At 39.6% G+C, this 72089-nt stretch overlaps 1 protein-coding gene across 1 annotated transcript; it reads right to left on the minus strand.

The window, feature by feature from the left end:
• Positions 1 to 8493: 8493 nt before the first annotated feature.
• Positions 8494 to 39993, minus strand: LOC143410636 (uncharacterized). Its single transcript, XM_076871452.1, is given in 5 exon segments — positions 8494 to 8627; positions 8800 to 11706; positions 11709 to 12354; positions 12357 to 13927; positions 39789 to 39993. Coding segments are annotated over 5 exon segments (5463 nt in total).
• Between the last annotated feature and the right edge of the window lie 32096 nt (positions 39994 to 72089).

Raw genomic sequence — 72089 nt, forward strand, 5'->3', positions numbered from 1 at the left:
AATCACGAAGAAAATGGGATTGGATCTTTAGTGTTTTAAGAAAAACCTTGAAAAAAAAATGAAACCAGAATTTTAACTGACCAGCTCAGTTGTAGTTGTTTGAAAAGTGGACTAGATTTTTTTTATTTTTTTATTTTTTTTCAGGTGGTTGGGTGTGAGATACTTCTAGTCTAGTGGTAAAACAAGGATGCTAAACAAAGAATCAGTGGTTTTAGAACAATATTTTAAAAATATATCCACACGTGGTGCCGCAGTCTCTGGCTGGGCACAAATCACGAGTCTCCACACAGCTTGTAGATTCAAACAGCAATTCTTTATTCCCGAACTCGCACCGGCCGTCTACAAACACGCTCTGGGGGAATCCAGGTTCTCTGCCCAAATCCACTCCTGCCCAAATCCACTCTGCATGGGCTTCTGTCTCCCAAAATATACTGTCTGACCCTAAGCACTCAAGAGGAACTCAGCAGCAGGATACACCCTATTCTAAAGGGGGAACTCCCTAATCTCCTATTATGCTAAACTGCCCTATTCTAAAGGGGGAACACCCTAATCTCCTATTATGCTAAACCACCCTATTCTAAAGGGGGAACACCCTAAACACGGATCCTGCCCTGGTCCTTGAGCAAGGTCACCTTTCAGAAGTCCTTCCACTAGACAGCATGGGAGTAAGCTGGCAAGGAATTTGTCATACCTACTTGGCTGATGGCTCCCAGCAACGTGGTGAATTTTAAAAACATGTGGCTTATGTTATAAAGTTGAGATGCCTTTATTCATTACCATTTTAAAAATTATTTCATTTAATTAATTCAGTGTTTAGTCAGTTCTTCATGGGAGAATTTTGTTTTTGACCTGTCTTATACATTTTTAACTCAAAAGTGAAGCCAGAATTACACAGGCAGATAGGCAAGGGTCAGATCCAGAGAATGGAGGGATTGAAATGTTAATTTCTTCAGAGCCCTTCCTCCACCCTTATCAAGAACCTGTCCCTGCTCCAACCTGTTGCTAAGGTAACCTGTCCCAGGGATTGTCCCTCCATACAGGGAGTTGTTAATTAAGCCCCCCTTCCCTGTCCCCTCAGCTCACCTGTTTCCCACCTTTTGGCCTTAGCACTGAGCAGTTTCTGAGCCTAGTGGTATTTGCAGGAAGGAGAGAGATAAGGGGGAAGAGAGCAGGAGAACAAAGGAAGCCCAGGACATATAAAAAAGGCAGAACATCTTCACCTCCTGGGATACCAGGATACAAGCTATGGCTCCCTTCTCCCTCTCGGGAGACGTCTATGTTACCCCCTTTAAAAATAAACCCTGCTTTATATGCTTGCTTTGGCGAGCTTCTCTAATGTTACACTTAAACATGTGAGGAAGCAGGACTCATCACCTATATCACAAGTATATGAAATACTGGAACTCAATGGTACAGAACATTGGTTGTGACTTTACCACTCGCCCTGCCACATAGTTGTCAACTAAATCCATCCTACTAATTACATCTTGGGCAGCTCTGGAACTGTTGTACATGGACAATACTTAGGACAGGCTCTCCCACTTCCTAATCTAAATGTATTATTCCCCTCCTGTCGGTCTGCCTGCCTATAAAATTATATTTCCAGAATGATCTTTCCAGAACACAATTTTTACCATGTCGTTTCCTAGCTTCTTGTTTTCTTTAGATAAATGTGAGACTCTTTGCCATACATGCACCATCAAGCTCAGCCTCTACCACCCAGTTATATGGAATTAGTTTCAGTTTCAGAAATATACTGACCATAGCAATGTCCTACTCACTTACAAACTGTCTGAAATCTGCTTGCCTCCCCAAAAGGCCTTCCCACTCCTTTCTTCCTTGTAAAACAAAAATCAAACAACTGTTCCTTTTGCTTCTTCCTTAGAATATTTGGGCCCCTCCACAGCTCCCAGGAATGAATTGATTAGTTTAAGCCCATGGTGGTTCTCTCAGCATGCTAACCTTTCAATCAGAGGGATGGTCTTCTAAAGACTTGCCCTTAAAAGGAACAAAACAAGACTTTCCCTTTGTTCCTACTCTCAGATGATGTTTTGGGAGGATGTGAAACTCTAAATAGTTTAAAGGGACAACACTAACTGTGAATAGCAGAGCAGAAAGAGAAACTTGGCTCTGTAATAATGTCCTAAAGTCACTAAATTAACTCCATACTGACTGTCTAATCATGCTATGAAAAATGAAAATTTTCATGTTCTTTAAGCCTCTTTGAGACAGGGTTGTTTTTTTTTTGCCTCCCAAAGGCAAATAATTGATACAATCCCCCATGGCTCCTATGAGGCTTTAGTTGGGTAATATATACTTCATTTTTTGTTAATATTCACCTCCTCTAAAAACTTTTCTTAATTGCCATGTCCTTAGAATTTACCTTCCCTATTGAACAGGCACTTCACAGAAGAAGAAATAAGTGTAGTCAATAAACATATGAAAAAATGTTCAGCATCTATAGCAATTGGAGAAATGCAAATTAAAACTACACTGAGTTTCCATCTCACTCCCTTCAGAATGGCAATTATCAAGAATACAAGTGACAATAAATGTTGCTGAGGATGTGGGGAAAAAGGTACACTCATACCTTGTTGATGGAACTGCAAAGTGGTACAACCAGCAGTATGGAGATTCCTCAGAAAACTTGGAATGGAACCACAATTTGACCTAGTTATCCCACTCCTTGGTATATACCCAAAGACTTAAATTCAGCATGTTATGGTGATACAGCCATCAATGTTTATAGCAGCTTAATTCATAATAGCTAAGCTAAAAACCAACCTAGTTGCCCTTCAACAGATGAATAAATAAAGAAAATATGGTTTATAAACACAATGGAATATTACTCAGCCAAAAAGAAAAATGAAATTATGCCATTTGCTGATAGATGGATGGAACTTGAGATCATCATGCTTAGTGAAATAAGCTAATCCACAAAACCAAAAGCAGAATGTCCTCTCTGATGTGAGATGCTAATACATAATAAAGGGATGGGAGGAAAGAATAGAAGTTCTTTGGATTAGACAAAGGGGTATGAAAGAAAGGGAGGTGGAATCGGAATAGGAAAAACAGAAAATTTGGGCATAACTTTTCTGTATTCTTATGTGAATACATGAGCAGTGTAACTCCACATCATGTACAAACACGAATGGGATCCTAATTAGAATAAGTTATACTCCATGTATGTATAATATGTCAAAATACACTCTACTGTCATGTTAATATAAAAAAAAAACAAATGACAGAATTTACCTTCTCTTTCGTGTAATTACAGATTTTGCATACAGGTGCTAGACCTATCAGGTAGTGTTGCAATACTGTGCTCACAAACCCAAGGCATCTTTTGTGCACTTGGTATAATGTTCTGCCACCTAGTATGAACAAAGCAAGGGAAAACAAATCACAGTTTAAACTGATCATTTTGCCAAAGTTATGTAGCTCCAGAACTGACCATCTAAATGAAAGACAAGTCATTTTTGTTGATGAAGGTAAATGATGGGTCTACAGGCATAAAAATGTTATTTAATCATAAAACAACAAATCTATAGAAAATTCACATCTAACATATACTTGATAATACTATGTAATTTCAAATTATTTTAACATTTTACATTGGTAAAAATTATTTTGCCTTTCAAAGTTTTTAATATACAAAATTATATTTTGTTCCTGAATGTACCTTTTCGTATAGAGGAGAGCAGTTTTTTCATATGTATTTTCCAGGTAGGATTCTCCTAAGTCCTAGAAAGAACAATCCATCTGCCCAGAGGAGCCCATTTTCCAAAATATTACATCCTTTCAAGGCGTACATCCTTTTCTCAGGTCAGTTCTCTTCCCAGCTCACTACCAGATTATGTTGGCATATAGTGTTTTGTGCACATCAGACTCAATAGAGAACTTGTTTAGGAACAGAAACAAGCCCCACTCCAGTCAAATGCAATCAGGTTCCCTGGTGGGTGGAGCTTGAGTACATGCTCAGTACATAAACCTCCACCAAAGGACAGGGGATATGGCTCACAGCTCTAAAGGAGTGCTGCACAAACTATAGCCCCACATTGTCCCCCAGTGCCCTCAGTAGAATAATTTGACAGGGTTGTTAAAAAGTCCAGCCCCATTTTGACATACAGCTGAGGAAACTGCTTCTGAAAGTTTAACAGGTGATGGATATGCAAGATTTAGAGCCACTGTTCTATTGCTTCACTTTTACACAGTTCATTTTTGCAGCTGCTATCACCTACTATCACACTTATTTGTTTTCCCTAGTCACGAACCATTATTGGAGTGAGACTGACACCTGTTCCTTTTGCCATCTGTCCACTAAGACATGCTACTTCCAAATGGATCTATGGCAATAGCTAAGCAGACCAGATAAATATGAATGTCCTCCAAGAAGTTAGCATCAGTTATTTGAATTGAAATATACAGGGGAAAATTGACCTTCAGGATCCTATACACTTTCTACTTTGGAAGAAGTGGTAGTAGTTTCTATTTCCCTGCACATGAGTGCTACATCATGAGAATTGAATTGATGGAATTCAGTTTTCCTTGTTTAGCAACTGGAGAAAAATTCTTTATTGTACATAAAACTGATGATGTGTAAGTATTCCTATCAGTTGTCTATAATTGTATAAAAGTCTAACACAGGCTTAGCAAGTAAAAGCAGCACAATTTTTTTTTCTTATAGTTTTCATGGTTTCTGAGTCCAGGCATAGCTTAACTGAGTCCTCTGCTCAGAGCCTCATAAGAGTGTGATCAGGATGTCAACCAGGAATTACTCTCAGCAAATAAAGGTTGCCTGAAAAATCACTGCCATATAGGTCCCTGATAACATGGCTTTCTTCAGGATTGACAGAAAAATACCTGATTTTAGGCTTTCTTTTTTTGCTATTTATTATTTTCATTGGGACATATATGTATATGTACAAAATACCTACTGACAGAATCCTCTTTTATAATTTCATTTGATTCTCAAAAAGAGGACAGCAAAATAACTTAGGTCACTAGTACTCTACAAAAATAAAACTGATTAAAGAGTTGTAATTATCAGTATCATACAATGTTGGCAACCATTCATCTGCTCTGAAAATACATCTCTATCAACCCAAAGAACACTCTTGATTAGGTTAGTCCCACCCAGGGAATATCACTTTTGATTAACTAAAAGTCAACTGATTAGAGATGTTAATTATATGTGTAAAACCCCTTTACCTTTACCTTATAATGTAAACTAATCAAAGGAGTGAAATCCATCCTCTTAAGAGGCTTCACCTGTACTCAAAGCCTGGTTATTATGCAGGTCATGTACACCACGGGGCCAGAACTTGGAAGCAATCTTAGATTCCTGCCTACATCAATAAAAGTATTTTCATTGTGGAAAGTTTTTATAATAGCTATTGTTTTTTATTAAAAATAGGTATATGTCAGATGAAAAAAAAGTAAAAATGAATATGTAATGGAATTATGATTGTCTTTCACAACTGACTTTTGGTCCCCTTTGCTGTTTGCTAGCAATATTTTAAAAGATTCATACATAGGTATCCAGAATATTCTATGCATGTATGTGTTTTAATACTGATTTGCATATTTCTTTGTTTTTCACTTAACCATCTCCAAGACATAACATTAACACCATATGTTTCTACCATACCCATAAACATGTGTATTTGTATTATATTTCATTACACATTTGTATCATAAATATTGAACTAGTCCTATTTAATAGAAATATAAGTATTTGTTCTTTTGTCATTGAAAATATTTACACTATATATGTCTTTATGCACATGTGTTTTTATGTTATGGGATGAATTCCTGAAAGAAGGATTTTTTTTAATAACTAAGTGCTTTCAACATGCTGAAAAATATTTTTTGAATAAATATTTCAAAGATGTATCAGATTACAACTCCAGTTTTCTTCCATTCTTGACAATACTATATTAGAAAATATTTGGCTTCCTTAGTCTGATAGGTAAATGAAGATCCTTCATTATTGCCATCATTCATGTTTCCTTAAGTAAGAGCATGCTTGAATGCCATTTAATATGTTTAAAGTCATTATATTTATTTTTTGCTAAATTTCTTTTTTATGTCCTTTACTAATTTTTATTCAAAGGCATTTCTTACCCTCTGGCACATAGCAGAATACTCAAGGAGAATTCTGTGAGAAACAGAAAGTATAATATTTTGATAACTTTAAAGTATAATAAGTCATAATGAACATTTAGAGATGTAAGCGTCGGAGGAAGAGACCACCAAGAGACTAACTTTACGCAATATGCAAGAGGAGTTTATTGGATCTGGTTCAGCGCGCTGAGTCCCCAGGATGGCTCGAACAAAAAGGAAAAGCAGCCCAGGGCCCAGAGCAGAGGTTAAGCTGAGCTTAAGTACACCTTTTGGAGGGGGGGGGGGGGCTTTGCATACATCAGAACAAATCATCAGAGCCGTGGGAAAATTGAACAACAACTCTGAGTCATGATTAGCACATTCATTGGCGGGAACAGATTGGACAGGGGTGATTGGTTACTTTTAAGTGGGGTGAACATTTAAACTGATTGGTTCTGGGCCCGTGGTGCCTAGTACCGGGCTACTCAAAGTCCCAAGTTATCAGACCACCAGAGGAGTCAGTGAGAATGTTTACTGGGGCAGTTCCGGTATTGTCCTAACAGCTACAGAGATCAAAGGCTCGGGGTAGCCGAGGAATTTAACAATAATAAACATAACAATGGTCTCTTACTTTACAACCCAAGTCTTGCAGTTTAGAAACTTCACAATGTCCAATCTTTTACACTTTTACTCAGGCTCTGGGCATAGAATCAGCTTAAAAATTTCACCTTTACATTCCCCACTCCTTTTTCTGTCTACTTTTACTCTTAAAAGTAATGAGTCATAATTATTGGAGGGTCTTGTTTTCCATATCTGCCAGTGGAGCATATTGTTGCCTGATTACCATAAGTTTCACCTGTCCAATCTGAGCTCAAAGGAAAGAAACTATGCGGTTAAGTAAACAGGGACCCACAATTAGTAACAGTATAAGAATAATCAAGGGTCCAGCTAAGGCTGATAGGAGTGTAGTTAACCAGGGGGACTGGGCAAACCAAGACTCAAACCACCCTTGTTGAGTTTCCCTTTCTCTCTGGCCCTCTTCAAGGTGGTTTCTTAATTTATTCATGGATTCTTTTACAACTCCAGTATGGTCAGCATAAAAACAACATTCTTCCCTTAGTGCTACTCAGAGGCCTCCTTCCCTCATAAAGAGAAGATCTAACCCCTGCCTATTTTGTAAAACAACCTCAGAGAGAGAGGTTAAAGACTCCTGCAAGGCTGTGATAGAGGTCTCTAATGTCTTTAAGTCCTGATCTATTGCTGTTTCTAACTGGGCCATTTGTTGTGACCCCCAGATCATAGCAGCTGCTCCTGTACCAACTCCTGCAGCAGCTCCTATCCCCAATAGTATGGCCAGAGTGAGGGACACTGGTTCCTGGCAGAAACGGGTTATTTGTCCACCTACTAAACCTTCAAATGATTCTGCATCATGGAAAAGCACCCTGGGGAGTATCTGCACCATCACACAATAATTTACTGAGCTATCAAACACCTGGACTGAAATGCAAGGAGTTAATCCTGAGTCACACACCCACCAGGTTCCTTTCTCGGGAACTAGAAAGCCCTGTGTAACATCAATTTCTCCTATCTGGGTGCATATATGTTGTTTGCTTTTAGGTGGGGACCCTATACATAAACCTGCCCCGGTTACTTCTGGGAGAGTTAACTTTGGATTTTTACCCCAACTAGAGGTGGAACTCTGTGTCTTTATGGCATAAGTCCCATTAACTGCTATCCCTTCATAATAAGGGGGTGCAGCAGAGAGGCATAGCCAGCAGGATTGGGTGAGGTCTGGCTGTGTGGAATTCAGTACCGCGAAGGTTCCTTTAATTAATTCCCAGGGGGAGGAGTCAGCTGTACTCTGGACTGGGGAAGTAGGCAAAGACAGAAACTGGGAGGAATGAGATAGTAAAGGGATTCTGGTAGTTCTAAGTGAAGGGGGTTTGGGATGCTTAATTCCTGGCTTAAGGGGATTGGGCCCTATTGCCATGGGATTTTCTTCCTGCTTAAGTCTGATGGTGAACCAGAGATTAAAGTCATAGGTGGGGCCATAAACATAGAACCGCATTCCCCAGGTATTTCCCATAAGCCATGTCGTCCTGAGGTAGCCCCTTGCTTTGGAGGTAAAAGTTATGTTGAGGGGATTACACAGACTATTTCTTCCACAGGCAGTGTTCAACACTCAGCTAGTCATACAGTCTCTAGTGTTTATCCAGGTGTTATTTCGCCCTACCTGAATCCTGCTATCTGGGGAATTTGGTTTCCACCATGCAGCTCCTGTTTTTTCACAACCCCAAGATTTGCAATAAAAGTCATTGGGCCCTCCACAGGTTCGGGCCTGTTTGCGACTTCGGAAATCAGCTGGACACACATAATAATCAAGACTGACTAGTCGACACCTATGATGTGGGCGATGACATCCATAATGCATATGGTTACCCCGTGGTGATGTTGCCCTGGCTTGGGGTCGAACGGGATCTGTGTGGGGTCCTCTATGTCAGGGAGGTCCCAGTCAAAAAGGCCTATGGCCAGTTGACAAATATCAGAATGGAGACATGGCCTCCAAGTCCATAAGGGGGCTTTATGTGATATAGACCACACTACTTGTCCAGTGGGATTTATAATTTGCCAGTGTTGTTGAACAGGCTGATGGGGATTAGGGCTGCAGGTGGTAAGGGGAATCCATAGCCCTACCCACATGATGAACACACAACTTGAGAGGGTTACCAGTCTGTTCCAGTTTCCAGCCGGAGTCTGGACAGGGCACAGGCTTGAGATGGGAGGCATGAATCTAGGGAACGATCCCATCGACTTTTACCGCTGTAGGCGTTATAAGCAGCACCTGGTATGGTCCTTTCCAGCGAGGTTCCAGGGATGACACCTGATGTCGTCTCACATAGACGAAGTCTCCCAAATGGTATCCGTGTGGGGTTACCTTGTCTCCGGGCTGATAAGCAGTGGCCAGCCGTTTCCACAGGTATCGCTGTGTGTGTTCAAGGGCTTTAAGTCTGTTAAGCAAGGGGGTGTGAAAGGAATCATTAAGTCTCAGGGTTGGGGTCAGGTCCCTGATTGGAGGAGGGGCACCATAGAGAATTTCATAGGGGGTGAGGTTACACAAAGAGACGGAGGGGGTATTTCTTGCACAAAACAGTGCATAAGGTAGGAGCATAGTCCAATCTTTTATGCCAGTCTCTAGGCTTAATTTTGTTAAGGTCTCTTTGATGGTTCTATTCATCCTTTCTACCTGTCCTGAGCTCTGGGGTCTATAGGCACAATGTAACTTCCAATTAATCCCCAGGGCCCTGGCCAATCCCTGACTTACCTGGGCCACAAACGCCGGTCCATTTTTCGACCCCATTACCTTAGGCAGTCCAAATCTTGGAAAGATGTCTTCCAGAATCTTTTTGACCACCATCTGAGCTGTTTCTTTCTTCGTGGGGAAGGCTTCGACCCATCCTGAAAAAGTATCTACAAAGACTAGGAGATACTTAAGTCCATACCTTGCTGGCTTGATTTCAGTAAAGTCCACTTCCCAGAACTGTCCAGGTCTGGTCCCTCTCAAGCGCTTTCCTACTGGAAACTTGGATGGGTATTCATTAACTAATTGGCAGACTTGACAAGCTCTAGTCACCTGTTCAGCTATTTCTTTTCTCTGCGAGTCAGTCAACAACAAGTCCTTTCTTTTGTCTTTCAAGAGTGCCTGTAACTTCTTTGAGCCTAAATGGGTGAGCTGGTGTACATCTTTGACATAGAGTTGGGCTTTTTGGAAATGTAAACTTGGCTCTGTAGGATTCCGGAGTTCGGTGTCTGTGTCCCCAGGCCATAAGTTGCCTGAATGTTCCCCCGCAGCTAAGTCTCCCAGTCGTTGTTCCCCTGGTGTGGAAACAGCTAACAGGGTCACTGCGTTTAGGGCTGCCAGCTTAGCTTCCTCATCTGCCCGCCTGTTGCCAACTGCCACAGGGTCATTTCCCTTCTGGTGCCCCTGACAGTGCACTATAGCCAATTCTTTAGGGCCTTTTACTGCCGAGAGAAGGTGGAGGATCTCATCTTTGTTCTTTATTTCCTTCCCGGCAGAGGTTAGTAGCCCCCTTTGCTGGTATATAGCCCCGTGCACATGAGCAGTGTTGAATGCATAGTGGCTATCAGTATATATAGTAGCTCTTATGCCTGATGCTAGCTCCAGTGCTTTTGTAAGGGCAATTAGCTCTGCTTTTTGAGCTGATGTTCCTTCTGGAAGGCCAGAGGACCAGATAACATTAGTTTTGTTAACCACTGCTGCTCCAGCCTGCCGCTTACCATCTTGGAGGAAGCTGCTCCCATCCATAAACCATATGACCTCAGGGCGGGGCAGTGGCTGATCCTTTAAGTCTCTTCCTACACTGGTCTCCTCTGCCAGGATGTGTTGGCAATCATGAGCGATAGGTCCTGATGATTCTTCTGGCAGCAGTGTTGCCGGGTTAAGTGGAGCAGGGGTTCCCAGAGTTATTCTGTCCTTGTCAAGCAAGAGGCTTTGGTAATGGGTTATTCTGGAGTTTGATAGCCACCTGTCTGGAGGCTGACCGATGATGCTCTCCAGGGCATGGGGGGCTATAATAGTCAGCTTCTGTCCCAACGTTAATTTATCAGCATCCTTTATTAAAAGGGCTGCCGCTGCTATAGCCCTTAGGCAATGGGGCCACCCGCTAGCCACTGGGTCCAATTTTTTTGATAAGTATGCTACCGGCCTTTTCCAAGGTCCCAGAGTCTGAGTGAGCACTCCCCGTGCTATTCCTTTCTTTTCCTCGATGTAGAGAGTGAAGGGTTTTTCTACATCTGGGAGTGCTAAGGCCAGGGCAGATAGCAGCACCCTTTTGATATTATTGAAAGCCTGTTGGTGTTCAGGGGTCCATTGAAATTGGGCATCCCCCTTTATCAGCGGGTATAGAGGGGCAGCTAAAGACGCAAACACAGGAATCCATAACCTACAAAAGCCAGCAGTCCCAAGAAACTCTCTGAGCTGTCTCTTATCAGATGGGGGCGGTATCTGCACAACAGTTCATTTTCTGGACTCAGTAAGCCATCGTTTGCCACCCCTAAGTGAATAACCCAGGAAGATTACTTCTTGTTGACAGATTTGGGCTTTTTTAGCAGAAGCCCTATATCCAAGCTGAGCAAGCTCGGATAATAGTGCTTGGGTCCCAGACTCACAGTTCTCCCTAGTGTTGGCTGCCAGCAGCAGATCATCCACATATTGGAGTAGGGTGACTTCGGGGTGTGCAGTTCTGAAGTCATTGAGGTCTCTGTGGAGAGCTTCATCAAAGAGAGTAGGGGAGTTTTTGAACCCCTGTGGGAGTCTAGTCCATGTTAGTTGGCCAGATGTTCCTGTTTCTAGGTGTAGCCATTCAAAAGCAAACAACAACTGACTGTCCTTGTGCAGGAGCAAGCAGAAGAAAGCATTTTTTAAGTCCAGCACAGTATACCATATCCACTCCGGATTCAGAGTGCTAAGTAAGTTATATGGATTAGGTACTGTGGGGTGAATGTCCTGCACTCTGTTGTTGATCTCCCGAAGGTCTTGAACAGGATCGTAGTCCCCAGTTCCTGGCTTTCTTACAGGTAACAGGGGGTATTCCAGGCCAATTGACAGGGCCTTAGGACCCCAAGAGCCAAGCATTTCTGAATATGAGGTCTTATCCCATCTCTAGCTTCTTTGCTTAGTGGATATTGTTTAATACTGATTGGAGAGGCAGAAGCTTTTAATTCTACTACTATTGGAGGTTGTTTTATAGCTAGACCTAACCCAGCAGTTTCTGCCTAGGCATCAGGATAATATTTTATTCATCTTTGGGGTAGTTTACCTATTTGATCGGTCCCAGGGGCCATGAAGAGTTGATGTTCATCTTCTACTGACATAGTCAAAGCTGTGACTATGGGGGTCTTTACTGAGGGGTTTAGAAACTCCACTTGGATACCATCGGGGTTAAAAGTTATTTTAGCCTGGAACTTGGTGAGTAGGTCCCTGCCCATCGATGGGGCCAGGCATTCTGGGATTACTAGGAAGAAGTGGTGAACTTTTCCCCTTCCTAGGTCCATAGTCCTCTTTGTTGTCCAAGCCCAATATTTACTGCCATTAGCCCCTTGCACTAGGGATCTTTTATTAGATAAAGGGCCCAGTGGGGCCTTGAGGGCTGAATATACTGCTCCTGTATCTACTTCAAAGTTCACTGGGGTCCCCTCCACCTCAAAAGTTACCCTGAGCTCGGGGGGGGGGGATCCGAGCCCCGACTTTCCTAGTCATCTTCTAGGGTTAGCATGGTAGGCTGACGTGACTGCTTCTTTTTGGGACACTCTTTGGCCCAGTGTTCTTTTTCTTTACAGTAGGCACATTGGTCTGAGGCCAGGGGCAGCCTTTGGAGTGGGCCCAGTTATCCCTTCCTGTCTCCCTGCTTTCTAACTTATGGCCTGTCTGTGACTGTGACCAGCACCTTAGCCAATGCTTTAGTCTGCCTTATGTTTCTCTCATCTTCCTTGTGTTCCCTTTCCTTCTCTCTCCTCTGTTCATTCTCTTCCTCAGTTTCTCTCTTATAACATACTTTCTCAGCCTCTCTGACTAAATCTCTTAAGGTCATATCTTGTAGTCCGTCTAAACGTTGTAACTTTCTCTTAATATCTAGGGCAGCCTGCCCAATAAAAGCCCTTGCAACAGATGCCTTTTGGCCCCCTGCCTGAGGATCAAAGGGAGTATATCTCCTATATGCTTCCATAATTCTCTCCAGCAACATGGAGGGAGATTCATTGGGTCCCTGAATAATCTCCCTTACATTGGCCAAATTAGTTGGCTGCCTAGCAGCCGCTCGGAGACCCGCTACAAGAGCCCAGCAATAAGTGGACAGATGCTTCCTACCTTCAAAGGTGTTAGGGTCCCAGTTGGGTCCGTTTAAGGGGAAGCCAGCTTCGATGACGTTAGGAAGTTGGGTTGGTCTCCCATCTGGTCCAAGAACATTCTTTTGGGCTTCTAAGAGGATTCTCTCCCGTTCCTCTGTTGTAAAGAGAGTCCCCAGAATCTGTTGGCAGTCATCCCAAGTGGGCTGGTGTGAGAACATCAGCGACTCGACTAAACCTGTAAGTCGGGTGGGGTCCTCAGAAAAAGGGGGATTGTTATTTTTCCAATTGTATAAATCTGAGGAGGAAAAAGGCCAGTATTGGTAAGCTTGCATTTCTCCTCCGTGCCCATCATCTATTGTGGGCCCATAAGAACGGAGAGGAAGCATCACCTGGGCTTCTGAGTTGTTCATTGTCCACCGCCTGTGGGTCCCTTTAGCTGGCCCAGGCTCCTCTGGTGGGGGAGGAGCTGCTGCTGCCGTTGTTGCTGTCACTGCCGCGGGGAAGTCCCTGGGAGGGGTTTGATCTGACCCAAACACCTCTAGCAGCGGGGTGCCCGAGTCAGCTGCAGGAGGGTCACCTAAGACGAATTGGGGGTTTGGGAGCACGGGTAAATGATAAGGAGGGAGGGTGGAGTCCAATAAAGTTAAATCCTGTGACTCAGGAAGAACAGAGGGACGAGGGGATGGAGCGGAAGGTTTGAGTGATAGAATCGTGGGGGAAGACACTGGAATAGGAACTGAGACAAGGAAAGGCTTCACGCATATGGGAGGAAATTCACAAAGGTCCTGCCAGGTCAAAATATATGGCTGCTGGTCTGGATGGCCATGTGGCCCTGGCTGAAAAACAGTATCTCTGACTTTGCGGATTAGAGGGAGGTCGAAAGACCCCCCTGGGGGCCATTCAACTCCGAGGGCGGGCCATTCTGAAGCGCAGAGTGTATGCCAGGTCCAGCGTTTCACTGTAAAAGAAAGATTTTGAGCCCTTGCTCAAATTTACACTTTTACACTTTTACTCAGGCTCTGGGCTTAGAATCAGCTTAAAAATTTCACCTTTACACTTCCACCTTCCATCCTATGACATGACTGTTTTTTACTTCCATCTCTTTCCTCAGCTCCTTCTGCTTTACCTGAGAACAATCTCAGTTAATGTGTGTATGTAGCTATAAAAATTATTATACTCAAAAAATGGTGGGTAGAAACTCAGATCTGTCTTTGAATTCCTATTGTGATATTTAGTAGCTCTGAGTCTTTGCACACATGATTTAACCTAGTTGAAGTACATTTACTTATAGCATAAATGGAGTAAAATATATATGTGGATGGAATAAGTCAAATATTTCAAGTGTCTCTTCACTCATAACCACTAGTTTAGTATACTATGCAAGTATGTTTTTAAAATTCTAAAAATATTTAATTATAAATGCAACAAGTTAGATACACAAATAATATACAAATATCATTGTGTTTTGTTTTTCAGCTAGATTCAAAACATAAGCCATATCACACAATAATGTTTTGGAATTTTTAAAGTTCTCAATGTTCTTAAAATGCAAGATTTTGAAAAATTTATTTTCTCAAGCTACACATAACATTAAATATTCTCAGAGGTCAGGTTTTAAAAGTGATTATTCTGAAAGATTTATAAATAAGTACTTTAAAAACTGAGAAAAAAAACATTATCTGGTATGAAAATATGGCAAATCTAAATAGGTTTCTAAATGGAAGACAAGATTATGAAGAGATAAGATGGACACTGTTACCTAGGTACATGTGTGACTGTACATATGGTGCGATGATACATTCTGTACAACCAGAGAAATGAAAATGCTGCAATTGTGTACGATGAATCAAAATGCATTCTGCTGTCATATATACCTATTTAAAATTAATTAATTAAAACCATAAAAAGATCCTGAAGAGATGAGTTAATGCAATTGATAGGACCAAAAAAGAACAAAGAAAAAAACTGGAAGAAATGAAGGTAAAAGTTTGCTCTCATTACACTCATGTGACTAGGACCCACAGGAAGGCAGGTTGCCAACCTGGAACTTTTCTAAGATATTCTTTCTATCAAATATTTAAATGTACTTGTTATTATAAGCAAATCACAAACTCATATAACTTTTCCATAGAGTATGAAACAATATTTGCTGTGAGCCATTAGCCAAGTAGGTATGACAATTTCCTTGCCAGCAGACCCCATGTTGCTTAGTGAAAGGACTCGTGGAAATAGGACATTTTGCAGTAACATTGCACATAAGGTGACCTTGCTCAAGGACCAGGGCGGATCTGGGTTTAGGGTGGTTCCAGGTTTAACATTATTCCTGCTGGGAATAGGGCGTATCCTGCTGCTTGAGTTCCCCTTGAGTCGCTCCCGGGATTCAGAGAGTTTTTGGGAGGCAGAGGAGGTGGATTTGGGCAGAGAACATGGATTTCCCCAGAACGTGATTGTAGAGTGTCGGTGTGAGATCGGGAATAAAGAATTGCTGTTTGAATCTACAAGGCTGTGAGTGGCTCGTGATTTTGTGCCCAGCCAGACTGAGGCAAATATTCTTGGTTATTAGGATTTTTACACTGAAGAAACTGTTTATAGAATCATAAACCTAATGGTCAACCTGGCTGCCTGCCCTTCAGCACTTCATATCTGGGGACATTTTCTTCTATCTACAGCTTCTCTGGAACCATTCCTGTCTGAAAACAGTAAACAAGCCCTGCCCACTCAAAGAAAGCAAACAAACCAGAACAAAACAACTGAGGATGGATGCAAGTCTCAGAAGCAAGACTATTTCCTTCCACTAGAGTGAGGAAATGTGCATGGATGGGTAAGGGAATGTAGTGTTCTAGAAAGATGAATCTCCACTCTGAAGGGTACTCAGAGACACCAGCATCCTACTTGTGAGCCTTACAGCTCCCTTATACCTCAACTTGTTCTTTAAGTCCAAGAAAGTGAGAAGAGGCTGCCGTAACTCTTGCTAGAAGTTAGCTTGCTCTCTCAGTAGTAAGAACAGAGTGCAGGGTTCCTTGCACATCCCGTCCTGAAACACACTCAGGGAATATACAGATTGTAAAATTTCACAGGATGTGTAATTGCAAAGCCTGTCATTGCCCTTCTACCCATTTCTCAAACAGTAACCTTCTCACTTGAAAGTGACCAATATGCTTGTCTCAAAGTGACATAACCTGTTGGAAGAGTGGGGAAAGGATAGGAAAGGTCAGGAAAGTCTCCCTGCACTTAGTGTTGGTTACCCTGCCAGAAAATGACCTTTTGGAAGACATATTGATTCAGTCGCATTCGTATATGTCCCTGGAATGAATGTACAGGTGAGGGGAAAATGTCCATTTAGTATAAGAGAGTTTCTGAAACCTGCCTCCTGGGACAAAAGAACTGATGAGGCTGGTTGGGCTGGAAAATTAACCCAAAGATGCTTGGTAGAAAGGACCTTGGAATTCATTACATTCTTCCCCCTGGACTTTGTAACTTGTATGTGGTATTGCCTCTACCTAATACCATTATACTTGATGTTTTAGCTGCTGTGACTAAAAGATCTGACCAGACAATTTTAGAGGAAAAGTTTATTAGGGGGCTTATGGTTTCAGAAGTCTTCATCCAGCTCCATTCCTCCAGGCTCTAGGTGAGGCAGAACATCATGGAGGAAGAGTGTGACAGAGAGAAGCAGCTCACATGGTGATCAGAAGGAGAAAGAGATCTCCACTTGCCAGATACAAATATATATCCCATAGATACTCCCCCAATGAACTACTTGCTCCAGCCACACCCCTCCTACTTCCAGTTCCCATTAAGTTAATCCCATCAGGGATTAATTCACTGATTAGGTTAAGGCTATCGCCCAGTCATTTCTCCTCCAAAACTTCTTGCATTGTCTCACATGTGAGATTTTGGGGGGCACCACATTTAAACCATAACACTTTAATCACTCAGTTGACTTTATCTGCTATCCTAGTCTATTTGATACTAGTCTTACACCCATGATCTTCCTAAAGATCAGATAAGTTAGAAGCATAGACCTGGGTATTTAATACTTATATGTTACCTGAGTCTAAATTTCCTAATTTATAAAATAGTAGCAATCGTATTACCTTTACTGCTTTTTTTTAACAATATCAAAATTCCTTGCACATAGTATGAGAACCATAAAGAGAAATATTACTAATGTCATTTACTTTCAGTCAAGGGAGCATTTGTCTGGACTTCAGAAGCTAGTTATCTAAACCTTCCACAGTCTTAGTCTTCTGTGTTACCCTTGGCCCATTCTGGAATACCCTGCCTGCCAGAGAGAGGTGGTTCTCTCGGACAGAACACACTTTCCTTGTGTAGCTACTTTGCTGTTGTTGAAATCTGTCCTTACCACTGTTTCCACCCTCAGCTCCCAGGGGACATATTAATATCCAGCACCTGGCTGTTCCCTGGCTCTTACTGACTCTCTTACTGACTCAAGCTTCTGTCACTGATTTTACTCAGTGAACACACTATTGAATTTAGCAAAAAGCAGTGATAAAATCCAACCCATTTTCTCGTGAAATTCAACTCTGGTGCTTGAGGTAAAATATCCCTCTCTCCAGCCACTCTTGCTACTAGATAACTTATGAACACACTTTAGGCTTCTAAAACACAGAATTGGAAGTGATTAAAGAAATTGCTGTGACTCATGATTGCAAAAGAACTCAAAACAAATGAACCACTTTGATTAATATGCCTAGTATATTCTTGTGTTCCTTGTTTTAGTTTAATTTGGAGTTTCTGCTGACCATCACAGAACTGGACTTGTAAGCAAACTGTCAAAAACTCAAAATCCCAACTAAAAATGCAATATCATCCAAACCCAATACATATACACATATATTACTAGCAATACTTATTTCAAATGGTGTTTTATTCTTCTGTTCTTTAGCAGTTTTATAATGTAGTGGGACAGTATGCTATTGCTATTATTGTTACTGACATAGCATTTATGATTGACTGCTTTTCTCGTCAGTTCAACAGATTAAAATGTAATTAATTGTCATACGTTCAAGTACTTGAATTCTGGCTTTTCTATATTAGCTGGAAATTGTTTGTATTGTGTCAATATGAGGGAACAGTCCCCTGAAGGTATTCTTCCCAGGCCTCTAATTTGGAAGGACTGAGCTTTTGAGGGTGGGTGGGTGGAGGATCTTTTCAAGGGTGGGGAGCATTGAATATTGAGTAAGGGAGGAGCTAATGTGACCCCTGGTGGTCATTGAGATGATTTTTGTATTAACTCTGTCATCCCTGAGGAAAGAGAAGGGACCCTGATGATTCCTGAGAAGGGCCTGAGCAGGGAAGATTCTGAAGGCTTTGGCCTTGGGAATTTCAATCTAACTCTGTGGTCAATGAAGACAGTGGAGTTAATAGATTATAAATAGAACAGCAATGCTTAATTACCAGTGAAGATCATGAAGAGTGCCAGGCACAGTAGCGCATGCTTGTAATCCCAGCAGTTTGGGAGGCTGAGACAGGAAGATCATGAGTTCAAAGCCAGCCTCAGCAACAGCAAGGCACTAAACAACTCAGTGAAATTCTCTAAAAAAAATAGAGCTGGAGATGTGGCTCAATGTTTGGGTGCCCCTGAGTTCAATCTCTAGTACCAAAAAAAAAAAAAAAAAAAAAGGCCATGAAGAGCAATGGTGGTGGTAGTCCTGAGTACCAGGGACTTCAGTCCCAAAATTTTCTCCACAGTTTTGCCTGAATAAAACCAAAAGTTTCTTATAGACTACAAAGGAGAAATTAGAAGACCATAAACATTGGCTAATATTAACCTTTAAGGTAAGTGCACAATCTTTCCTTGTTCATAAGAAAATATTCACTGATATGACTTGACAAACATCTCATGTGCTTCATAAATCTGAATCTCTGGTTCCTTTATATCCTCACCCTCATATATCAAGGAGATTTCAGAGATTATCCTAGACCTATGATTTCTGCCTCAACCTTATGCAAAACTCAACAATGGGTTTCTCAGAGAAATCCCTACCATGATTACTTGGGAATGAAGAACACTTGCACCTGGCAGGAAATATAAAGAAGAAGCCAGACATCAGTTATTCTGAATCAACCAGCAGTTCAATAGTGCTGACTTTGTACATTCCAAATTTCAGGAGCCAGAAGCAAGTCTGTCTAAAATACCAACCTTTGTTAACTACTCTCTGTGCAGCACCTCTTCCTGGCGGATGCAATCTACAGTGGATGCAATCTTGGTGACTGCATGAATTCTTTGTACAAAAGAAAAAAATGAGCCCGGTAGGGTGATGCATGCCTGTAAACCTAGTGGCTCAGGAGGCTGAGGCAGGAGGATCACCAATTCAAAGCCAGCCTCAGCAATTTAGTAAGGATCTAACTCAAAATAAAAATAAATAAATAAATAAAATGGGCTGGGGATATGGCTCAGTGGTTAAGTGACCCTGGGTTAAATTCCTGGTTAAAAAAAAAGATACCCTTCTCCCTTCACATAGAAAGATCCCTATGGTAAAGACTCAGGACTTCAGAACTAGCAAGCAGGCTAAATTTCAGTTTCCATGCTTTGCCCCTGGCTGGGTGTTCTTGTACAAAAGATGAATTACACAACACTATGAAGCTGTGCTGGATCGCTTTCCAGCTTTATGATATTAATTTCTCTTGAATAGTTCCCTAAACACAATCAATACATTTTTATTATTATTTAAAAATAATCGACATTTTTCTCTACTCATGATTTCTCTGCAAAAGATGCCAAAATCCATATATCAGCATTGGAAAATTAATTCAATAAAAGTGAGAACTACTTGCAATATATTTCACAAGGCATATTCATCAATTGAAGATGAATGCAACTTTACTGTAGAAATTAAAGAGTATATGTAGAATTATGTACTCAGAATCAGCCTCAGGGATGAAAAAAACCAAATTTTGTAGGGAAAGAAAATGTACATTCGGGAGAATGAGAATTGTTGAATGTGGGGATCTGAGGAGAAAAATGGAGGTTGGACAAAGGGGAAAAAATAAATGCTATTGACTTCAGAAATGCTTCTTCAGCTGTCTTTAAGCTAAACTTGTATGTGAACTAAGCTATTTAATTATGGTCATAAATGGGACAGGAGAGTTTCCAAATGCCAGGTGTTCGGGTGCATGCCTGTAATTTCAGTGACTCAGGAAGATGAGGCAGAAGGGTCACAAGATTGAGGCCAGCCTCAGCAACTTAGTGAGACCCTGCCTCAATATAAAAAATTAAAGGAGTTGGGGATATAGCTCAGTGATAAAGCATCCTGGGTTCAATCCCCAGTACTTTACCCCAAAATTCCCACATTTCTAAAAGTATGTTACCAGGCCAGAAAAACAGAATAATGAAATGAGGAAACACTAAAAAATTGAGATCAACTGTGATAAAGAAGATTAAGGAATGATTATTAATCCCCATCAAGACTTAAGAACTTATCCCAATAATGCTAAATGCTTGTCACACTAAAAAACTAATAGGTAAAATATATTTCATTAAGGAAAAAATATCCTTTTAGTTAAAGAAAAATTACAAAGACAAATAACATAAGCTATAGAATCAGAGAATAAGATTTGATATCTTTGGAGGCCATTACTGAGCCCACTAAAGTTTACCCAAAGGGAATCAAGGCAATAAAGCAGGAAACTAGGAGCACTAAACAAATAGAGCAACTGGCCATAGGTGCAGGATGTTATGAAAAATTGTTAGTTTGCAAGAAGAGACAACCCTGGCATAGACAATTACTTTATAGTATGCCTTGTCCTTAACTTCAGAGTCTTTTATTTTTTAATTAGTTGTTCAAAACATTACAAAGCTCTTGACATATCATATTTCATACATTTGATTCAAGTGGGTTATGAACTCCCATTTTTACCCTGTATACAGTTTGCAGAATCATATAGGTTACACATCCACATTTTTACATACTGCCATACTAGTGTCTGTTGTATTCTGATGCCTTTCCTATCCTCTACTGTCCCCCCTCCCCTCCCCTCCCATCTTCTCTCTCTACCCAATCTACTGTAATTCCTTTCTCTCTCTTGTTTTTTTCCCTTTCCCCTCACTTCCTCTTATATGCAATTTTGTATAACACTGAGGGTCTCCTTCCCTTTCCATGCAATTTCCCTTCTCTCTCCCTTTCCCTCAAACCTCTCCGCCCTGTTTAATGGTAATCTTTTATGTTAGGATAAATGATCTTCCTGTGGCTTGACTTAGGAATGACCTCCCCAGAGACACTGGACAGTTCCCTTCTTTTGTGATTTTTCATTCTCGTATTAGAATATTTTCAAGTTATAATATGATTTTAATATCATGATTATAGTTGCCAGCATTGAAAGCCATACTTTAAAAAGATTTGTAATTTCATATAAGTATTTTCTTATGAAAAGGGCAAATTGTCTTCTGAAATTAAAATGTTAATGAGCGTTAAATGGTATCAAAGGTCAGAGATGAGGCTGCTCAGTAAGGTCTAGAAAGATGACTGAAGGCTTCAAGAGTGAACCAGTTTGTGATCAAGAGTTCAATGGGTTTCAAATTTGGACATAGATAAAGTAAATATGTAAGTTTTTTCATTGTTGAAGGAGTCCTTGGATTTACATAAATTAATACTTTTCTTTTCCCTTTGATCCTACCTACATTCTTTAAGATTACAAAAGTCAATTATCACTCTGCCCCTTTTACAAATGAGGAAACTGAGATAAAGCAAGATAAAATGATTGTCTCAACAGTGTATTTAAAAATGTGTAGTACACTTCAGAAAGATCCCTAATATCCAGAATATACAAAGAACTAAAAAAATTAGACAATGAGATAACGAATAACCCAATCAACAAATGGGCCAAGGACCTGAACAGAAATTTCTCAGAGGAGGACATACAATCAATCAACAAGTATATGAAAAAATGCTCACCATCTCTAGCAGTCAGAGAAATGCAAATCAAAACCACCCTAAGATACCACCTCACTCCAGTAAGTTTGGCAGCCATTAGGAAGTCAAACAGCAACAAGTGCTGGCGAGGATGTGGGGAAAAGGGTACTCTTGTTCATTGCTGGTGGGACTGCAAATTGGTGCGGCCAATTTGGAAAGCAGTATGGAGATTTCTTGGAAAGCTCGGAATGGAACCACCATTTGATCCAGCTATTCCCCTACTCGGTCTATTCCCTAAAGACCTAAAAAGAGCACACTATAGGGACACTGCTACATCCATGTTCATAGCAGCACAATTCACGATAGCAAGACTGTGGAACCAACCTAGATGCCCTTCAATAGACGAATGGATAAAAAAAAAAATGTGGCATTTATACACAATGGAGTATTACTCTGCATTAAGAAATGACAAAATCATAGAATTTGGAGGGAAATGGATGGCATTAGAGCAGATTATGCTAAGTGAAGCTAGCCAATCCCTTAAAAACAAATGCCAAATGTCTTCTTTGATATAAGGAGAGTAACTAAGAACAGAGTAGGGACGAAGAGCATGAGAAGAAGATTAACATTAAACAGGGATGAGAGGTGGGAGGGAAAGGGAGAGAGAAGGGAAATTGCATGTAAATGGAAGGAGACCCTCAGGGGTATACAAAATTACATACAAGAGGAAGTGAGGGGAAAGGAGGAAAAATATAAGGGGGAGAAATGAACTACAGTAGAGGGGGTAGAGAGAGAAGAGGGGAGGGGAGGGGGGAGGGGGTATAGTAGAGGATAGGAAAGGCAGCAGAATACAACAGACACCAGAATGGCAATATGTAAATCAATGGTTCTGCAACTGATGTGATTCTGCAATCTGTATATGGGGTAAAAATGGGAGCTCATATCCCACTTGAATCAAAGTGTGAAATATGATATATCAAGAACTATGTAATGTTTTGAACAACCTACAATAAAAATTAATTAAAAAATGTGTAGTACAAACAGTCCTGGCTATTATGACTATCAGTTAAGTGTTTATTGAGGAATCTGTGTTCTCTATACAAAGAAAAAATGGGAACAAGAAGTGTTCTTCCTTTGATGGGAAGCTTTCAGGTTTATAGAATTTAGCAAATGAAAGGCAAAAGTGCATTTAAAGTATAAAATAAATTTTAATTAAAGATGAAGTTAAAATATAAGTCATAAAAACACAATCCAGTCAACTTGGAAATATTTTAGGGTATTACAAAAATATAAAAAAATTGTCCTGATGGTTTCAAACTTGTAACTATTGTTGCTTAATTTTCCTCTAGCTCTGTAATTTCCTAAGGAAAACAAAAAGTCAAAAGAATCCTGTTGTTAGCATAAAAAATACCAACATTTTCTAGATTGACTCGTGCAGTAGAGATGGATTACAGTATATCTGGAGCCCGTGTTTTCATGTCAATGTTGAATTCCCTTGAGGCTGGGAGAGAATATTGTTGCTTGGCTATCAAGCTTCTCACAATTTATAAATCTGCATATCCCCATCTTTGTCTTTACTTGAACTCAACAGAAAAATATGTGTATACAACTTGGTTCCACTTCACCTCTCAACCCCTGTATTATAGAAAATAGCAGGTGTTATACATAACACTTGTGGAGAGTCCCTGAGTGTAGTAAAGTAGAGAATTGCCATCTCAAGGGAGAGACAAATCATGACCTAATAATTCTGGAAGTATTTGGAGTTAATCGCTATGATAACATAAGGTCTTAAAGACAAAAATCATGAATCAATTTTATATAAAATATTTTTCCAAATTAGCAGTTCAGTGAAAAGATGAATTTCTCAGAGGCAAGACTATGAATTATTTTTATATTATTTGTATAGTCTAAGATAGTGGGATGAATGAATAAAATATAATAGAGGTAAACTTGGTCTTACTTTAGATAGAAATAAATTTCATTCAAGATCACATGCTATTCATTCAATGTACTTTTAATCTGGAAAGATTAATTTTCTGAATTGTTTTAAGATGTCTAATATTAATTCAAAATTAGCAAATTGTTTTTTATGACTTTAAATTTAAGTATGCAATTTTAATAACTTGATATTACTTTAAGCTAATATTTTTTAGTTAACAAAATTTGATCCTTTATTACAATTTAAAATTGAATTGCTAGATGATTTTCTCCCAATTGAGGGTTAAATTCAGCCAAACAGCCTGTTTAGCATATGTTCTCCTGAAGTTGATAGTTGCTCTCTGAAAAGTGGATTGGTATCTTGGAAATAAACCTCAAACTCCACTCTGACATTCTACATAAGAAAAAAGATTGAGATGCAGTTTCACGTCAAAAACCCACAAATAAATCCATGTTCACTTTTGCTTAGATCACTTCGATATTTATTATGTGATGCTATCTTAAATTTTGTTTTCCACATCTGTTCTTAGACAGTAAAATCTTAGAAGCTTAGATTTTTTTCAGAAATTATAAAGTGGTTATTTACCATATCCCCTAAAAAAGAAATGCCAAATGCCTTCTCTGATATAAGGTGAATTACATATATGGGGAAGGGAGGGGGAGCATGGGAGGAATAGAGGAACTCTAGATAGGGCAGAGGGGTGGGAGGAGAAGAGAGGGGGCAGGTGGTTAGCAAAGATGGTGGAATGTGATGGACATCATTATCCAAAGTACTTGTATGAAGACATGAATTGGTGTGAACATACTTTATATACAGAGATACGAAAAATTGTGCTCTTATGTGTAATAAAAATTGCAATGCATTCCACTGTCATGTATTTAAAAAATAAAATCAATTAAATATTATTTTTAAAAGTGATTATTTTAAAAGCAGTTTTTTGTAATGTTAGTTTCATCTCATTATTCACTTTGAAAATGATACGAAAGAATGGTTTCATTCAGCTATGAATATCATACATTGAATTAATAAGGTAATTTCAAATATTTCATATAAAGATAAGAATTTAGGGTTGTCAGATCTGTAATTCCATTAAAATATTGTAAAATGATTATTGATTAAATAAAAAGACATTTCCTATATTCTTTTTTAAATATTTCTTTTTTAGTTTTACTTTGATACAATACCTTTATTTTAATTATTTATTTTTATGTGGAACTGAGGATCAAACCCAGGGCCCTGCACAAGCTAGGCAAGGGCTTGGGCTCTACTGCTGACCTACAACCCCAGCCCTCCTATATTCTTTTATTGAGAACACATGAAATGTTACAGCATCTTGCCCACACGTGTATGGACATATATATACAAATATAATCTGTATTACATATACTCATATATGTGCATCTATATGTATACATATGTATCTGTACATTTGCCTACAATCTGGCAAGAGTAGATTGCATATGAAGTCTCATGTTAGTAAGCAAAGATTGTTTGGGTATATCGCCTCTATTTTCTTAAACTGTATTTCATCTAATCCTTACTGTAGGTCTCCAAAGAACCTAAAATATAGAACGTACGGATCTAGGACATCAATGTTTATAGCAGCTCAATTCACAATAACTAAACTATGGAACCAGCCTAAGTGACCTTCAACAGATGAATGGATAAATTAAATGGAATACTAAGCAATCATAAGAAGAAATGATATTATGGCATTTGCCAGTAAATGGATGGAACTGAAGACTATCATGCTAAGTGAAATAAGCCAATCCTCCAAAACCAAAGTCTGAATATTGTTTCTGATATGCAGATGCTAACTTTCAATAAGGGGGACAAGTGTAGGGAAGAACAAAAATACTTTGGATCAGACAAAGGGTAATGAAGGGAAAGGAAAGGGAACAGGAATAGGACAAATAGTAGATAAAACAAGCTCCCAGAAATGGTGGAAGAAATATGCATATCACTGCTCCATGTATTCCTTTCATCACATCATGTTCTGGACACAAAATGCAAAACTCACACTTTTCTTATTCTCCTCTCAAAGCCTCATTTTAAAGAGAGCATGGATTACTAAAATCAACTATGCCTGCTTTCCCTATTGTTTTCAAATTTCAATCCTATGTTGAGTATACACTTGATTGTTTCAAGGATAGTGTGTTCAACTACACCCCTGTTGAAATTATCCCTGATCTTATCACTCATTTTGTACTTTGCCTGATCTCCTAACATCCTTATAGATATCTATTTCCCCAATTGCCTGTTGTGACTGACTCTTCATGTGTGCTGACATTCCCATTTACACTTTAATAGAAATTCACTGGATTGCAAAAAGGGCCTTTCGTCCAAATCCTAAACTCACTATTCTTCCTTACCCTACACTGGAATCCTGCCTACTCTCACTATTTCACTGCACGTTCTCTTTTACATTCAGTAGTCCCAGGTACAAGATCTTAGGCCATTGTCTATGGATTTAGAGGATTCATTTCTGCAGAACATAATTCAAAACTAGGTATCCAAATCAAGGGCCCAACAAACTTTTGTGCTTGAGATCTTACCTACTTTTCTATTTTCATACTTACATTTCACCTAACATTCGTATAAATATCCCAGTTGCCCAATACCCGTTTTAATACAGCAGAATGACTTTTAACCCAAATCGAACATGATATGACCGTTAACCATACTCTGTTCCCTCAATCTATTTTCACATAACAGCAAGTCCTGAGTTGACCTTGCCATACAGGTATGTAGGGAATCCTACAGCTGCTGAGAAGCTCAAAGGTAGATGCAGAAATGATCCCTAGAGCAAATGTAGGCAGCTAGGTTGGACCTGTGAGGTTTGAAGTCATCTTCCAAGGCCAACAACCCAGTTAGGATGAAGGGATGAGGCTGAATCAGCCTCTCTCTTCTCAATGCAGGGAAGATGGACACAATCAGGTCTGTGTGGATTGCGGATCCCGGGCTCCTAGGGTATATAGACCTTTATGTCTTGTGAAAATGTCACAGGAAGTTGAGCAGCCTCCATCTCATGGGACCCTTGGAAACAACTGTAAGGACAAAGTGGTTGCCAAGGCAGTGACCTCATTCATTTCCCTGAAGGAAGTGACCTCACCTCACTTCCTTGGTGATGGAACTCTCTGAACTTGGGATCCAGGAGGTGAGGCATCCAGAGGCAGTTCCACTCTCAGTGGGCTCACTTGATTGTCTGTACCAAGGCCAGAGTCATTCTTTGTTGGTACCTAGTGATGTGTGGATAGCCAAATGCCTTGAATGGTCTCAACAGGGGCCTTTCCTGAGAAAGAAGTGTTGGCTCATTGCTGGCTTCTGACAACTACACAGAGGTGGCCAAGGAGACCAGAGCTGAGATAGGACAGGCCACTGCTGCGGAACATATTTTTACCCACCAGTCAAAGGACAGAGTGGATAGATGCAGAACAAATAAAGGGGTGGTTTGTGTGTCTCAGTGGGTGTGTGTTTCAATTTGTCGTTTTGTCTCATGTTCTGATAACATGAAGAAAAAACGGTTTTTTTGTTTTGTTTTTTTTTTGGTTGTTGTTGGTTTGAAAGGGACTGTTAGCTAGTGAGCCTTTTTATGTCAGTGGATCCCACTAGGTTTGGGGTTAAAGAGAGTAGAGAGAATGCAGCCGCGAATGTGTCCTGTCTAGTGGAAATCTTTGCAGGACTCCTCATGGCCAATTTATGAATGGGCTCCTGCTTGCCTTGCAGATGGGCAACACCTACCAAGATACTAAGTTCCTGTATTCTTCCTGAATTTTGGCCACTCTCTGTAGTGGTTCGTGGTTTTGTGTCCAAGATGTGTACCAAATTCAAGCTCTGTGACATGGCCATGGACTGGATTGCTAAAGGGCATGCCAAGCATCTCAGAAAACTCAAAAATTAGCATGACTTGTAAGGATCTCTATGGAGAATCCCTGCTTGGATACATAGTAACCCAAGTTGCATGATTAGGAGCTGTCAGTGCCACAGTGTTCAATTAAAGAAAAGTTTTTCTCCAGGCTTCTTTCTTCCCTATTGTCCTGTTCCCCTGAATGTCAGGGAGGTGTTTGCCTTAGGGCACTTTTTTGGGACTCCTCAAGAAAACAGTTTCAAATGGAAAGGGAAGAGGCCTAATCTGTGCCTTTGAAGTAAAGTGCTTGGTAAAAGCTGTGTCTGAATCAGACTCTTGGCCCTGTGTGTGGCTGTGAATTACATTCTCAGCACCCCAGGAAACACAAGAAAAATCCCATGTGTCCATCCCAATCTAAGAGGATAAAAAAGAAGTGTACTATTGGATGAAGTCTCTTGCCTTCCTCTGGTCAGGTTCCTGACACCTATGAAGTCAGAACAGGGATCCTCTGGGTCAAATGAGTTGTTGCAAGCCCTCCAGTAACTATCACACAGGTGTGATAGTTACTGAGTCCAGTACACATAAAGAATCTACCCCTGGCAGACAGAAGGCCTCTAATTTGACAAGCAGAGCAGTATTAACTACAGGCCCATTTTATTATCTTGTTTCTCCGGAATGGTGTCCAGGCCACCATGACATTTGGCATATGATGGGCATGAGAGCATTCTCTGCACACCATCTAAGACTGCTCACCCTTTAGAAACCCCCAGCCAGAATGTTATGATGAGTGTCTCTATGGAAGAAGATGAGGGCCATGTGGGAGTGTTTTTGTTAGAATAGTGGTCTTTTGTGTGGTGGTTGGAAAAGACGACTGGGTCCACCTCAGCTTGAAGTCTGGTGTGATGCCATTAGAGACTGAGTTCTGGAACTGATCTCAGAGAACTATTGCCATGAATTGTGTTGGGATTTTAGAAGGCCAGGCATTAGAGGAGCCTTTGGAAACTGGGATCTAGGACGAGGGTGTCTTTCTCCATAGCACTGGGAATCTCAGCCAGGATTTCACATGATTTTGCTGTTAAAGCCTTCTCAGCTATAGTTGAGAGCCAAAACTCACAGGAACCTCATATTTTAGACCCCAATGGGCCTGGATTCCTGTGACCTTTCGCCACTCCTTTGGAACCTTGCCTGCATGGGATCTCCAGAGCTTTTACTGAAAGGAGAGTACTCAACACTTAATGGCTCCTGAATGAATCAAAACCCACAGTGTCAACTTCTTCATTCTTGAAATATGGCTAGGCCAATACCATGAAGTTTTTGAGAATCCCATGACCAGAAATCCCTGGAGAAACTTTAGATCTCCTGTTGCTCATCAAGACTGAACCAGTGAGTGCCATTTTTGACTGAGTGGAATTCATGACCATGGTGAAGAACAGAGATGCCAGTGAGTAGGATCCAGCAGGGAAGTGGGCCTGGAGCAACGGATTGCAGGTGGGTGATCCAACATCTGTGGTGGGCCCCTGTGTTTCTGTCATTGGCTTCCAAATGACATGTGACTGACAAGGTGCAGCCAGGAGACCCAAAAATATAAAGTCATGTTGTTGTGGGGAGATGATTTGGTGTGATGCTCAGAAACAAGTTGCTATGCTCAAGTGGGAAAGATATATGTGGTAGCAGCGCAGTTCGTGTTTTTACTTTCAGACCCTGACTCACCCCACGTGGCAGATCTCCCTCCAGCACTGTGTCCTGGTTGATCTTTTTTTATTTCAAAAACAAACACCAATTTTTCCAGGGAAGTTGTAAGAAATGCCATTAAAACTGGGCGGTGATCCAAAGGCCTCACAATGCACCCAGGGAGACATTCATACCCCAACGGCCACAGTTACCTGCATAGGTAAATTTTCCTATTGGAAAATATGAACCCATGTCCTCCTGTTCACATAGACTCAGACCAAGCTTTCATGATCTCACTACAAAGGAAGCTAAAACACAAAGCTATATTTCTAGTGGACGAATGTCAGAGGCAGATAGTCAAGAAGTCATTAGGCCAGCAAAGTTCCATGTTTCTGGAATGTTTACCCTGTCCTCTACATTTGGGATCTCCTCTGCCACACCCAAGTTTGTGAGCTCCTCAGAATTTCCAATTCCAGATATGTATTCACAGATTTTTTTTCCTCTTCTCCTCTCATTGTGTCTTCTTTGGGGTGATAGTAATGTCCAGGCATTGTGGTGGATGACAGTGGAAGCTTTTTATGTGCCACGTGTTCCCATATGTATTAGACTCATTTTCTGTTTTGCCATTTGAAATATTGAATCTCTGACACTAACCCACAACCTTCTAGGCTCTGACTACTTATCCTAACATCGATAAAAAAAATCCTAAAGGAATAGAAGTAGAGGCATTTGATAAGAGGCATGGTGTATACTTGGACATCCCTTTTGCTTCATCAGAGATGTATATTATAAAACCTGTGACACTTTTTTTTCAATTTACTTCTCCAAGGATTTTCAAAATCAACAAATATGTAACTTCCTGACTCCCTGTCTCTGTTGCCTGGGTCACAATGTATATTTTTATATACATATACATAATCCTACTGCCATCACAGGTATATTTTTGAGAGTACTCTCACGTTGGTAAATACGAATTTCATGAAGAGATCACTACCCCCCAGTATACTGAGGTAACTGAAAATTCAAGCTGTGGTGAGCTTTATACTTCAACAAGTGTAGACATAAAAAAAAATGTAGAGGAAAATAAATATTTTGGGTACATACATGAAAGATATATATATCCCCTTATAAATTTCGATTGGCATACATACTATTACATTTTAATGTATTAAATATATACATATATATATATAGTATGAATTTGCAAACATAAACTATATGTGTCATATACTTATACTACCTTGATTCTTTCATGTCCATCGGTGTGGATTTATAATCAACTTTTCAGGAGATATTTTTCAGAAATCTTCATTGTCTTGACACACATATTGATTTCACAATTCTTAAAATGAACTTCAGTGAATATTGAGTACTAACCCTAATATTTCTACAGTAAGTGACCCAGTTTAACATCAATAAAAGTATATTCGTATGGGACATGATGTGTATTTTGAGTTAAATTTTTATTCAAAATTGTTATATTCCTGTTTCTTCAGTATATATTCATCATAGGATGTATCATTTCATGCACAATTCACAAATTGTTATGCATATGATTCACTTTCCTTCACTACCTGTATCAGATCCCATGTATTTCTCTATGTTGCTTTACTTGCTTTTTCATGAGATTTCTTTTATATCACATCACTTTTGAATTCCATCATCATTTTCAAAGAAAATCTCAAACACAATTTGTTATAATTAGTAACCCTAATATTACCACTACATGTAAAACTACTTGAATTGAATGTTTTTATGTGAATACCAGATTTCATGTATTTTTTAAAATATCAATTCAATCCATTATTTAAAATAGTAACCTGTTATATTTTTTATTCACCATATGGTCTATTCATGCATCATCTCTATATACATAAACCCAGGGTACACCTATTTTTATTCTCAAACTCTAAATGATAGGGTTTCAAAACATGCTCCCAGAAATGGTGGAAGAAATACGCATGTCACCTGCTCCATATATTCCTTTCATCACATCATGTTCTGGACACAAAATGCAAAACTCACACTTATCTTATTCTTCTCCCAAAGCCTCATTTTAAAGAGAGCATGGATTACTAAAATCATCTATGTCTGCATTGCCTATTGTTTTCAAATTTCACTCCTATGGTGAGTATACACTTGATTCTTTCAAGGATAGTGTGTTCAACTACCCCCCTGTTGAAATTATCCCTGATCTTATCACTCATTTTGTACTTTGCCTGATATCCTAACATCCTTATAGATATCTATTTCCCCAAGTGCCTTGTTGTGACTGACTCTTCATGTGTGCTGACATTCCCATTTACACTTTAATAGAAATTCATTGGATTGCAAAAAGGGCCTTTCGTCCAAATCCTAAACTCACTCTTCTTCCTTACCCTACACTGGAATCCTGCATACTCTCTCTATTTCACTGCAAGTTCTCTTTTACATTCAGTAGTCCCAGGTACAAGATCTTAGGCCATTGTCTATGGATTTAGAGGATTCATGTCTGAAGAACATAATTCAAAACTATGTATCCAAATCAAGGGCCCAACAAACTTGTGTGCTTCAGATCTTACCTACTTTTCTACTTTCATACTTACATTTCACCTTACATTCCTATAAATATCCCAGTTGCCAAATACCTGTATTAATCCAGCAGAATGACTCCTAACCCAAATCGAACATGATATGACCATTAACCATACTCTGTTCCCTCAATCTATTTTCACATAACAGCAGGTCCTGAGGTGATCTTGCCATGCAGGTATGTAGGGAATCCTAAAGCTGCTGAGAAGCTCAAAGGTAGATGCAGAAATGATCCCTGGAGCACATGTAGGCAGCTAGGTAGGACCTGTGAGGTCTGAAGTCATCTTCCAAGGCCAAAAACCCAGTCAGGATTAAGGGATGAGCCTGAATCAGCCTCTCTCTTCTCAATGCAGGGAAGATGGACACAATCAGGTCTGTGTGGATTGCTGATCCTGGGCTCCTAGTGTATATAGACCTTTATGTCTGGTGAAAATGTCACAGGAAGGTGGAGCAGCCTCCATCTCATGGGACCCTTGGAAACAACTGTTAGGACAATGTGGTTGCCAAGGCAGTGACCTCATTCACTTCCCTGAAGGAAGTGACCTCACCTCACTTCCTTGGTGATGGAACTCTCTGAACTTGGGATCTAGGAGGCAAGGCATTCAGAGGCAGTTTCACTCCCAGTGGGCTCACTTGATTGTCTGTACCAAGGCCAGAGTCATTCTTTGTTGGTACCTAGTGATGTGTGGATAGCCAAATGCCTTGAATGGTCTCAACAGGGGCCTTTCCTGAGAAAGAAGTGTTGGCTCATTGCTGGCTCCTGACAACTACACAGAGATGGCCAAAAAGACCAGAGCTGAGACAGGACTGGCCACTACTGAGGAACATATTTTCACCTACCAGTCAGAGGACAGAGTAGATAGATGCAGACCAAATACAGGAGTGGTTTGTGTGTCTCAGTGTGTGTGTGTTTCAATTTGTCGTTTTGTCTCATGTTCTCAGAACATGAAGAAAAAACGGTTTTGTTTGTTGTTGTTGGTTTCAATTGGACTGTTAACTAGTGAGCCATTTTATGTCAGTGGATTTCACTGGGTTGTGGTTAAAGAGAGTAGAGAGAAGAATGCAGCCGTGAATGTGTCCTGTCTAGTGGAAATCTTTGCAGGACTCCTCATGGCCAATTTATGAATGGACTGCTGCTTGCCTTGCAGATGGGCAACACCTACCAAGATCCTAAATTCCTGTATTCTTCCTGAATTTTGGCCACTCTCTGAAGAGGTTTGTGGTTTTGTGTCCAAGATGTGTACCACATTCAAGCTCTGTGACATGGCCATGGACTGGATTGCTGAAGGGCATGCCAAGCATCTCAGAAAACTCAAAAATTAGCATGACTGGTTGATAGACCCAACCTGATCTTTTATTAAAATTGGGATCCATCTTGCCATAAAGCCATGAAAAGATAATTTCAGCTTTACTATAAATTACTGCAAATTCTGAACCTGCTTGGAATGCCTGCCCGTGCCTTGAACTCACCCATGCTTGCCACTCTGACCAGATAGCAGCCCTCTCTGAAACTTAGTGACACCTCATAAATATTGGCCGTCCCTGGCCAGACAACGACCCTCTCTGAGGCTCTAATGGTCCTCATAAATTCTGATGTTGGGGCCAGCAAAAAATGTAGTGATGCTTGTCAGAGTTCTGTTATCTGTAACCCCCCTTTGTGAAACTTTCTGGGCTATAAAGCTGGGCTGTAGGAAAGGTGGGTTTGCTGTCTTGTTCCCACCGTTTGGGGAGGGAGAAGCAGCCCAGCTGGTTGAAATAATAAGCTTGCTTTAATTTGATTTTAATTGGAGTCAGTGGTCTTTTCTTGTGTCCTGGTCTAACAATGGTAAGGATCTCTCTGGAGAATCCCTGCTTGGATACATAGTAACCCAAGTTGCATGATTAGGAGCTGTCAGTGCCACAGTGTTCAATTAAAGAAAAGTTTTTCTCCAGACTTCTTTCTTCCCTATTGTTCTGTTCCCCTGAATGTCAGGGAGGTGTTTGCCTTAGGGCACTTTTTTGGGACTCCTCAAGAAAACAGTTTCAAATGGAAAGGGAAGAGGCCTAATCTGTGCCTTTGAAGTAAAGTGCTTTGTAAAAGCTGTGTCTGAATCAGACTCTTGGCCCTGTGTGTGGCTGTGAATTACATTCTCAGCACCCCAGGTAACTCAAGAAAAATCCCATGTGTCCTTCCCAATCAAAAAGGATGAAAAAGAAGTGTACTATTGGATGAAGTCTCTTGCCTTCCTCTGGTCAGGCTCCTGACCCCTATGAAGTCAGAACAGGGATCCTCTGGGTCAAATGAGTTGTTGCAAGCCCTCCAGTAACTATCACACAGGTGTTTGGGTTTTTTCATGAGTCCAGTACACATAAAGAATCTACCCATGGCAGGCAGGAGGCCTCTAATTTGACAAGCAGAGCAGTATTAACTACAGGCCCATTTTATTATTCTGTTTCTCCGGAATGGTGTCCAGGCCACCATGACATTTGGCATATGATGGGCATGAGAGCTTACTCTGCACACCATCTAAGACTGCTCACCCTATAGAAACCCCCAGCCAGAATGTTATGATGAGTGTCTCTATGGAAGAAGATGAGGGCCATGTGGGAGTGTTTTTGTTAGAATAGTGGTCTTTTGTGTGGGGGTTGGAAAAGACGACTGGGTCCACCTCAGCTTGAAGTCTGGTGTGATGCCATTAGAGACTGAGTTCTGGAACTGATCTCAGAGAACTATTGCCATGAATTGTGTTGGGATTTTAGAAGGCCAGGCATTAGAGGAGCCTTTGGAAACTGGGATCTAGGACAAGGGTGTCTTTCTCCACTGCACTGGAAATCTCAGCTAGGATTTCACATGATTTTGCTGTTAAAGCCTTCTCAGCTATAGTTGAGAGCCAAAACTCACAGGAACCTCATATTTTAGACCCCAATGGGCCTGGATTTCTGTGACCTTTCGCCACTCCTTTGGAACCTTGCCTGCATGGGATCTCCAGAGCTTTTACTGAAAGGAGAGTACTCAACACTTAATGGCTCCTGAATGAATCAAAACCCACAGTGTCAACTTCTTCATTCTTGAAATATGGCTAGGCCAATACCATGAAGTTTTTGAGAATCCCATGACCAGAAATCCCTGGAGAACTTCAGATCTCCTGTTGCTCATCATGACTGAATAAGCCAGTGCCATTTTTGACTGAGTGGAATTCATAACCATGGTGAACAACACAGATGCCAGTGAGTAGGAGCCAGCAGGGAACTGGGCCTGGAGCAATGGAGTGCAGGTGTGTGATCCAATATCTGTGGTGGGCCCCTGTGGTTCTGTCATTGGCTTCCAAATGACATGTGACTGACAAGGTGCAGCCAGGAGACCTGAAAATGTAAAGGCATGTGGTTGTGGGGAGAGGATTTGGTGTGATGCTCAGAAACGAGTTGCTACGATCAAGTGCTAAAGATATATGGGGTAGCAGCCCAGTTTGTGTTTTTGCCTTCAGACCCTGACTCACCCCATGTGGCAGATCTCCTTCCAGCAATGTGTTCTGGTTGACCTTTTTTATTTCAAAAACAAACACCGATTTTCCATGTAAGCTGTAAGAAATTCCATTAAAACTGGGCGGTGAGCCAAAGGCTTCACAATGCACCCAGGGAGACATTCATACCCCTAAGGCCACAGTTACGTGCATAGAAAGGATTCAGCTCTGCTGCCTTCTGTTCCTATTGGAAAATATGAACCCATGTCCTCCTGTTCACATAGACTCAGACCAAACTTTCATGACCTCACTACAAAGGAAGCTAAAACACAAAGCTATATTTCTAGTGGACGAATGTCAGAGGCAGATAGTCAAGAAGTCATTAGGCCAGCAAAGTTCCATTTTGTGGAATGTTTACCCTGTCCTCTACTTTGGGGATCTCTTCTGCCACACCCAAGTTTGTGAGCTCCTCAGAATTTCCAATTCCAGATATGTTTTCACAGATTTTTTTCCTCTTCTCCTCTCATTGTGTCTTCTCTGGGGTGATAGTAATGTCCAGGCATTGTGGTGGATGACAGTGGAAGCTTTTTATGTGCCACGTGTTCCCATATGTATTAGACTCATTTTCCGTTTTGTCATTTGAAATATTGAATCTCTGACACTAACCCGTAACCTTCTAGTCTCTGACTACTTATCCTAACATCGATAAAAAAAATCCTAAAGGAATAGAAGTAGAGGCATTTGATAAGAGGCATGGTGTATACTTGGACATGCCTTTTGCTTCATCAGAGATATATATTATAAAACCTGTGACACTTTTTTTTCAATTTACTTCTCCAAGGATTTTCAAAATCAACAAATATGTAACTTCCTGACTCCCTGTCTCTGTTGCCTGGGTCACAATGTATATTTTTATATACATATACATAATCCTACTGCCATCACAGGTATATTTTTGAGAGTACTCTCACTTTGGTAAATACGAATTTCATGAAGAGATCACTGCCCCACAATACACTGAAATAACTGAAAATTCAAGCTGTGGTGAGCTTTATACTTCAACAAGTTTAGACATGAAACAATGTAGAGGAAAATGAATATTTTGGGTACATATGTGAAGGATATATATATATCTTCTTATGAATTTCGATTGGCATACATACTATTACATTTTAGTGTATTAAAGATACATATATATATATATATATATATATATATATATATATATATATATATTATGAATTTGCAAACATGAACTATATGTGTCATATACTTATACTACCGTGATTCTTTCATGTCTATATGTGTGGATTTATAGTCAACTTTTCAGGAGATATTTTTCAGAAATATTCATTTTCTTGACATACATATTCATTTCGGAATACTCAAAATGAAGTTTAGTGAATATTGAGTATTAACTCTAATACTTCTACAGTAAGTGACCCAGTTTAACATCAATGAAAGTATATTCATATGGGACATGATGTGTATTTTGAATTAAATTTTTATTCAAAATTGTTATAGTCCTATTTCTTAAGTATATATACATCATAGGATCTATCATTTCATCCAAAATTTACAAAATGATGTGCATATGATTCACTTTTCTTCACTCCCTGTATCAGATCCCATGAATTTCTCCATGTTGGTTTTCTTGCTTTTTCATGGGATTTCTTTTATATCACATCACTTTTGAATTCCATCATCATTTTTGAAGCAAAACTCAAACACAGTTTGTTAAAATTTGTAACCCTAATATTACCACTACATGTAAAACTACTTGAATTGAATGTTTTTATGTGAATACCAGATTTCATGTATTTTTTAAAATATCAATTCAATCCATTATTTAAAATAGTAACCTGTTATATTCTTTATTCACCATATGGTCTATTCATGCATCATCTCTATATACATAAACCCAGGGTACACCTATTTTTATCCCCAAACTCTAAATGATAGGGTTTCAAAACATGCTCCCAGAAATGGTGGAAGAAATACGCATGTCACCTGCTCCATATATTCCTTTCATCACATCATGTTCTGGACACAAAATGCAAAACTCACACTTATCTTATTCTTCTCCCAAAGCCTCATTTTAAAGAGAGCATGGATTACTAAAATCATCTATGTCTGCATTGCCTATTGTTTTCAAATTTCAATCCTATTGTGAGTATACACTGGATTCTTTCAAGGATAGTGTGTTCAACTACCCCCCTGTTGAAATTATCCCTGATCTTATCACTCATTTTGTACTTTGCCTGATCTCCTAACATCCTTATAGATATCTATTTCCCCAAGTGCCTTGTTGTGACTGACTCTTCATGTGTGCTGACTTTCCCATTTACACTTCTTCTCTGCATGGTCAGACAGATTTGCAGGGAATTTTTGGGCGGTGTGCTAGGTAGGCCTTTTGGGTGCAGGTGGATGTGGGGCAGCTGTTTTCCCGTGGAAAGTGGCTGCTTCATCCACAAAAGCAGCCGGTTGTTCCCCACCAGAGCTGTACAGAGTGATGACCTTTTAATTTTATTATGAGGACCATGAGGCTTCTAGCAGGGATCACACCTCCCTTAGAGGTTGTAAGGAAACTCTGTGAATAGAAATCCACATACTGGTGAAAAGATCTCAGACCAGCCATCGCTTGGGAGGTGGAAGTTAAAGGTTAGTTTCACTCAGTTGGCAGAAAAGTTTGAGGGAAAAGTTCATTTTCATAACGTTTCTTTTGGCTGGAGATAGGATAAATGGGGCAAAGATGAATGTGCTTTTTTACATTGGGCTAATTGGGTTAGATTGATGATCGTGGTTACATATCCAGGGCACAATATGAGCTACTTTTGTATGTACAGATTCTTTTACTTCTTAGTATAATCTCAGAGGGTAGACATCATCACTCCCCAGTTCTTACAGATGGGGAACTGAGATGTGGATAGATTGAGGAGCCGCCCAGATCACCCAGATGGTAAATGGCAGAGCTACAATTTGAACTGCAGTCTTGTGAAACAGTCTCTGGTTGTGGCCAGTATACTGCATTACCTGGACATGCAGGGAGGGTCTAGATAGTATGACTGGATATATTCCTGAGCTCTATGGCATTCTGTGAAGCAGTGTCCCATTGGGTGTAAGTCATCAATTGCATTTCATCACTTCCAGTAGCCTCCTGGAGGGAAGGGTTCTATTCTGTGTCCTGGCACCCTGCTTGATGCCTGCCATTTAGGACCTGTATCCATTTGCAGATCTCCATGTCAGCAACCTGGGTCAGAGTGGAACAGGAAGGCAGACGGCTTCAAGTGGTCTCCATGACTCTTGTCAGCTCTTATCAGGATGAGCAGAGGTAATGTCTTGGATCATTGTTTAGGGTTCACTGAAAGATGAACTAAAAAGCTAAAAGATGATCTTAAAAAAGAAAAACACTCATTTCTGATGTGTTTGGTTTCCCTCTTTATCATTAATGTTTTCCTTTTTCTGAAACCATGTACAGGCAGCCAACCTCCCCTGCTCCTTTGTAAAAGTTAAGCCAGCAAGGTGTTTGGTTATCATTGCCAAATAAATTAATTGAGAACTACTATTATCATCTTAAAGCTTAATTCTTTCCCTTTGTACTTTCTGGATGCTTATAGGATGTTGATTCCTCTCCAATCTGCTGGGCTTCTGCCGGAGTTCCAGATTTTTCTCCCCACTGTGAGAGTTTTGTGCGTTGAGTGCAAAGCTTCAGTTACCAAGTGCTTAGTTTAGCTGTGGTTTGTCCACCCAGGGTTCCTGTGTTGGAAGCTTGCTCCTGAGTGTGGTGATATGGGGGATGGTGGAACCTTGAAGAGGTGGAACTAGTGGTAGGTCACTGAGGACACTGCCCTCAGAAAGGGAGACCTGAAGATGCTGCCCTTAGTTAGTTAGTTCTTGTATCTTGAGAGTCATTATGAAAGAGTAAGATTTCTCCACAGTCTCTGGCTTCCTAGCTCATCATGTGATCTCTCCTTTTTGCTTGTATTCCTGCAACAATGCGATCTGCCATGATGTTATATAGCCAAAGAAGGAACCCTCATCAGAGGCTGAATTAACAAGAACATCTGATTTTGATTTTTTCAGCTTCCCAAACTGTAATATATAAACCTCTTTTCTTTATAAAGTACATAGCCCACAACCTCAAATATACGGGTCACTGGAGGAACCCAGAAACACCATGGAGGAACCCAGCAACACCATCAGGGTAGTGCCCAGGACACATTATCCATCAGATCTCTCATCAGACGAACCAGAGGGAGCACAGGGTTGGACATCTGCACCTCCACCAGCACAGTACTAACACCAGAGATGGGAGTTCAAATCATTCCCACAGGAGTAAAAGGACCTCTTCCCCAAGGAACAGTAGGCAGTTACCTGTTGACTGTCACCATCACCTGCTTTGGAGTGCAGCGCTGACCATAATTGTTACTGGGAGAAAGGTCAACTGCCCCTGATGTGGGAGCAGGTCACAGAACCGTGCCTGGCTGTGAGGAGGGACGCCAGGGGTGAGACCCGCAGAGACACGGGCAACCAGGACATGTTTTGGATCTCGTGGGAGGGGTCCTGGACGTCCTGCGGGGCCCTGACTGCAGCACTGGGATCTATTCTTCTGTGGGAGGAGATGGGTGGTGAATGCTGGGCACTGGGGCCTTTGACCTGCCAATTTCTGTTCTTCTGCATGTTGTTTGGTTTCAATAAAGTCACAGAGCTCTGCTTTGCGCTCTGTGTGATCTCCCCTCGGCAGTCCTTACGGGCCCAAGGAGTCCCCAGTGTCCAAGCCAGGCCCCGTCCTGCCGGGGGCCAGGAGGGGACACAGCTCAGGATGCTGGCTCAGCCTCACATGGGCAGTTCGTGCCACAGGGGTTCAGCCATGCTGTGAGTCAAGCCCACATGCAGATGGCCACCTAAACCAGGAGGCCCTCAGTTAGACGTGAGCGTATCTCACAACTACGTGCCCCAGAAAGTACAGCAACCTAGGGGCAGACCAGGTGTGAAGGGAGTAGGGGTGAGATGGGCACACGTTTCCACCCTGGGGGCTCTGCGCAGGTGAGGCGGCAGCCTAGGGGTCAGGAGCCTGGTGCAGGGGATGCTGGGGGTGTGGCTGCCTCCACCTTCACGGGACGGTCTGGAGTGTCCCAGCTCCTCTGCTGGCTGTCTCAGGCTGGATGGTCAGGGGGGCATGACCCCAGGGCTTCCTGCTGGGTCAGTAAAGGCAGCAGTGGGCCTGTCATCCAGCATCCAGGGCCGCCTCTCATGCCCGTTCCTGCAGTGTCTGGGTCTTGGATCAGGAAGGTTTCTGATGCCAGTGCTAGAGAAGAGGCCGCCACTCTCCCTGAGGCGCCCTGCCACCATAAGAGCTCTTGGTGACTGGGAGCCCGTGGGCCACCTGCACCTGGTCCTGCTCCCAGGCAGCCTCAGTAGGGTCTCGGAGCCTCTGCTTGAGTGGTGCTGCGGCAGCTCGTGGATCTGGAAGGGCAGCCCTGCCCCTGAGCTGCCCCCAGCTATTCTTAAACACCACGTCACAAGTTAGGGTGAGGGAGATCAAATCCAAAGTGACAGGACTGCCCTGTGACCAGCAATCCCACTCCTAAGCCTAGATCCTAAAGAGCTGGAGACACTACGGGCGAGCTCACAGCAACACCATCCATGGTGACCGGCCCGAGGGGGAAGCCGCTCTCTGCCATCCAGGAATGGGTGGCCAGCGTGGCGCTTTGGCCTCAGAACAGTACTCAGCAACAGGAAGAAGGGAGAAGGGCCCAGGCCACACACAGACCCACCTCCACGGCACGCTGAGCACAAGAAGCCCGTCACCAGAGAAGGAATTCCGTGAGCTGTTGGGGAGCAAGACTCAGAATGGGCAAATCCAGAGCAGAGAGGCGGCTCCTAGGGGCTGGACAGGGCTTGGGGCCTCCCTCCTGGGTGAAGGAAGCAATCAGAAGCCAGGTAGCCGGCTCGGTGGCACGTCTGAGGATTCACTAAGTACTACTGCATTTCACTTCAAATGGTTGTTACTTGACATTCACTCGTTTAGAGCCACTGATGTTTTATGCTGGCAATTTAGGTTTAATTAAAGGACTGATTTGAAAACAGGTGAGACAGACTGATTAGATTTATTATGTATGTTGGCTTTGTTTTTCTAGGCCTGAATTTTTCACATTTCAATTAATTGTAGGTCAAGTATCAGGCAGATTCTTCACTGTGCTTCAAATGTGATAAAGCTGCTTCTTATTTTTAAGAAGGCTGTTGCAATCCTGCATTTATTTTACTCCTCAGTGCATGTTTTACACACAAGCACACACACACACACACACACACACACACACACACAGAAACACATAATTAGAGCACATTTAACACTTAAATAAAGCTTTAACTACTAAATCATAACTAGAATATTTTTTTAATAAGTACGGTGTCTTGGTCTCTACTGGGGAAACATTGTTCAATGTGAGTTTTCTGGCTTGTTGTAGGGCAGTGAATGTTCACTTGTTGGCAATGATATAGAAATGGGGATTAAGAGTTTAAAAGTTTTTATAGTAGGTAGGCAGAGTCAGAGTATGGAATCTAAGAATAAGAAATTGGGGAATTTCCTCTTTGTTTCTTCATTTCAATCTCCTAATAATTCATATATATTTTCCTAAAGTCTCCCAGAAAACAAGGACTAAGTCAATCCACATATCAGTGAACCATAGCAAAATGCAATTCTGAATTTCATATAAACAGTCATAAAATCAAAAATACAGGTGCTGGGGTTTTGGCTGAGCACTAGAGTGCTGGCTTTGCACTTTCAAAGGTCTTGAGTTGGATCCCCAACACCATAGGTGAAAGGAATGAATGAACCAATGCATGAGTGTATGATGAATGAATTAAAGGTATAAGGAGGAGGAGGAAGAGGAGGAGGAGGAGGAGAAATAGAAGAAGATGATGAGTAATTTGACAGAAGGGAAAAAGGGGAGCAGAGTGAGTTTAAAGTGTGGTTTCCAATTCCCAAACGTTAAATTACAGCAGATGGGATAGAGAGAGAAGATGGGAGGGCAGGAGAGGGGGGATAGTAGAGGATAGAAAAGGTAGCAGAGTACAACAGTTACTAATATGGCATTTTGTAAAAATGTGGATGTGTAAACAATGTGATTGTGCAACCTGTATATGGGGTAAAAATGGGAGTTCATAACTCACTTGAATCTAATGTAGGAAATATTTTATCTCAAGAGCTATGTAATGTTTTAAGCAACCAATATAAAAAAGAGGTCTTCATTTTTCTTTGTAGTTGAGATCTCCTTTTTCCGTGACATGTTTAGTTGTGTTCTCTCCTCTAGTCCTCCCATGCTCTAGTTATTCTGATATGGAAAAACTAGCTGATATGCCCAACCAGTCTGTAAATCAGGGACAATTTTTCATTAAGCCTAAAGTCACTTCACATTTGCTACAGTCATACTAATTACACTTCTTTGTTGGGAGTTTAAAATATATTTCCTTCAGCTAGATTACAAGTACCTAGAACTCCCATTCTTGTTTACGTAATAGTAACTTCATCAGATTAAATGCTGTACTCTGGAATAAAATAAAAATAGGAATAATTTACTCCTACGATTCCTATGTCAACCATCTTTATTTACAAAAAACTATCTTAAGAATTATAGTTTCATTGAGCTTCAATTGGAGCCAAAGTATAGTCAATTACTGAAGTAAAAGCAGTTACTTAAAAACTAAAAATGGGCATGGAGTAGACCTATCCTTCATCTTCAGCAAGCATTCACTCAGAGACTCCATGTGATTTTCTGTGTCCCTTAGAACTTGTTCTCCAGCTACTTTAGAGTCCTCTAATGTGATTTTTCCTTTATATTGGACACCTCCTTGTTCCCTCTGTGCTTCAGCTTCTCCTTGTATTGTTGGTGTCTGCGTTTGCGGAAGTTGGGATCCTTCATTCAAAACCTCTTTGATGGCCAGCTTCAGTTCTTCCTCATTCACTTGAAAGAGTCTCCAGTTTGTTTTAGCTTCAGCTATTTGTGATCTGAGGGATTCAGATTCACCTTGGAGGGACTGTATCCTTCTTGATAGATGCGCCATCGTTTCATCCTGTTGACCATGTTTAGCCTTCTGTGCTTTGAGCTCTTCTTCTAGAAAGAGCATTTCAACGCCATGGCTGGATTCGGACCTATGCAGCTTTTCGTAGGTTGCCTCCAGATGTTGTGCTTCCCTTGAACCCTTCTCAAACCTGCAGTAATTTAAAGATGAGACTAAGCCTTCATGTTCTTTTTCAACAAGGCTAACTTTTTCAAGAAGTCCACATTTTTTTTTCAATAAATCCAGCAAGATTTAGAGCCAGCTTTTTTTCTCTTCCCACGTAAAGCCTGCTACTAACCGACTGAAAACTTCTCCAGAAAAGTGAGAGAACAGCAAAAAATCCAAGAGCTGTACATATCACCAACTCCCAAGGAAAGCCATAAGGAAGATGGCCTGGCTTCATGTCTTCGGACAATGCTGCCACAACCCTGGGTGCTTCTTCCAGAACCACCCACTAGTATGGCTGAGAGGCAGCCCTAGGCTCCTCCATCACGCCAAGACGGCTTTGGCTCTTGCCACCACAACCACAGCCTGCCCAGGCAGGCCAACACAGGCTGTGGACACTCAGGTGTTTGGTCAGGAACTCCAACCTGCACCAGGCAACGGAGCAGACCACTGTGATCCCCTTCAGGGGCTGAGCGTATGGCGGGTGGTGGACATATGGCGGTGGGTGCCATGACCAAGGGCTCCCAGGAGCCTTGTTGTGCTCAAGTGCCCATCAGGGGAGTCTTGTCCCCTTCCCTACCCAGTGCATCCTCGAGTGCCACACGTTTAGGTCCCTCCCACTCCAGCCAGAGAGAATTCCTTTCCATGCCACCCACCCCTTGATTTGGTTTAGGCCAGGCCAAGGCGGGGCTTAGTAGGAAGATTCCATTTAGTCATAATAACATTCAGTTTGATGTCACTCAAATTCTAAAGCTGTCTAAACTGTTCAAACAGCTTTTATGGCCTATGTTGGTCTTTGTGTCGCTTGCCTTTTGTTTTAGTGACTCAGTCCTTTCCCTGCCCTTGTGCTCTCTTTATTTCCTTCCTTCCTTGCTTCCTTCCTCCCTTCCTGGTTTTTCCCCTTTTCTTCTTCCTTCTTTTCTACATCCCTCCAACTTTGCCTCCCTCCCTTCCAACTTTCTCTCTCCCTTTTCTCCCTTTTATTTTCTTGCAAGTGTTTGGGGTGAAAGTCCATGGCAGGCCAGCCCCAAGCTAGCCAAGATCACTGCCACTGAGCTACAACATCCCAGACGTGCTGCCACTTTTTATGCAAGTAATTTGAATTTTCTCTAAAGAGAAAGTCTCACATTAGTCTACTTTCAAAGTAATTTCAGAAGAGTTGCTAACATGGGCACAAATCAGTTATGACAAGTCTTTTTTGAAAAGCACGGCACAGCTAATGTTCCTAAAAAGAAGGAGTTGAAAACTTTAGTTGGTTTTCATGTCAGCATTTCTAGACTAGTATTTGTTGAAAATTCTTCAAACTCTTCTTTCAGATTTTTTTTTTTTTGGACTTTCCATGGGCTTGAAATCATCTAGGAAGCTGGCTGGTCTTTATAAATATATAGCCAAGAGAAGGATGGATATGACTCTCTGAAATGGATGTAACTCCTGAACTTGAATTATATTGTTGATGTTAAGACAAAGAGTTCATGGCTTGATGTACAAAAAGGACATCCCAACATATTGTTTTCCTCCCAAGTTAGCACTTGACTTGTTGATGAGTCACATATGAAGTTCGAAGGAGAAGATGCACAAGTAATTACTGGTTTTGTAAGCATGCAAGTTCCAAGCACATAGGCCACCATGCATGATTAGACCTGTTGTTATTTACACTTACACGGCCAGAGCTGTATCACTGTTTAAAAGTTGCCAAATGAGAGTAGCTTGTTTTCCTCTCCAGCACCTGTATCGAATGACCAGCTTTCAAGTGGACTTCCCTGAGCCTTTTCCATATCTGGACATGCGAGTCCAAAACACTTTAGTCCTACTACTAAGAAGGATACTCACTGTAACACTGTTTTTCTGACCATTAAATGGACAATAAGATCACCCTGGTGTGCAAAGAACAGGAATCAGTAAAGATGTACTGCCTGGTGGTGCATGACACTTTTCTAGGCTTTACGGGCCATGTGGAGGAATCAGCCCAAACACCTTGAAACAGTACTCAATTCATAGTTTACTTAAGGACACATGTGGCTTAGGGAGAACTTCTTTCCTCTGAAAGTGTTTCTTCAAACGAGATGAGAGTTGAAAAGAAGGTATTGAGAACACTAAGTAAAATGCCTGTGCTTTGTGGAATTGGCAGGATTCATCAATATATGTAACAATGTTTGTCACTGCCTTTGGACCTAACACGTATCAGTGTAGATGAACAGAGGCACAGTAAGAAAGATAGCTGGCATAAAACACCAAGGGGATGGTGCTAAGCTGCCTTACTAGGTTTACTTTTTTCACTCTGGTGGCACTTTCTGTTGTCTGTATGAACAGAGTTTCCAAGTACTTTCCCACTTAGCCGGCCTCTCTGTTATTCATACAGTTGAACTACCAGGGAGAGATGGATCAGTTTACCACCTGTGAAGCCTTTTATTCCACATTTTCTGCCCATTGCATGCTTTTGTTTTTTTCAGCTCTTCCTACAAGCCCCCCTAATCCTGATCTCTCCTTAGGCCTTATGATTTCTTTAAGTGTCCCCTTTCATGGAGTCATGTGTACAGATATTATAGCTGTTTCTATTGAACTCTACTTAATTCTTTCTCACCTCTGTGCTCCTTTTACCAAGTCACTCCTCAACACTTACTGTAACCCTTTGAATTTTTTGTCCATTGTCCTTTAAAAAACTCTTTAAAAATTGAACCATTTCGCATGCAGATACAGTCTTCTTGATCTGCTATTAATCCCCCACTACTGACATTGTAAGTTATTGCAATGTACCCTTGCAGACCGTTTTCAGATTTTTGATTTCTGTATATCTATCTGTCTATCTATTTACAAACATAACATGGTATTCTGAAAGTATCGTTCTGCTTTTGGAGCCCTACTTTGTGTTTTTCAGAAGCAGGCCTATTACACAGAGATGAATCCATGTTACCTAGATTGAGTTCAAACCGGTATGTGCACTGTGATTCCCATTATATTGTTCTACCTACTAATGGACAGTTAAGTCTCACCCCCTCCCCCATTAAGTAAAACCCCTGTGGAGAGACATGTAGATGCCTTTATGAACATATTGATAATTTTTCATGGCAGTGTTTTCCAAAAACCACTTAGTAAAATCAATTTATTCCTTTGCAGCCTGAAATTACCTTCATTCCCGTTTACTGATATAAGAACCGCAGTATATCAGCAACTATTCTCCAATAGTAATCAGGCAGAAGTCATTCTAGATACCAATCAGTGCGGGATCCTCCATGTATTTTACACAGCCCATGGCAGGGGACATCCGTCCACTCGTTTAGAGCCACTGATGTTTTATGCTGGCAATTTAGGTTTATTTAAAGGACTGATTTGAAAACAGGTGAGACAGACTGATTAGATTTATTATGTATGTTGGCTTTGTTTTTCTAGGCCTGAATTTTTCACACTTCAATTAATTGTAGGTCATGTATCAGGCAGATTCTTCACTGGGCTTCAAATATGATAAAGCTGCTTCTTATTTTTAAGAAGGCCATTGCAATCCTGCATTTATTTTACTCCTCAGTGCATGTTTTACACACATGCACACACACCCACACCCACACAAAAACATCAACAAACACACAAACACGTAATGAAAGCACATTTAACACTCAAATAAAGCTTTAACTACTAATTCATAACTAGGGTATTTTTTTAAATAAGTATTGTGTCTTGGTCTCTACTGGGGAAACATTGTTCAATGTGAGTTCTCTGGTTTGTTGTAGGGCAGTGAATGTTCACTTGTTGGCAATGATATAGAAATGGGGAGTAAGAGTTTAAAAGTTTTTATAGTAGGTAGGCAGATTCAGAGTATGGAATCTAAGAATTAGAAATTAGGAAATTTCCTCTTTGTTTCTTCATTTCAATCTCCTAATAATTCATTTATATTTTCCTAAAGTCTCCCAGAAAACAAGGACTACGTCAATCCACATATCAGTGAACCATAGCAGAATGCAATTCTGAATTTTATATAAACAGTCATAAAATCAAAAAGACAGGTGCTGGGGTTTTGGCTGAGCACTAGAGTGCTGGCTTTGCACTTTCAAAGGTCCTGAGTTGGATCCCCAACACCATATGTGAAAGGAATGAATGAACCAATACATGAGTGTATGATGAATGAATTAAAGGTATAAGGAGGAGGAGGAAGAGGAGGAGGAGGATGAGAAAAAGAAGAAGATGATGAGTAATTTGACAGAAGGGAAAAATGGGAGCTGAGTGAGTTTAAAGTGTGGTTTCCAATTCCCAAACCTTAAATTACAGCAGATGGGATAGAGAGAGAAGATGGGAGGGCAGGAGAGGGGGGGATAGTAGAGGATAGAAAAGGTAGCAGAATACAACAGTTACTAATATGGCATTTTGTAAAAATGTGGATGTGTAAACAATGTGATTGTGCAACGTGTATATGGGGTAAAAATGGGAGTTCATAACTCACTTGAATCTAATGTAGAAAATATGATATCTCAAGAGCTATGTAATGTTTTAAGCAACCAATATAAAAAAGAGGTCTTCATTTTTCTTTGTAGTTGAGATCTCCTGTTTCTGTGACATGTTTAGTTGTGTTCTCTCCTTTTGTCCTCCGATGCTCTAGTTATTCTGATATGGAAAAACTAGCTGATATGCCCAACCAGTCTGTAAATCAGTGACAATTTTTTATTAAGCCTAAAGACACTTCACATTTGCTACAGTCATACTAAATACACTTCTTTGTTGGGAGTTTAAAATAAAGTACCTAGAACTCCCATTCTTGTTATGTAATAGTGGCTTCATCGGATTAAATGCTGTACTCTGGAATAAAATAAAATAGGAGTAATTTACTCATAAAATTCCTACGTAAACCATCTTTATTTACAAAATACTATCTTAAGAATTATAGTTTCATTGAGCTTCAATTGGAGCCAAAGTATAGTCAATTAGTGAAGTAAAAGCAGTTACTTAAGAACTAAAAATGAGAGAAAAGTCAAATTACATTTGAAGAGAGAGCAACAGTATGAGGTTTCTTGATTGGTTCTGGATGTTGTGTAACAGGCTCATTTGCAGGTGGAAGGAACCCTTCAGGGAACTCACTTGTACTTTCAGAATGCGGGTGTAGAGGGCTGAATTCCATCTCTTCGGGGAAGATTTTGAGGAAACCCTCCTCCCTGCATAGACATTTCGCATTGGAAATGGAGTGGGTGGTGGGCCAGGTGGAAAATAATCTCCAGGTTCCCATACAAGTTTCCTGGAAGAGGTGGAGGAAAAAAAAGTTCCTCTTCTCATGAACTGACTCCTTGGGTCAACTGGAAACAAGGCACCTCTGACTGGAGGGAAAGGTGCCAACACAGAGCCAGAGCCAGTTGCTTCATTTTCAGCATGGAGAGGGGAATCAGGCACATCAGAGTCCCCGAGATCAACTATGGTCTCCTTTCTACTGGATTGCCTTTGTAAAGACATAGGCCCATCCCATTTATCCAAAGGAGGCATATTAGGAATTCTGTGTTCTGCTGGTTCCGATGGTCTACCACAATTTGAGTAAAACCTATCTTGCCTTTGTAGAGGAAGACGTGGATCAGAGGAATATGGTTGGCCTGGTGGAGGGATCATCAGCCTGCTGGCCTGTTCCCCTGGAGGAGAGAGGGGCGCAGTCTGAGAAGGTGCTCTCTGAAAATCAGTGAACTTATGACAGCTGGATTCTCTTCCTTTACTGCTAGTCGCATGGTCTAGAGGATTCTCCAGGGCCCCTTTACCCTCTTCCTCCTTTCACTGGAGTGAAAGGTGAGAGTGTGAGTGGACCTGCATGGTATGGGCATGTACACCTGGAATCCAAGTACTCCAGAGGCTGAAGCAAGAAGACTTAAAGTTCAAGGCCAGTCTGGATCTTAGTGAGAACATAAGTAACTAAATTAGAGCATGTCTAAAAATTTTAAAATAGAATAAAAAGAACTGGGGAAAGGCTCAGTGCCAAAGTGCCTCTAGGTTCAGTATTAAAAACAACAACAACAACAAGAACAACAACACAATAACACTTCTTTGTTTCAGGATGGAAAGTAAACATGTTCAGTAAGGCTAATTAACATTCCTTTGCAAGTCTCAAAACCATACTCCATAAATTAGATTCATTTGGCAAGCTGATTACTCAACAGTTGTCTTGTAGAACATTGAATTTTGTTGAGATGATTTGATATCACTTGACCATTCACTGAATTTGTATTTGGTCCACCTAATCTTTAGCTGCTTGCCTCATTCTCCCACACCACAGTATTTAGTTCACTTAACCATAATAATGCTGAGAAAAAATAGCTAATATTTATTAGTAGAGACTTTCTTCCACCTCTAACCTCTTCAGGGATACATAAAAACCAGTAGTCTTTCGGACAAAATGGAGTAGATACTTCAATTATCAACAAAATTAATCATCATTACTTAATGTTTTTTTTTTCTTTCTTTATTTATTTAGTACTTGTACTTGATCCAAAGGTCACTTTGCCACTAAGCTTCATTCCTAATAATTTTATTTTATTTTTTTATTCTGAAACAGGGTCCCCCTAAACTGCTGTGACTGGCCTAGAGATAGAAACTCTGTTATAGTCTCACATGTCTTTGAAATTCTAGGTAAAATTTGAAGATTTTAGTCAGAAAATTCACCTCTGGTATCCCCTTTGCCCCACAAAGTCTCCACACTTACTATCCTTCCTCTTTTTTCATTAGTTAATCAGTGTCCTGAGGACATTCCTGGTCACAATCCCTGAATGCAGAATCTCACAGGATCAATGCAAAATAGTGAAAATTGTCCCTATTAAATCCCTATGATTGATTTTCGTGTGAGGTGAACTACACTGTACCAACCCGAGAGCCCCCGGCTGCATTTACTTTCTTCGCTGTTGTACTTCTGGGACCATGCATTACCCCTGGCACTAAACAGACCCTCAGAAATAATTCTTCCAGTGGGGCAATGATTACTGTGGCACATTTAAACTAAATAACTGGTAAGTATTGAAGCAGGACATTAAAATTTGTTTGTCATGGCAGGTGAGAAGGGTAGCAAGCAAATCCCCCTCTGCAATCTTTGACATTGTGCATCAGGTAGGGTACATTTTTATAGCAAAAAAACACAATCTACCAGTAAGTTAAAACAATAGTAATGTAGGAGTGGGTCAGAATCACCCAGTTCAGGGTAGAGTACACATGCAAGAAACATGGTGACAAAATGGAAAACATCATACATTGTACAAAAGAAACATTTTTCAAAGGCTATGTGTTGCTGACCTAGCTGTGCTTAGCAGAATGGCAGAAACAGGGTCTTCTCACGGGAGAAGTATTTTTATATAAAATGGAGTCTCAGGGTAAAATTAAGTTTGTTTGGTCAAGGCAAATTTAGTTTGGCTCATAACATCCCCCAATTCTCTAGAAATAATGAAACTTTGATTTCTCTTGAATTAGGTAAGCATTTCTCATGGCCATGCATATGCATTAATGTGACTGGTGAAATGTGGTTTTCCTACCAGCTTGGGCCTTACCACATAGTCCTAGCAAGATAAAAACTATGATGACCCTTTTTTTTTCAGTCTTATCTTTAGTGGGTGGCTGGGATCCCTGAGGAGTTTCCATTTTTTTTAGGACACATATTTGCTTTTGACTCAGGTGTGAAGAATAAGGTCCCTCCAGATGAGTGTCAGTTCTTCTTTTTAGAAATTTAATCATAGTCTCTGGGCTGTAATGGGTCTTGGAAATCAGCAGTCTCAAAGGACTGGTTGTGTCAAAGAAATGAATGAGGTTTAAATAGAATGTGATGAAGATACTTAGCAACTTAGCCTTAAAGTAGAAGCAGTTTATCCTGGTGAGGGTGGATTTAGGGTTCTGGGTGCATTAACTTTTTAATCCACCACAGGTGATCTTCCAATTTCTGGATCCAGCTGGCTTCCATTTCTCTAATCCAACTGAATCTGATAGTAAACCTGTTTTATCTGGTCTCTTGGATAGTGCTACCAATATTTGAGCCAGGCAACTACACTGACTCTCTTTAATTGTTTTTTCATTCCCCCACCCCCTCTAATTTTAGAGATGCCTACTAGTGTAAGAAAAAGGGAATTGAAATGACAAGGCTGGGCAAGCACTTTGGAAATTTAAATATACCTGTTGGTATTTTTAACTCTTAGTACAATTCTTTTTGGTGAGGACAGACAGCAATTTTAAACATTTTTTTTTAATTTTCAAAACACATATAGACATGCAAACACATGGTGTACATACCTTCACAAAACCAACCAACAAAAAATGGCTTTGTAGCTTTTTCAAAACATTTTACATTGAGAGCTAACCCTTGTTAATTGGTCTCTGAATAAAACAGTGTGTAAAAAGAAAACCTCTATTGTTGGATAAAATAAGATTGATCAGAAAAACACATTATCCTCTGCAGGTCAGATCAAAATTTTAAGGTCAAAAATAAATGTATAATGATAGAATCCTTCCTAGCCTCTGGCCTGATATATTCCTCAAATGTAAAAAGCATTCAATAAGAAAATTGAGGGCTTCTGGGCACTCAGAGAAAGAAGGATTTTGATTTTTTTAATTGTAAGGGAATATAAACAAAGGCTGTGTCCACACCCCTTTATGAAAGGATTTCCCAAAGAAGCAGCAAGGGAACATGCTTCCATCAGTCTAACAGGTAAACTTTTGAAAGAGACTTTTCTCCTTTAAAATTGTATCCTGTTTGGCCTTCTATGGTGGCGTTTTCCTTGGAGTCTGTGGGACTTATTAGAGAATTAAGGACAGAGTATTCTGCTCTGGTATTCTCTAGAATGTTGACACATTGGCCCCATATCTTGGCTATTACCATATATTCTTGGGGGCTGAGAGGTATCTCTGTGTCTTGATCTGGTTCTAAACCGGTTTTTCTGGTCTCTTGGATAGCAGTACCAATAGTTTAGCCTGGCACTTTGCAGCTTTATCAGCTGGGCTGCTATGGTTCTAAAACCCTTCTGGGCCACCTCCAATAGTTGGGATGTATTTATGGTGCAAATTTTACTAAAGCAACATGAGAGAACTACAAAGAGAGAGGGAGGGAGCCATAAAATCATTTTGACTATTTCTGGGTCTCAGCAAAGGAGAAGTTAAATAGACTTTTAAAAAATCTCTATTTTCACATTAGTTCTTTACTGAGCCTTTTTGCAGCCATGTATATTCCAGTGCAAGCCTTAGTGAGGTACCTAGGACTTTTTAACCATTTCCCCACCACCCAGTGGTTGGTAATCAGGCCAGGTTAGGATTTGGGTATCTCATGACAAAGCTAAATTAAACAATAGGTAGAAATAAAAGCAAGGTGAAAGTCACCAATTTGACAGGGTGTTGAGCATGACTCAATCAGGTGATGGTGGTTTATTGGGTCCCTGATGAGTCCAATCTGCCAAAATGAAAAGAAAGGAATTGCTGGGGTGAACAGTCAAAGGACATTGTCAGTAACAGAGACATAAATGAGAAATCAAGAGACAGACATGGACAAGACACTCTCTCTTCCAATACCCAGGGATCAGACCATCCCGAAGGTCTATTTACTGGCTCAATGTGTTAAACATCCTGTCAAAAAGTGCTAAGGTTCAAGGACTGAGCCACACCAGATACTCTTTCACAGGTGGGCTTGAATCCATGAACACAGGGTGTCCAGACCATGCAACCCAGAGAGCTCCCACAACTTCAGAGGAATGGCAACCCACTCTGTGAAGCAAGGATTAAGAATCCCTCATGCCACAGAGCCACATTCCTGAAATCTGGCTAAAGCCTCCAAATATTGTGGCATATTGGAAATAAATGACTGGGTCAGTCTTGAAGCAGGATATAAAACTTTATTCACCATGGCAGGGGATGAAGGGCAGCAAGCAATCTTTGACCATTTGCAGAAAGTAGGGTACATTTTAATAGATAAAAACTGCAAGCAACCAGTAACTCAAACCCATACCAACATAAAAACTTGGTCAAAGTGACCTAGCTAAAGGAGCAGTACATGCTCCCCCAAATACATGGGGACTAAAAGAAGAACATATTCCATTGTATAAGAATTAAAAAAAAAAAAAAACACCTTTTCAGCTGCTATGCATTGCTTAACCTTGTGTGCTAAGAAGGATGGAAGAGGTGAGTTTTCTTTTGTGAGAGCTATTTTTTTACATGAAATGGACTCTCACTGTAAAATAGAGTTTGTCTGCTCAAGGCACATATTGTTTAACCCATAACATGATGATATCTTAACTCCATTACAATCATAGAGATCTTTCTCAATCATTCATTTTACCTGCTTCCAACTTCACCTCCATGGAATATACACCAGACATTTTCAGTTCCATAATGGAAAATAAACAAATGAAAAAGCCTTCACTAACTTGTCTTGGCTGAAGGATCACAACATGTTGATACCCTTCAGGATCAGGACCCTTCCTGTTTTCCAGCCTCATTTTCCTCCATTCACTTGAACAATCATTTATGCATGCCAAATAAAAAATTGAAAAATAAATAAATTAAACCAACTGTTCCTGATTCTCTGGATGTACAATGGTTGATGTATATTTTAAAAAATTTGTTTATATTGCCCTTTCTCCATTATGTTTCTGAAAAATAAAGTGTGGAAGAAGGGGCTGGCTGCATCTTGGCACATGCCCATTCTACTCTATAGCCATTATATTAGAATACCCCTGTGGATACTCTTCATCTGGGAACTCTGTGATACATTGAGAATATGTTTTGAGGGATGAGAGCAAAGTTTAAAATTATTTTCTCCCAGAAGATTACTAGGTCAGCCATGTTGGGTGAATGCCTGTAATACCTGCAACTCAGTAAGCTGAGGCAGAAGGGTCACGAGTTCTAGACCATCATGGGTAACTTAGTGACACTCCGTGTCAAGATAAAAAGTACTGGTTTAGAAATGTAGGTCAACAACAGAGACCTTGCCTACCAAGTACAATGCCCTAAGTTTAATCCCCAGAATCATTAAAAAGAGAAGAAAGTAAAAATGAAAGTAAAGAAAAAAAGAACAAATTCTCAAATAAAATTTAATAAACACATGAGAAAAAGCTATATAAACAAGGACACTTTTAGCAGAAACATTGGCATTTAAAAGGGAAACAGAACTTCACTGAGCAATATGCAACAGGAAGAAATACCTCCAAACTCGTTTTCTGAGGTCAGAATTACACAGATTTCGGAGCCCAAGATAGTACAAGAAAAATATAAACAAACAAATTCTCACAAATGTTGTGGAAAAAAATTACCAAATTCTAACAAACTGAATTCAATAACACATTTAACAAATGATAGGACTAAGAATATAACTATTGGAGAGAGTATTTATCTAATGCTCACAAGGTTCTGGGTGTGATTCTCAATAACACACACACACACACACACACACACACACACAAATGAAAAACAAATAAAACCTTTCCACACCATGATCAAATGGGATTTATTCCTGAAATGTAAGGATAATTTAATATGTGGAAAATCAATGCAATCTACTACATTCATGAAAGGAAGTACAGAAACCACATGATTATTTCAGCTGATGCAGGGCTAAATGTACTTGACAAAGTTGAACACACATTTATGATAAAAACAATTAATAAACCAAGAGTAGAAGGTATCGGTCTCAGCATCATAAAAACTACATAAGAAAAGCCCACAACTGACACCAAACTTTACAGAAAAGACTGGAAGCCTCTCTTCTAAGATCAGGAAGGAAGCAAGGATGCCCAATCTTGCCACTTCTATTCAACAGAGTACTAGAAACTCTATGAGCAAGTAGGCCACAAAAAGAAATAACAGACCTCCAAATTAGAAAGAAGAGGTAAAATTATCTGTTCATGGATGACAGAAAAAAAAACTGCCTAAAGGTTCCACACAAAACTTTCAGAACTAATTTGAAAATTCATCCAATTGTAGGATAAAAATAACTTGTGTTCCTATATGCTACCAATGAACAGTTCAAAAAAATTAAAGAAACAAATTGCATTAGACAAACAACAAAAATGAAATAGGGGCTGGGGTTGTGGCTCAGTGGTAGAGTGCTTGCCTAGGATGTGTAAGACCACGGATTTGACCATCAGGACCATATAAAAATAAATATACTAAAGGTATTGTGTACAGCCACAACTAAAATATTGAAAAAGAATAAAATATGAGACAAACTTACCAGAAAGGCAAAAGACTCAATTTTTCATAACTTCAGAGCATTAATGAAAGAAATGGAATGAAAATAAATAAGTAAAAGGTTTTGTGGAAAGCCACATTGAGTGACCACACTTCCAGTCCTGATGCACCATAGAGATGTGAAAGATCACTGTAGTCTGGCACAGTGGCACCATAACTTGTGACTGGGTCTTTTCCCCTACTCAGAGAGCAAGGAGGTCCTCTTTGTGGGGTGTGCTCCTAGGTGGGAGCTACACTCACCTGTTCCCTTGTAGTCTTGCCCCTTCTGGTCTTTTTGAATAGAACTTTCAAAGAACAAGTGTCCCCTCAAAAAACGCTCACTTCTGAATATGTTCCCAATCCCTTGTCAGCCTCTTGTGGCTTTCTCATGCTCTCCATTTTAGAGAGCCTGAGGCCAGAAGCCAGGGAAGCCTTCCTGAAGCTTGTGTAAAGGTAAATTGTGTCTGTGTTTTATTTTGTGTCCCTGCAAATTCACAAAAGTGGTCCTAGATCAGCTGCCCTGGATGGTCAGGGGCAGCAAGGTATCTTATGTTCAGGGGCTGAAAGACTTCATATTGATAATATTTCCATATAACCTATGCTGTTGTAAAGATTCAATGCAGTCCTTAGCAAAATCTCAATGGCATTTTTATATATATATATATATATAGGAAAAAACAACTTAAATTTACATGGAATCTCAAGAGATTCTGAATTGCCCAAGAAATCTAAAAATGGAAAAACTGAGAGATCTCACAAATTCTAACTTCAACACTTCACAATTCTACAGTAAAAAAAAACTCTGGTACTAGCATGAAGAGCAACAGTTTCATTGGTCATGAAGACCAATGTTGTGTTTCATGAAGACCAATGAAACACAACAGTGAGACAGAAAGAAACTGATGGGTATATGGAAACATGGTTTCCACAAGGGTGTCCAACTCCACTATGGGAAAAGGACAGGATCTTCAAAATATTGTATAAATAAAATTGATGTTCATATGCAAAGTATGAAGTGAGATTCTTATTTTACACCATATGTATAAAATAACACGAAATACAAGAAAGATTTAAATGAAGGCCTGAAGCTGCAAAAATTCTAAAGGAAATGATAGCTTAATGACAGGAAGTGTATTCATGGCCTCTTGGATTCACATTAAAAGCACAGGCAAGAAAATCAAAAGAAGACAAATATGGCCACATGAAACATGTAAAAGTAGGGCTAAGGATGTAGCCCAGTGGTTAGTATGTGCTTAGCATGTATAAGAGCCTGGGTTTAAGCTCCAGAAAATACAAACACACACACACACAAACTACTGATTCTATTTCTTTAGTTAAATTGTGATTTGTACATATATTGCTCCCCCTTTTAGGCCAAAGTTTTTGGGTTTGACACAGGATAGTTACACAACATTAGGTGGAAGTGTCACTTTGCTATTGTTCTTATTTGAAGAACATCAGAAGATTTGTATGTGTGCCAGATTGACATACCCGTCACTCCTTTGGTTTAAAATAATGAGGTTGTTCTAAAACCTCTTCTGAGAAATAATTTCAGTTTCCTATATTATTACAAAGTAAACAATGTGTAATTTTTATAAAACTTCTAAGTTTTAGATATTTAAGATGACAGAGAATATTAGACAATATATTGGGGGATGGCTAATGCAATCTAGGAGCTAAACACAATTAGCTACATTAATTAGCCCTTCTGAGTGTGTTACAGGTGTCTGTGTCTGGTCCATGTGTGTTAGTACCTGGAGAAAAAACAAAGAGTGAACTAAAAGAGACAACATTTTGAGTAAAGAAATGATACTCTCTCTGGACTCATAGAATTTTAACCAGATGACAAAATAGCAAGAGAACCATGACCTCTAATATCCCAACAAATGAGAACATTAAAAGTAAGGGGAAAATGAGGACCTAAACTTGGTGCCTCATTCAGGGAGCAGAAATTAACCTAATCAGGTGAAAACACATCTGAAGCAAAAAGATGCTCAACTTTTGTCCAGGAACATCTTGGTATTATATTTGCTGTATCTTACATTTTCTTTGGTGTCATAAATGATAATGTTTATTTTAGTGGCCTACATCCTGTTTCTTCTACATAATGCTAGTGTGTTTTACTGATGATTTTATTTTTTGATATCTACTAGGAAGGGGAATTTGTATAAATCTGCCATAAGCTTAAAAAGTGTTATAGAAATTTAAGCCCAAACTATTTAGAAAGTCTTTTCTACTCTTCCAGACAAAGAAGCAGAAGATTTTTTCTTGTACTTAAGAGACTGCATAGTTTGGACTTGAGAGTCCCCTAAAGCCTGAGATGTTTTAGGATTTGTCCCCAGCATGGTGCTTTTGGGAAATGATGAATATTCAGAGTTAGAGCCTAGAGGAAAGTTGTTGGGTCATTGGGGGTGTGCTCTCAAAGGCAAGTGATTTTTGGTTTTATTTCATTCATTTATTTATATGAAGTACTGAGATTCCAACCAGTGCCTCTTGCACACAGGCTAGGCAAGTGCTACCACAGATCCACAATCCAGGACAAAGGTGAGCGGGTTTTTTTCAAAACATGCTCTCACCATGAAGTGCAGCCTTTCTCCAGGCTGAAAAGCAGTGTGCCAAATTGACTGTGGAGTAAAATCTCCAAAACGGAGAGCCAATCTTTATAACTTGATTATCTCAGGTATTTGCTATACTGACAGAAAGCTGACAGACACAAGAATGAAAACTAATAATCCTGATTGAATAGCTGAACCATGATCTCTCTTATGAGGGCAAAATATTCTTTGCATATCTTTATTGGACCAGCCTGGCAAGGCTATGTCTTTTTAGAATAGTTGACTTCAGATTCAATTTAGTCTTGTGACTTTCATCAACCAATGAAACATATGTAGATTGTAATGTGTGTAATAATGAGAAAGATTAATCATCTATTAGGCATATTTCTTTTCTTTTTTAATTTAAATACAATTTTATTTTATTTATGAATCTAATGTAATGTTTGGAGTTATTTAAACCATGGCACTATTTAGACAAAGATGACCAATCAAGAAAACTTGTGTTGTATTTTAAAACCATATCATACAATTAAGTCTTCGAAAATATTTATTGAATTTCCAGAAATACACTTATTATAATTGCATCTGAGAATCCTTTTTTCAATTGAAATATACTTTCTGTATAACTTAGAGGAAAACACATTTTCTTATTGAAATGTTTCAAGAGGCTTGTTCTCTTCTTAGGCTCAAAAATGAAGAGTAAATCCTAGGGTCCACACCACATCCAGAATCATGGAAAGGCATTTGCTCTGGTGCTTGCATCATGTGCAGAAATGGATTTAGGGATTGTAAAATAAAACATGTGGGAAGCTGTTGGTTTTCCCTAGGCTCCAAAATAGAATAAACAGACCAAATCAACATGAAGCTCCATCCCAGTAGCTGAGCGATATGGATCTCAAATAGTTCTTAAGGCCATGTGCTGCAGGCTGGATTGCCAGCCTGTTGTACCACTGGGAGGTAGGAGAAACACCAGAAGGCAACTTCAGGTAGAAACACTTTGGAGGGAATTAGGTCATTGGGATCAGGTACTTGAAAAGGATGATGGGATTTTGATCTTTCTTCTCTGGTCTCTTTTGCTTCCTAGCGCCCATGATGTGGGACGTTTTGTTACATCACATGCTCTCCACCATGATGTTCAGCTTTACACAGGGCCAAAAAGATGAGACCAAGGGATCATAGACTGAAACCTCAAAAACTCCTTTGAAGTTGCTTAACTCAGGTATTTTGTCACAGCAATGGGAAGCTAACATTTAGTTTGGTTCATATGGAAACTTTTAAGTCACTTCAGCTGTAAACAAATTCTCTCTGTACATCACTTCTCTTTTCTGTCAATGCTGCATAATTATGCTCTTGCCCACATTTCTTTGTATTTGTTCTGATTTTGAAGGCTAGCTGATTTACAAGTCATTCTTTTTAGTTTCTCAAATAAACTTATTTTGAATTAATCTCATCTAAGACATCTTCCAGCTTATTCAGGCATCAATTTATGGAAAGGGCCATGTCACAAGGAATTTTACTTCATGAAGTAGAGGGCAGGGACTCACAATCCACTAGTCAACAATAATGAACTAGAGTGCTCCTGCACACAAACCAAGGGAGGAGTGGCAGCCCCTGATCATTAGGGAGGCTTCACTAAACCCAAGGCAAAGACATTGTGCAGCACCAAAGATAGTACATGATCAAGTAGGGTTCATCCCAGGGATGCAAGGTTGATTCAACATATGGAAAACAATAAATGTAATTCATCACATCAACAGATCCAGAGATTAAATAAAACATATGATCATCTCAATAGATTCAGAGAAAGCACTTGGTAAAATACAGCATTCTTTCATGTTCAAAACACTAGAAAAATAGGGATATCAGGAACATACCTCAACATTGTAAAGGCTATCTATGCTAAGCCGCAGGCCAATATCATTCTAAATGTAGAAAAATTGTAAGCATTCCCTCTAAAAACTGGAACAATACAGGGCTGTCCTGTTTCATCACATCAATTTAATATAGTTTTTGAACTCTAGCCACAGCAATCAGATAAACAAAAGAAATTAAAGGGATACAGATGGGAAAAAGAAGAACTCAAAGTATCACTATTTGCAGACAATATGACTCTATTCCTAGAAGGCCCAAAACATTCCACCAGAAATCTTCTAGAACAAACAAATGAATTCAGTAAAGTAGCTGGATATAAAATCAACACCTATATCAAAGGCATTTCTGTACATCAGTGACAAATACCAGAAAGAGAAACTAGGAAAACCACCCCATTTACAATAGCCTCCAAAAAAATAAAATGTTTGGAATAAACTTAATGAAAGAGGTGAAAGACCTACAGTAAAAACTACAGCATGCTAAAATAAATAATTAGGTAAATAAATAGGTAGATAGATAGATAAAAATAACAAAAATCAAGAAGACTTTAGAAGATGGAAAGATGCACCTTGTTCTTGGATAAGCAGAATTAATATTGTCAAAGTGACTATACTACCAAAAGCACTATACAGATTCAATGCAATCCCAATCAAAATCCCAATGATATTTCTCATAGAAATAGAAAGGGCAATTGTAAAATTTATCTGGAAAAAAAAGGAGACCCAGAATAGCCAAAGTAATTCTTAGCAAGAAGAGTGAAGCCAGTGGCTTTACTTTTCAAGACGTTAATCTATACTAAAGAGCAATTTTAACAAAAACAGCATGTTATTGGCAGCAATACAGACCTGTACACCATGGTACAGAATACAGGAAACAGAGACTCTCTCAGGTAACTACAGTTATCTAGAATTAGACAAAGGTGGCAATAAATGTACATTGGAGAAAAGATAGCCTCTTCAACAAATGGTCTTGGAAAAGTGGAAATCCACATGTAGCAAAATGAAATTAAACCTCTATCTCTCACCATGCACAAAAATCTACTCAAAGTGGATCAAGGACCTAGGAATTAAGCCTGAGACCTTGCACCCAAATCTCCATCATGCCGGATTAGGCCCCAACTTCATTAATTAGACTTCTATAGTGCAACAATTAAAACCAAGAATCAATAAATGGGATGGAATCAAACTCAAATGTGCTCCCTTATAAGTGGATGCTGACCCATAATGGGGGTGGGGGATGAGAAGAATGGAAGAACTTTGATTAGGCAAAATGGAGGGAGGGAAGGGGAAGAGGCTTGGGGGCAGGAAAAATGATAAAATGAGAAGCAGATCATTACCATAGGTACATGTATGACTGCACATATGGTGCAATGCTACTTAGTGTATGACCAGGGAAATGAAAAATTGTGTTCCATTTCTGTGCAGTAAATCAAAATGCATTCTTCTATCATATATACCTAATTGGAATAAGTAATTAAATAAATAAATAAAACTTCAAAGAACCCCATTTACCAAAAATAAATAAATAAAATAAAATAAACCAGAATTTACATGCAGCAACTGCAAACTGATGGGAATACCTGTGAAATTTTATATGGAAATTTGTTTTGAACACACCTTATGTGACCCAAACAATGTCACACTTTGAAGACTGAACCCTTTATTCACCTGAAAATTCTACATATAACCACCTGAAATCCTCTTACACAGGGGAGATCTTGGAATGGTCCCTGCCACCTTGAGCACACAAAGAGCTTTCAGTAGAGGTCTGGGGTGACCAGGAAATAGCAGAGTGCCCTTGTCAGGAACCTGATGTATCAGGTCTGCCTGGTCTCATGGCTTCCTTATCCCTGTGAACCTTCTTCCCCTGGTACAGCTGGATGGAGCCCCTCAGAGACATCAGGCAGTGTAATAATCTTTTGTTTGTTACCAGACACAAACTCCTGACTCCTGTCCTGTGTGGAATGTCCACTGCCCTGCTAGGGATTCAGTCTCCAACTCCAGCCAGAAACCCTACTTGGCCTTTGCTTGGCAGTGGGGAAATCCCACCTGAAAGTTGTCAAGGTATATCCCATTGCACCTCACTAGGTTGAAGCCCAATTTCTCCTCCAGAAGCAGAACAGTGCCAGCTTCTACCAATTAAGGCTTCCTCCCTGATTTAGTAGGAGGTCACCAGAGAGTGCCTGGCATCCAAAACAACAAACAAACAAACAACACAGTACAGGACTTGACAGGCAAGAAATGCAACCTGGTACTGGGCACTTCAGCATCTCAGTTTTCAGCCTCTAGAGGTGGCAGGGAACCAGGGGTCACCAAGTTAATCCCCACTGCATGTGGATGACTTTGCAGAGGCCATGAAACCCAGCTCTCCACCCCAGCCTCTCACTGGCCAGAAACGTTTTCCAGGTTGGACACTGAAGGCAGAGTCCAGAGAGGTCCCCCTGTGAGCTTGCAGATGCCTTTTGACAAAACTCTACCTGGACTCACAGAGATCTGCTGATGGAAACTGGGCCTTTGCTTATCACTGCCCCCAACACATAAACCCCACCCTGGCAGACACTGGCCTGCAAAACCCACCTGTGCAATAGAACATACACATTACAGACATAACAGGAAAATAGTGTATGACGAGGGAAATGAAAATTTGTGTTTCATTTCTGTACAGTAAATCAAAATGCATTCTGCTGTCATATATACCTAATTGGAATAAATAAATAAATTAATTAAAAAAAACTACAAAGAACTCCATTTACCAAAAATAAATAAATAAAATTAAATAAACCAAAATTTACATGGAGTAACTGCAAATTGATGGGAATACCTGTGAAATTTTACACTTGCTCTATCCTTGAAAGTTCCCAGGCATTTTTGAACAAATCTATGACAGTACATTTGATACATTTCATAAATATATTCTTGAAAAAATTTCAACTTCCCAAAAATGACTCAAGGAGAAACACTGGGATTTATTGACAAATATAGAATCAGTCATAAAAAAAAATCTTCCTCTAAAGGACAGGTCAGACTCAGTTACTAAAAAATGCAAACATTTTATAAAGGTATACATGTAAATCTGCATGAGATTTTAGAGAATAGCAAGAGAGATGACATACCTAATTCATACTAAAGTTATATTAAGACCCAACCTCTTGAAGATAGTTTTTGCAAAAACCTGAATATGAGGAAATTCCTGAAAATAGCTGCAAAAATTATAATTGAAGTATTAGGGACCTTATTGTAGTAAAACATAAATACGATACATGTATGATGACCTATAGGCTTTCTTTGAGAACAACCTAGGCAGATCACTATATGACTGGGTTATAATCTTGCAATCAATGAAAACAGCATTTGAAAGTTCAAAAACTACAGAAAGAAAAGGCATAAATAAATTCAGTTAATGACTAGGGTTGAGGTTCAGTGGGAGAGTGCTTGCCTAACATGGAAGAGGCACTGTGTTTGATTCTCAGAACTGCATATAAATCACTAAAATAAAGGTCCATTGACAACTAAAAAACATTTAAAATAAATAAATAAATAAGTTAGCTAGTTATTTAAACAAAAACCCAGTTGAATATTATCCTAATATTGGAGAAAAAATCCTTTTGTCCAAGTCTAAATGCAACTTTCAAAAATTTAGGGCAGGGGCTGGGGTTGTGGCTCAGAGGTAGAGTGCTCTCATACCACAAGTGAGAAACTGGGTTCTATCCTCAGCAACACATACAAATAAAATAAAAACATTACATCCAATTATAACTACAAAAATAAATATTTAAAAATATTTAGGGCATATAAATCTAGTCCATTTTTTGTGTTTTTTTTTTTTTTTACTGGTGAATGCATTGTGTAAATTCAAGAATAATTAATATCATTTAAGTCTTCTTTCATTTTCAGAATTATCATATTATAAAGCTAATTTTGAAACTTGATATTCCACTGTACAGTAAATCCTAGAAGATTCTCAAAATAACAGCACTAGTCTGTCGTTTTTAACTGTGCTGTGCTGATACCTTAGATATTAAACATCCCTTAAAGCTACAAGTGGTAAAGTTTTAGTTCCCACTGTGATGCTACTGGGACATATTGGGTCATTTAAGAGGTGAGTCTTATGGGGAGAATTTTGGGTCATTGGAGGCAGATCTTCAAGGGGATTATGGGGCCCTGGCCCCTCCCTCTTTCTCCCTATGTGTTCCTGGTCGTATACAGTTTTACTCTACCCTGATGAATTGTCTCCCTTCAGGCCCAACTGACCATGAACTGAAATCTCCAAAACCATGAACCAAGCCTGGCCTGGTCAACCACACCCATAATCCCAGCTACTCACAAGGCTGAGGCAGGAATACCACAAGTTCAAGGTCAGCCTTAGCAACTTAGTGAGAACATGTCTCAAAGAATAAAAATACCTGGGAAAGTAGCTCAGTGCCAAAAATCCCTGGATTTAATCCCCAGAATACTTTTTTTTTAAAAAAGTCGAAATAAGGCTTGTCAGAGGTATTAATTATAGTGGTGGAGAGCTAACACAGCTGGCTGGATTACTTTATATTAAACTTCTTATCTGGGTGTTCTGTGTTCTGTAAGAAATGATCATCATTTTCCTATGGAAACATCTAGTAGCAGAGTTGATATACATCTGCAACTTCAATAAACATTCCACGTGACTACCCACAGTGATTGTGTAAATAACAAATTTCCCCTGTTGGAGAGTTGCTATTTTCCCACCTGTTCTCAATCTCAGTATAAGAAGGAAGATATTTTCAAAATGAGATATTTATGTTACACAACTTGGAAATTCATATAAAATATGCTTTATTGTGTAATTTAATAAATATAGTATTTTGAACTTGCAAAATCTAATAAATATGAGACTCATGACAAACATAGCATATCAGATTATTCACAATGGTTATGAGGGGGTGGGCAAAGTACAATAAACACAAGTACAAGCTTTTTCTAAAAGTCCTAGTGTTACTAAATGATCATAACCAGTATACACCATTTTGTAATTAAATATTGTTAGAATAAAATGGGAAGTGCTACCAAAGAGAAATCTAGCCTTGGCCTGCTTCCACAAAAAACACCCCAGGAGTCAACTGGAAATACAAAAGTTGCAGTTCCTCTCTTCCATTGGCACTGTGTGCATTGTGCCCCCTAGTGGTTTGAGAGATATAGCCTTCAGAGCTGTTTTTGCAGGAGCTGTGGAAGAAAGAGGAAACTCTCTGGAATACTTTAAATTGTTTTGAGTCCTAAAGACCAAAATTATGAGAATGGTTCCAAGTGGGAGGTTCCCAGGTACCCCAAACTTTGAAGATTTGTCTCAAAATCTCAGATCGGCAATATCTAAATGCTCACCTGGGCATGCTCAGATATCATTGACCCACATGCCAGGTGACTGTCAAAATACAATGGAATCCCAACAAGGACTCTTATCCAAGTGAAGAAGCCTTTAGGGGTTCTTGAGATTTCAGTAGTTGGAGCTGCAGCTTCAGTGGAAGCACTGCCTTTGGTGGGGAAACTCAGGTAGTGCTGTGCCTTTTAGGTGGATGGTGGTGTCTATTTAAATAGTAGAGAAAGATGCTTCCAAGAATATGAATTGGAAATGGAATGACACTGTAATAGGCATATACCTGCCACAGTATAGTAGGAAGGCATATACCTGCCACATATGCCTGAGTATACTCACTATGAGCCCTAAGTGGAATAGCTTACTGCTGGAGAAGATTTTTAAAGGCAAAATTAAAAAGAAGAACAAAAGAAACTTCAAAACAATATGTCTTGGCAACAATGGTTAATCACAAGGATTATGGGAGTTCAAAGCTAATTAGACAGTTGATGGACAGACCTCCTTGCAGAAGTCTGTTCCTAGAAGGCTGCATTCTGGCAGAATGTTGTGAACTTTTTTGTCAGGCAATCCTGGATGAGATGCCTGTCTTCATAATGTCCTAGCTTGTCTATTTGCTGTGCTTTGTTGTTGTTGTTGTTGTTGTTGTTGTTAGATTTGTCATAGAAACAAATCATTGATATCAATGATGCTAAAAACTTTTTGAGAGTCCAGGCTGTCCTGCAAAGCTATTCTGTGTCCTGAAGATACTGTGATGGTCCGTGGATGAGAACAGCAGCCTGAAGAACCCTCCATACACTGGCACCTTAAAGGATATTACCTCCAAGTGGAAAAAAAAATATTTGAGGCAGGGCTATGCAAGAAGTGTCTACCAAAAGCACATGTTCATTTAGATTTGGCAAGTGCTCTCTTTGTGTCTGTTTCTGTCATGGGCCTACATAAGTCCAACCTTCTCCAGAGTACTAGAAGATGCACAGTAATGGATTGACTACTGGTGGGTACTGCTGCCCTACCAGAAGACACTGACAGATCAGTAAGCTGTGTGTGTGTGTGTGTGTGTGTGTGTGTGTGTGTGTGTGTGTTCACTGAGGTGGTATTGGGGTTGTAAAAAGGATTCAGGTTTTGTTTTGTTTTCTTTTAAGTTTTTTTTTACCTGTGGTTGTTGTTTTTTCAGAGTTCCTGAACTCAACATGTTTCTATGAAGATTTGAGATAGTCCTTTGCCCTGAGCCAGTATGGATGATTACAGAAAAATTATGACTATAGCTATCTAAATTTTAATGGTATGTTCTCCAATTATAATTTTGGCCCAGTCAAAGCCCTCTTCAGACCACTCATCTCAAAGATTCTGGTTTGGGGATCTGGGCTGCTCTTTATCACCTTGCTTTCCATCTTGCCCTAAAGGCTCTGGCACAGAACTGGCCTCCATTTGTGGAGAAGATACACTGCATCTGAGCAATTAAATCCTCTCCATTTGTTTGACAACCTGCATCTTGTTCTTGTAGAAGGGAGGGTACCTGCTGCCCTAAGTCCTCATGCTGCTGGTAGATTAGTAATTGGTTCTGAATTATCAGCTTCTCTTGGTAGTTTTGGGACTGTTGCCACTGTAAAATAGAATATCTCTAGTCATTCATCTGGTGTCCTTCAGAGAGACCATAGAGCTCCTGGTCCTGCTGCTGCTGTGTCATTCCCTGCACACTATCAACAAAGGGCAAAGGCAAAAGCCTACTCTGCTGGCTATCTTCTGTTGTGAATGTGACCTTAGAGATGGCTGTGCTGATGCTAGAAGAAGGTCCACTTTCTGTGGCCCCTTGACCCAGAGAAGCACAACTTGGTTCCTTTCTCATGCTTGGGAATACCCAGTCACATGAGCCATCCACTTCACTAGGACCTCCCCATATCTTCATAGCAACGTAGCCAGGTCTGTATAGTGGAGCCTGCTGGGGGTGAGAGAGCTGTGCAGTGGTGCTGTTGTCAAATTGCCTCTGGGCATCCAGGTGGTGGAAAACCTGATGACATTGGACAAGGGACTCCTGTTGTTTCCTGGCATCAAATAATCTCTGTTTCTCTCTAGCTGGTAGTCTGGAACTTTTGTTTTGATACCAATTCTAAAAAGAAAGACAAATTATTTTCAATCAAATATTTTATAGGTAACCTTAGTTTCAGCAATACCATTGATTTGCTTCTTTATCTGCAGTAGACACAAAAAAGAAAATCCTTCCTGGGCTCTCCATATATTGGAGGTTGTGAATGGTGCCCAATTCCAAATTCCAAACTGACCCCATAGTGTGTAGCATCCCTTCTGTTCTTTCCAGAGAAGCAGCTCACCTGCCTTTTGCCAGGTCGCCATCATTTCAAATCATGTCTAAAATTTCTTGCATCCAGGTTGTACCTAATAAACATCAGAAATATTCTTTAATTGTTAGGAAACTGGCTTTTCATCTGAAATAAATGTATATTCTAGAGAAAGGCAGTAACATGAGAATACTTTGAGATTAGATTAATGCTGCAGAGACAGAAAGGAAGCTTTTCTCCCTTTCCTGAGATAGGAGGTGGTCACAGAATCGCCTGTCGTATGATCTAAACTTTTTTTGAAAAATTTTAATCATACAGAAAACTTGGTAAAATAATATAAAAAAACATACAAATACTTCAAGTTTAAAAAACATTTTGCTCTGTTGGCTTTGCCTATTTCTATCATCTTTATAATCTGTCTCAAATCAATCACTTACCTGTCTAATCTAATCTAATATATCATCCATCATCAGACAAACTGATCTGCTTCAGAGTAAGCCTCTGATAATGCTTCATGTCTAAGGACACAACATGCATCTCTCAAAATGACATTCTTCTACCAGTTTCCTACATGTTTCTCATCACATTTATTTTACAATGATTCCTTAACATCATAAAGAACTCTGTCTACATTAAATTCTTTCCAGTTACCTCCTAATACCATTTATAGCTTTTTTTCCAGTTAAATTTCATGGACTACCTTAGTTTTGTCTCTCAGTCTCTAATCAACCTCTCATTTCTTCATGATGTAGATTTTTAATCAGTTAGCTAGCTATCTTGTAGTTAGCCCTTTATAATACAGAACTGTCTGATCATTTTCTCATAATATGTTTAACCTATTCCTCACTTCCCCTTCCCTTGGTCTTCTGTAAACTGGAATTTAAGTCTTGATTAAGTTAAAACATTTTTTGGCAAGAAGACAGGAGATGCTTTATACTTTCTTTCATTATGCCAAGAGGTACCTTATGTCAAATTTGCTCACTCTTAGGATACTACTTTTGATCATTCCGTTAAGTATGTGGCCACCAGATATTGCTTGTAAAAAGACATATTTTCATTTGCTATTAGAAATTAAATAGTATAGTGACATTTTGGTACCACATGACTAGCCAGATTTCCTCTGATTTTATCTAATCATTGTAGGATGCATTGATGATCCTGCCTGAAATAATTTCCATTATGGGTTTCAAATTGTTAATATTCTAATCTCATCATCTCTTCTTCTTTTTTTCCTTATTTATTTATTTATTTTATATTTAATTGATTTTATTTTTTTAAGTACATGACAGTGGAATGCATTACAATTCTTATTACAAATATAGAACACAAATTTTCATATTTTTGTATATATAGTATGTTCATGCCAATTCATTACTTTATACATGTACTTTGTTTATTTTTTTTTGCATTAAAATTCTTGTTACACAAATATACCACAATTTTTCATATCTCTGTTTGTATATAAAGTAGATTGACACCCAATTTGTGTCTTCATACATGTAGTTTGAATAATGATCTCATCATTTTCTGTGTGAAGTAGATCTTATATAAAGAAAAATGAGCCAATACTGTAACTACAGGGGATTTAATTCCATGAGACTAACAATTATAAACCAGGTAAAATGACAATATCTATCATAACAATAATTATTATCAGAGATAAAGATAAATATTTTTATCCATTTCAATTATTTAAACAATCCCAAATATATATGTTCTGAATAACAGAACGTCCAAATACATAAGACAAAAATTATAAAAAATAAAGAAGTGGAGAAATCCACAATATTAATTAAATTTTTCAACAACTTTCACTCAGTAATTGATAGGACCAGTAGATCAAAAATCAGTAAGGACAAAAAAGATCTTAACAATTTGTCAACCAATGTGAATTAATAACAGTTTCAGAGAACTGTACCCACTATCACCAAAATCTGCATTGTTTTCAGTGTACATCAAATATTTTGGGGGGTACCAGGGATTGAACTCAGGGGCACTTTACCACTGAGACACATCCCCAGCCCTTTTTTGTATTTCATTTAGAGACAGGGTTTCACTGAGTTGCTTAGTGCCTTGCTTTTGCTGAGGCTGGCTTTGAACTCACAATCTACCTCCCCAGCTGCTGGTATTACAGGAATGTGCCACTGAACCCAGTTAAACATTTGCAAAAACAAAGATGATAAGATAGATTCTAAAACGAATCCTCAAATAAATATAAAATGATTGAAATTATACAAAACATGTTTTTTGGCCTTGCAGTTACAGTGTTGAGTTACATACTTTTTGATATTTTCCTCTCTTCATTTTTAAGCCAATAATCTGCATCAAACCTTTATTATGCTTCATATCTTTCTGAATTTTTGATCTATTCCATCTCTCTGACTTTCTCTTCTGTTTGTAAGAGCTCCAGTAATTTCATTAGGCCCACTCAGCTAGTCCAAGATAATCACCCTACCTCAAGGTAAGCCAATCAGTAACTTTTATTATAGCTGTGCAATCTTTGGCTCTTGAACTTAGTGACTGAGTTCCTTGACATGACTTCCTTAAATTCCCTGTTACTACGCCAACTTCAGAAAATGTCTTAATACTGAAGACTTGGGCAAATGTTGCCCAATATTGCCAAACAGTGGTTTTTATTTTATTTCTTTCAGTTTCCTAGTTGATTGTGATTGGAGTACAAATCCAATCCAATCCCTCATCATATTCTACTAATTAGGGACATTATTCTTTTGAATATTCAAGATTCTTCTGATGTGATCCCATTAATTTTGAGTATTTATTTGCTTTCTAATATACACAATGTCCTAGATTTGCCCTTTATAGTCTCTCTCCAGGACAGGGAGTCACACTGGGGATTGGGATTATAATTCCCCAAAGAGCCCTGACACTTTTTGGTAAATTACAGTGTTAGAAACCAAGATCAAGGCACTAGTTTCTCTTCATTTCAAGGTGGAAAGTGATTTTTTTTTCCTCTGCAAATATGGTATGTGCAATATGTCCTCCTAATGGAAGCAGGACAAAGTGTCAGTTTTTCTTTGACACATGCCAGGCTCATTAAAACCTATACATTTCAGGATATGTGATGTGTTTCAATAAATTGTATTTGTACACATTGGTACTCAAAGTATCCCATCTTTAGCAGTAGGATCCTGTTAAGTTGGCTCTGAGTGCTTTAGTCCTGATCTGAATTGTTAACAGCTTCCTTGTTGTGTGTTATGACAAGAGGTTTTAGGATCTTTTTCGCTTTGAAATCTGTCACACCTCCAAATTGCCCTAGCTTCTTTTTGTGGAGAATGAATACGAATATGGAGCCTTGTCTGTGTAACAGTCATTCTACATTCTAATTGACCATGGCCTGGTCATTGGTTTCCAGACCTTTTCAGTGGTCATGTTAAGAATATGCACATTTTTTGAGGAGAGAATACTTAATGAGTTTACATATGAGATTTCCATTTTAAATTTAGATCTCCAGGGCCTGGGGATGTTGCTCAAGTGGTATCACGTTTGCCTAACACGTGTGAGGCACTGGGTTCAATTCTCAGCACCACGTAAAAATTAAAAAAAAAATAAATATATTGTGTCTACCTAAAACTAATAAATATATAAATAAATATTTTAAAAATAAATAAATAAATTTAGGTCTCCAGGCTTTCACTTAATCACTTAAACTTTTATTTGTATTATCTTACCTTCATGCCAAAAGCCCTGAATTTGGAAAACTTTATTTAAAAATCAGTGTAATTTTGCTTAAAGACAGTCATGAAAATCCTAGATAAGATTCATGTAGTAATGGTTTAACATCTGAAAAACCTTTCAAAATAATTTATGCTAATTATAAATTAAATAAATCTATATGATGAAAATTAATATCCTCACTTAATATCTCTTTATTAGCATGACAGTACCAAAAACAATAATAGCAAAACTTATCAAAAACTACATAATAATTAGTATTTAAGAACTTGCTGATAAATTCCAAGTTATAATAGCCCATGAATCTACTGAGAGTGGGATCTTATAAATGTTATGTTTTCGTCTATCACCAGATAACATACATTTTTGTTAAATATTTGAATGGCACTGGGCCTCTGCCACTTGAAGATTATAGTTTTTGCTTACAGCCAGCCAGATCTGGATTAAAATATCAGGTTGACTTCATTTAGCTCTTCATCTGTAAGCTTACTTCTCCCATTTCCTTTTGAATCTTTTTTAGTCTCATCTCTCTTCATGCAAGCAGATGCTCATCTGTAATTGCATGCTCTCTACCTTTTTATTAAAACTCTTAGCTTATTAATCATAGTTTTTTTTTAAAATTTCTAGTCTGATAACACCAAACTTTTGTATA

Source organism: Callospermophilus lateralis, chromosome 11 (genome assembly GCF_048772815.1).
Source record: "Callospermophilus lateralis isolate mCalLat2 chromosome 11, mCalLat2.hap1, whole genome shotgun sequence".
NCBI lineage: Eukaryota > Metazoa > Chordata > Mammalia > Rodentia > Sciuridae > Callospermophilus > Callospermophilus lateralis.